The sequence below is a fragment of the Trichosurus vulpecula genome, chromosome 3, assembly GCF_011100635.1.
Source record: "Trichosurus vulpecula isolate mTriVul1 chromosome 3, mTriVul1.pri, whole genome shotgun sequence".
NCBI classification, from domain to species: domain Eukaryota; kingdom Metazoa; phylum Chordata; class Mammalia; order Diprotodontia; family Phalangeridae; genus Trichosurus; species Trichosurus vulpecula.
Window position 1 is genome coordinate 134103386 of NC_050575.1, and position 72089 is coordinate 134175474.

Here is a 72089-nt window from a genome sequence, read left to right on the forward strand (position 1 = left end):
TATGCTGAATTAAAGTAAACTTGTCAACCCCTTAACTTTGCTTTCCTCAGTAAAGCAGATCAAAAGAACCTGGGCTTTTGCAGCGTGCTGGTAGCATTCCTGTTGTTGGGCTTGTGTTGGTTTTTCACCTCCACAATGGCTGCTAGCTGGATTGTTGAAACAATGTTTCCCCTAGTTTCCTGCCTTCCTTTTAATCTTGGTTGCATTGATTTTGTTTGTGCAAAAAACCCTTTTAATTTGATGTAATCAAAATTACCTATTTTACATCCTGCAACGCTTTCTATCTCTTGTTTGGTCATAAATTCTTCCCTTATCCATAAATATGACAGGTAAAATATTCCATGTTCTCCTAATTTGCTTATGATATCACCCTTTATGTCTAAATCATATACTTATTTTAAACTCATCTTGGCATATAATATGAGGTGTTGGTCTATGCCTAGCTTCTGTCACACAATTTTCCAGTTTTCCCAGCAATTTTTGTCAAATAGTGGTTGCTTGTCCCCAAATATTGGATCTTTGGGTTTCTCAAAAATGAGATTACTATGGTCATTTACTACTATGTATTGTGTTCCTAATCTATTCCACTGATTCACCACTCTATTTCTTAGCCAGCACCAGATTGTTTTGATGCTTACTCTTTTGTAATACAGTTTGAGATCTGGTACTGCTAAGACACCTTTGTTCACATTTTTAAAAATGGGAATTTGTTTTGATGGACTATATGTGTTGGTTTTGAAGGAGATTTTGGATTATTATTCAATAGAAGGAAGAGATAATACTTTTAAAAAAAAAGAAACAAAGGAACCAGAATATTTAGTCTTCTATAGGCATCCAGTTTTCTTTTTAATCATAATTCTATTCAGTTAGGATCAGCATTATACAATTTGAGCTTTGGGGTGAGGGGGAGGTATTCTCCTGATTGTAGAAAATACTTAAGACCAAAGTATTCATTAAATAAGAATTCATTTCTGAAAATATATGTTCAAATATCATAAAAACTCTGAGATCATAAAATTGAATCAACATGTGTTATTTCAATTGACTTATTTTTCTCAGCCAAAACAAAAATATTAAAGACCTAGACCTTACATATTGTTCTTTTTTACATGTAAATTTTTTTATTTAATATTTTTCATTTTCAACATTGATTTCCACAAGATTTTGAGTTACAAATTTTCTCCCCATTTCTACCCTCCCACACCCTAAGATAGCATAAATTCTGATTGCCCCTTTCCCCAGTCTGCCTTCCATTCTATCACCCCACTCCCCCTCATGCCCTTTCCCTTTACTTTTTTGTAGGGCAAGATAGATTTCTATACCCCATTGCCTGTATATCTTATTGCCCAGTTGCATGTAAAAACAATTTTTAACATTTGTTTTTAGAACTTTGAGCTCTGCATGCTCTCCCTTCTCTCCTCTCCATGCCCCTCCCCTCCTTGAGAAGGCAAGCAATTCAATATAGGTTATACATGTATCATTATGCAAAACAATTTCATAATAGTCATGTTGTGAAAGACTATATTTCCCCATCCACCCTATCCTGTCCCCTTTTATTCACTTTTGTCCCTTGACCCTGTCCCTTTTCAAAAGTGTTTACTTTTGACTACCTCCTCACCCAATCTACACTCCCTTCTATCATCCCCTCCCCCCTTATCCCCTTCACCCCTACTTTCCTGTAAGGCAAGATATCCAATTGAGTATGTTTGTTACTCCCTCCTTAAGTCAAATCTGATGAGAGCAAGATTCACTCATTCCCCCCCACCTGCCCCCTCTTCCCTTCCATTATAACTACTTTTTCTTGCCACTTTTATTTCAGATAATTTACCCCATTCTATCTCTCCCTTTTTCTTTCTCCCAATATATTCCTTTCTCACCCCTTCATTTTATTTTTTTAGATATCATCCCTTCACATTCAATTCACCGTGTGCCTTCTGTCTATATGTGTATATTCCCTTCCACTACCCTAATACTGAAAAAAATCTCATGAGTTACAAATATCATCTTTCCATGTAGGAGTATAAACAAAACGGTTCAACTTTAGTAAGTCCCTTATGATTTCTCTTTCCTGTTTACCTTTTCATGCTTCTCTTGATTCTTGTATTTGAAAGTCAAATTTTCTATTCAGCTCTGGTCTTTTCATCGAGAATACTTGAAAGTCCTCTATTTTATTGAAAATCCATATTTTGCCCTGGAGTATTATATTGTTTTGCTGGGTAAGTGATTCTTGGTTTTAATCCTAGCTCCTTTGACCTCCAGAATATCATATTCCAAGCCCTTCGATCCTTTAATGTAGAAGCTGCTAGATAGATCTTGTGTTATCTTGATTGTGTTTCCACAATAGTCAAATTGTTTCTTTCTGGCTGCTTGCAGTATTTTCTCCTTGATCTGGGAGCTCTGGAATTTGGCGACCGTATTCCTAGGAGTTTTCTTTTTGGAATCTTTTTCAAGAAGTGATTGGTGAATTCTTTCAATTTCTATTTTACACTCTAGTCCTAGAATATCAGGACAGTTTTCCTTGATAATTTCTTGAAAGATGATGTCCAGGCTGTTTTTTTTTCATCATGGCTTTCAGGCAGTCCAATAATTTTTAAATTATCTCTCCTGGATCTATTCTCCAGGTCGGTGGTTTTCCAATGAGATATTTCACATTGCCTTCCATTTTTTCATTCTTTTGGTTCTGTTTCATAATTTATTGATTTCTCATAAAGTCTCTAGCTTCCACTTGCTCCATTCTAATTTTTAAGGTTGTATTTTCTTCAGTGGTCTTTCGGACCTCCTTTTCCATTTTGGCTAATGCTGCCTTTTAAGGCATTCTTCTCGCTTTTTTGAGCTCTTTTGCCATTTCAGTTAGTCAATTTTTAAGGGTTATTGCCTTCAGTATTTTTTTTGGGTCTCCTTTAGCAAGTCATGACTTGTTTTTCATGATTTTCTTGCATCACCACTCTCATTTCTCTTCCAAGTTTTTCCTCTACTTCTCTTACTTGCTTTTCCAAGTTCTTTTTGAGCTCTTTCATCACCTGAGACCAATTCATATTTTTACTGGAGGCTTTTGATGTAGGCTCTTTGACTTTTTTGACTTCTTTTAGCTGTGTGTTTTGATCTTCTTTGTCACCAAAGAAAGATTCAATATTCTGAGTCCTTTTACGGTGCTTGCTCATTTCCCCAACCAATTACTTGACTTTTGAGCTTTTTGTGAGGGTATGACTGCTTTCAGAGCGGAGAGTGCTCTGTCCCAAGCTTCAGGGGTTTTGGGCTGCTGTTTTCAGAGCTCCTTCTATTCTGAGGTGGTATGATGCTCCTCTCCTGACCTGTGCTTTGGTCTGTGAGTGCAGGCACTCCTTTCTGCCATGTAACCACTAGGAGGACTTCCTCTCCACAGCCACCACAAAGCTCTGCCACACCAGTACTCCTCTTCCCCCAAGAACTGCCTACCAGAACTGTGACCCAGATCCATGCAGGGCAAAGCAAGAGAACACTGCCTCAGTGCCAGCAAAGAGATCCCTGCACTTCTGCTCTGATCAGCTGCTTGATTCCCCCCACTGTCTGGGCCTCGGTCTCCAGAAGCATCCACCACTGCCAGTGCAGCCACCTCCACTGCCCCGGGGCTGTGGCTGGACCTTGTACTTCCCTCACTCAGATCCAGCAGTTTTCCCACTGACCTGCTATGTTGTCTTTGGTGTTTGTGGGTTGAGAAGTCTGGTAACTGCCACAGCTCAGGGATTCAGGGCCCTGAGGCCTGCTTGGCCTGATCTACTCTTGGCCTGAACTGTCCTGGTGGAACCCACTCTGGGTTGCGCTCCCCTCCTAGTATGGTATGATAGATCCTTCCCAGTGACCATCCAGGCCATCTTGGGCTGGAGACTTGTTTCCTTCTGTTATTTAGTGGGTTCTGTAGCTCTAGAATTTGTTTAGAGTCATTTTTTACAGGTGTTTGGAGGGATTTGGGGGCAAGCTTAAGCGAGTCCCTGTTTTCAAGCCACCATCTTGGTTCCACCCCCCACATTCTTTTTATAAACTAACAAATAGATTTATTGTTATCATGCAAAAAATCCCTAGTAGATTCTATACCTAATAACTTGGTCACTCATTCATGCATCTTCCTTTTTAAATGCAGATAATGCAGGAGATATACATGAAACAATGAATCCCCGGAATCAGGAGGATCTGAGTTCAAATATGGTCTTATATACTTGCTAGTGGTATGATCTTGGGCAAGTCACTTAAACCTGTTTGTCTCATTTCCTCATTTGGAAAATAAACTGGAGAAGGAAATGGCAAACTACTCCAGTATCTTTGCCAAGAAAATCCCAAAATGGGGTCATGGAGAGTTGGGCACAACTGAAATTATTTAACAACAACAATATGAGGGAGAAGAAAAAATATTCAGAGCTTGAGGCTGGAGATATATCTTTGAATTACCTACATTAAAATTTCCTTCTTGCTACCACTTGAGAATTATTCTGAAATGAAACATACTCTATCACTATACTAATGAGCAAGAAATACTCTAGAGCTTTATACATTATAAATACTCTAGAGACCATTTCCCATTATTGACCATTAAATTGGAACTATACTCAAAGAATCAGCCCTTATTTGAATGGCAGTTCCTAGGATCCACCAAGGAAATTTGCTGATGCAAAAGTATTGATTTCAGCCAGTTTTCTACTCTTCTCTTTCTATCCCAACTTCTCTTTCTCCTTTCCAAATTCTCTCACAAGGATCTGAACCAAGATTTCTGCTTTGTTACCAAGGTCCTGTCTGATATACACAGTGGCTACTCCTAAATCATCTGCTTCATTTTCTCTTATAAGAGTTTCTTAACTGACTATGAAATGCTTTTCTGATCTTTTCTGTCTTCCAGGTGAGAAAAAAGAGGGGAAAGGGGGAAGATGTTATTGAAAAAGGTGAGTTTAGTCTTGTAAAGCTATAGCTTTAGCAGCTTTCTGTTTTTTTTTTCTTTTATTTCAAGATGTCCTGTTCCACAAGCTTTATATACTAGTATTTTCCACTGGGCAGTGAATCTCCCTAGATGTCCATCTTCACCATGATAAGCTCCATGATAGATAATCACCATGATAGAAACTGAGACACAATGAATTCTGGGTGATGGCTTGTACCAAAATAAGGTTTGATGCAGGCACTATCTTATTGGTGCTTACATTCATTTATACTCTGCAAGGGTTTGGGTATGAGAAAATCCTTCACATCTTTTCTCTTGGTGGTGAAAATGACTATCTACCTGAAGATTCCTAGTTATAGGCCAAGCAAGAGACAAACTCTATATGGTGAGGGAATTGGTTCCCAAATTTCACTCAGAAAAAGTATGCCTACCTCTCAAAGGCGTAATGATCTGTAGAAGTACCACTGACAATATAATATGACAGTATAATGAATACCTAAGATGAAGTTTCAGACCAAGGGCTTGAAGAAGATGTGAAGAAGATGTGGTTCATCCAGCTCTGGAGGGTCATGGAATATTGTAAGTTTATGCATTTGGCATTGAGTGGCAGCATAATGTAATCTTGTTACCATAAAGTGTTCCTTACTCTGTATAAGTTTATATAGATCTTTCTAGGTTTCTCTGAATCTTTCTTCTTATAACTTATGGCACAACACATTCCACTATATTCATAAAACATGACTTGTTTAGTCATTCCCAAATAAATGTACATTCACTTAATTTCAAATTCTTTGATACTACCCAAAAAAGCTACTATAAGCATTTTTTGGGGCAAACGTGTGGCCTTTTTCCTTTTAATCTCTTTGAGGGGTATAAGGCTGAGTAGTGGTATATCTGGATCACAGAGTACTGACAGTTTAGTAACTCTGGGGGCATAGCTCCAAATTGCTATCCAGAATGGCTGTACCAATTCACTGCTCCACCAATAGAGCAGTAGTATATTAATTTTTTTTCTCCAACAAGTTTCCTTTTCCTTTAATAACATCTTTGCCAATCTGATGGGAATGAGATCAAGCCTTAAGTTACTTTAACTTGAATTTTTCTAATTATCAGAACTATTTATCCAATTTGAAACACATTTACATGCTTATTGGTAGTCCTTTGAAAACTGCCTGTTTATATCCTTTCACCATGATTCTATTGGAAAATGGCTTCTGTTCTTATAAATTTGAATCAGTTACATGTATATTACGGATATGAGATTTTATCAGAAATTCTCTGCAAAGATTTTTCCCATTTACTTATTTCTCTTCTAATTTTAATGAAATCGGTTTGGTCTGTGCAAGAACTTTTTAGTTTTCTGAAATCAAAATTATTCATTTAGCTTCTGACACTTTCTATCCCCTCTTTAATGAAGAAATATTCCCACTCCATAAATCTAAAAGGCAACTTTTGTCTCGCTCCTTTAATTTGCTTGTGATGTCACATTTTATGTCTGCGTAATATATCCTTTTGGAGTTTATCTTGCTTGGCATGTGGTACAACGTATTAGGTTATTCCTAATTTCTGCCAGACTGATTTCCATTTTTTCCAGAAATTTGTGTCAGATTTATCCTAATAACTAGATCTTTAAGTTTATTAAATAATTGGCTACCACAGTTTGCTTCTGTATGTTATGTACCTAATTATTTCCATTTCTCTATGTTTTGATCAGTGCCAAATAATTTTGTTGGTCTGCTCTTGGAAATTTTTACTTTGAGGTTTCTTTTAGGAAGCAATTGGTGGATTCTCTCTACTTTCAAATTCATCTCTGGTTCTAAGAGAACTGAGTAGTTTTAATGAATAATTTCTTGAAATACAGTATGCAGCTTTTTAGAGATATAATCATTTCTAGGTACTTCAAGAATTCTACAAACTGACCTGCTTTCTGGGTCAGTTTTTTAAAAGATATAAACCTTATGTATCTTTTCTATTTATTTAATCTTTTTATTTTAGTTTAATATTTCTTATTTTCTCATGGAATCATTATTTTCTGTTTGCCTCATTTTAATTTTCAGACAGTTAAATTCTTAGTTAAGATTTACCACCATCTGCAATAAGGAATTAATTCTCATTTTTTTTCTCCATAGTTTTTCTATTTTGTGTCCCTTGTATCATTTCTTCCAGGTATTCTTCTAGTTCTTGGACAGGTCAGTCGTTTCTCTAAGGTAGTACTGGGACTTGTGATATTATTTTTTTCTTCTTTTTTTTTTTGTTTTTTTTTGGAGGGGCAGGGCAATTGGGGTTAAGTGACTTGCCCAAGGTCACACAGCTAGTACGTGTGTCAAGCGTCTGAGACCAGATTTGAACTCAGGTCCTCCTGACTCCAGGGCTAGTGCTCTACTCACTGCACCACCTAGCTACCCCTACTACTTTTTTCTTCTTGATTCACCCTTTGGGCTATTCTCAGTGCAAGGTATTCATTGTATTTGATTTTTTTTCCTATTTACATCTCCAGCCTCACTTTCTGAATTGCAGGCTTGTGCTTAAATCAAGCTTCACTTATGCACTCCTAGATGATATGAGTGGTCCTGCTTGCTGCTAGGTTAGGTGGCTAAGTTTAGGCCTTGCTTTCTATAGGAATTGTCTGGCCTTGTCACTTACCATGGTTCAAATCCTGATTATGTGGATACTTGATTGAGAATGAGCTCTCTAGATGCTGTCTAGATGCTTTTGCCATGGATGGGGCCATTGGGTTCCTACATGGGATATCAGTTTAGACCTGTCTCCTACTGGAGATGAGTGCCCTGGCTCTTCCTGTGATAGGTCTGGGTATTGCTATGAACCTGTCTCTTGCCAATGAAGGGCCTTGTGGTTCATCCTGTCTCACACTTTCTTCTTGACCTGTCTCCTGCTGTGGGATTAGGATGCTTCATACTTTACGTTCATCTTATTTTAGCTTGTCTTTGCACTCTGCAGATTTCTAGCAGTCTTTTTGTATGGTTCCCAACTGGATAAGGTTTATTACTGATTCTCTTTGGTTTTCATAATCACCTATTTCTTCTGGTTGGTTTTTAGAGCTATAATTGGGGTATTTGTGCAGGATCTTGGCTTTTATAGGTCCTAACACACTGCCATCATCCCATAATCCTCAGGTGATATGGTTTCGATCTTGCTTCTGCTGCTTTTTGCCCCTATGACCTTAGATCATTTTACATCTCTAGACCTCTGTTTCCTTATCTGTAAATGGAGGGTACCAGACTCTATGATTTCTAACATCACTTTTAGATCTAAATATATGGTACTATATTGGGTATTTAACTAAGATTAACTATTCCAATGAATGCTTATATTTTTCTTGTGGACCTCTTGTGGACCTTGTGGCAATCTTGAAAGTATAAGTTATGGGGAACATCTAGGTAAGAGGGTAAGTCTCATACCTAGGCTATTAGTATACTAATTGGTACCTTTGTTTTAGTTAAGAAGAGAATTAGTAAATATTTGCAATAACAGACGTTTCTTATTTCTTCTCCATGTATTTTGTAGCAATAGTTTTCCCCCATGTTTTCTTATGCATATTCACATCTTGTCCTGTAATTAGCTTCTGTTACATTTTCTCTTTGTGTATCTGTCTCTCCCCCTTTCTCTTTTTTTCCTTACAATCCCCCCAACATGCACATCTGAATATATATTACAGTGATTAATATCTATATATGTAAGGGTATACAGAGTCAGAAATCTATGGACTCACAGAAATTAATATAAATACCTATTCTTATTTTATATAGATAAATCTACATATAGATTATATTTGTAGAAATATAGATGTGTAGATACATATAGATGAGAGAAAGTGTTGTCAAATAGCCAAATAACTGGCCTTGAAGTCAGAAAGAGCTGACTTCAAATTTCACATCTAATACATATTGGCTATGTGACATCTGACAAGTCACTCAAAATCTTAGTGCCACAAAAATAATCTAAGACTATAAGTTGCAGTGGAATTTCTGATCTGCTTAATAAGTGGAATTGACTCACTGGAAATCCCCTATTTCAATAAAATCATATATCTTCAGATCTATGTTATGTGTATAGACAGATTTATATATGTATATAATGTATATATAGACACAAATATATGTATTTGTGTATATCCAGTTCTGTGATTCTGTGATTTCATTAGTATAGGGAATTCTCACTGAAGAAACTCTATCCATCATGGCATATCAAAAACTTTTCTGAATTTCTTTATTTTATAGCATTTTGGGCACTAAGAGTTTGAGTGATTTGACAAGTATTATGCAGACAATACAGATACAGCATACATATATGTATATCTGCATCTATGTATGCAGTTTGTATATGAGGTTATAGAAACTAGCTATTGCAATAAAAAGGCATGAGAAACAAGAAATACATTATCTGTTATTACCAACAAATATTTAGTCATTCTTTATCAACCAGGCAAGGGTACCAATGAGTCTATCTGTGGCCTAGATATGTGATTTGCCCCCCTTATCTAGATTGTTCCAAAATTTAATGTATATAGTGAAGATTACCACATAAAGGAACCACAAGAAAAGTATAAGCATTCATTAAAACAGTTAATCTTAGTTAAATACCCAATACAGGATCATAAGATCATGTATTTAAATGTACTAAGTCATGTTAGAAAATCCTGAGGACCAGCCCTCTTCATTTGCAGATGAGAAAACTGAAATTCTATAATGTTATATGATAACCCAAGATCATACAGATAATAAGTAAAAGAGGCAGATTTTAACTCCCACACCCTGACTCCATGTGTAGTATTCAACATGGCCTAAGGCGCTTTTTTCAGAACCACATAAACTCACCGTTGAGCCAATGATAGTTTCCCAAAAGGGAGTTCCCCTTCTTTTATCAGAAGAATGGCTCAATTCAGATTATCCCCTCCCAGTTTGCCAATAGAAAAAAAATAATAACGAGGGCTATTGAAAAGATACTTGGAGGGATATTAAATACTAACTTAAACTGGACAAATTTAATAGTTTTCCATTCACCCTGGAGTAGAGATAAGGAGTGTATGGTACTCAGTTATACTGCCTTCCCTATTGTACTAATAGCTGGTCTACTACAAAATGAAAAATGCCCAAACTTAGGATCAGAAAGGATGACTTGAAAATAACTGGGAGAAAAGCTATCTCTACAAGACCACATGACAATTGAGGAACTCTATGAAAGATCAGGGGTGACATAAGTATTGGAAGCATTCTAATGTCAAAAGAGATAGTGGGATTACCTAGCAAAGATGACAAAGAGTGAAAGGACAACACTAACAATTTAACAAAGACTGGAACATTACATAGTGGGAGTATATTCAATGAAACTTTCCCAGGCGACTAAGCAATGTCCTTCAGAGTCGTTGGCATGACTGGTGGACTTCCCGACAGGCTTCACATCAGTAATTTCATAAAGCTTCTCCCCTCCCTGTACAATGTAGGATTCTATTATTTATAAAGAAATTCCACGCAGGAGGTGTCATAAACATCAAAATAGAAAGGTATTCCACAATTTGACATCTTTTTCATTTCTCAAAAAGTAGAATTACCAACACCCTAATGTGATTGGTCCTTGGGTGCTTTTAGAAATAAGTCTCTGTTTCTGTCTCTCTCTGTGTCTGTCTGTTTCTCTGTGTCTGTATCTATTTCTCTGTCTCTGTCTGTCTGTCTCTTCCTCCCTCTCTCTCTCCCATCCCAGAGGTCACTGCCTCATTAGGATTTGCAGTTTCCTTTGAGAACATCTCACTATTACAGTGTCCATCTCCATGGTTTCCCCAGGGTCCCTGGAAAAACTGAAACTGTATGCATTTTAACTCCTCCAATTAAATAACCTCTAACCAGAAAATTATCCAATGACATAGGGCATATACTATTAGCCAGTTCTGTGCCTCCCTACATACCTTTTCCTTCAATCCTGCTCTTGTCTTTCAATAAGTACTAGCACACTAACAATGCTTTGATTCCAGAATTTCCCTATATGTACCTCAGTATTCTTCCAGGGAAAATTCAACAAGATGAATAAAGATGACAATTTAGAAAAAAAACCTAAATCTGAAGTCTTAAAATTCAGTGAGGGTGAGGAGGGGAATTACCCATACAATTACATTATGGGACGGATCTAAGTTAATAGAAGCAAATGTGAAAAAGACTTTAAGGTTTAAACTAACTATGAACTCAATATAAATTGTGTTATGTGGCTGGCAAAAGACAATATAATCTCAGGCTGCATTAAAGTAAATGTAACTTTATTCACCCTGGAGAAGGAAATGATGAACCATTCCAGTAGCTTTGCCAAGAAAATCCCATATGAAGTCACAAAGAGTCAGACATGACTGAGGTGACTGAAGAACAAATTTTGTTCAAAATCAAAGCAGCCAACAGCTTCACTGAACTCTTTGGTGTTTAGACTTCAGAGTAATGTGTTCTGAGCTTAACCATAGATTTGAATGGAATGTAAAAGCAAAGCATATCTAGAAGAAAAACTTGGGAGAATTCAGCTCAATAGAATGGATCACTTCCTAAAGAGCTACCCAACAATGGAATGTTTTCATCATGAGACAATGCACAACTTATGAATAGAATTGTTCAGTGAATAGCTACCAGGGAATCTTTTGATGGTAGAAGGTTAGACCAGATAACTTCTATGGTCCCTTCTAACACTAAGATTCTGTGATTCTATAGGCTGCATCCCCACATTGAATATCTGTTGGCTCCTTTCTAAAAAAGTACAAAGGCAGAACATGAACCAGACCAAGCAAATCTGGGTGACAGAATTTCTCCTCCTGGGACTTTCTGATGACGCTCAGACACAGCTATTGCTCTTCGTATTATTCATGGGGGTTTATTTGGTTACTGTGCTTGGAAACCTGCTCCTTATCTCTCTGGTTCTAATTGACACACAGCTCCATACACCCATGTACTTTTTTCTGTGCAACTTGTCTCTTGCTGATCTATTTTTTTCCACCAACATTGTCCCACAAGCCCTAGTCCACATGCTATCTAAGAGGAAGGTCATTTCCTTTATGGGCTGTACAGCTCAGCTTCTTCTTTTTCTCATATTTGGATGTACACAATGTGCACTATTATCTGTGATGTCCTATGACCGGTACTTGGCAATCTGTGACCCCATGCACTACCCTCTCATCATGACGCGGAAGGTGTGTAGCCATTTGGCTTTGGCATGCTGGGCAAGTGGCATTCTTGTGTCTTTAGTGGACACTACATTCACATTACAACTCCCCTATCAAGGAGATAATAAGATTGCTCATTTCTTTTGTGAGGCCCCTGCCCTTCTGGTTTTGGCATCTGCAGACATTCATAAAGCAGAGACAGCTATTTTCCTCATGGGAGTGGTGATTCTTCTTGCACCTGTGTCCCTGATTCTGATCTCTTATGGCTCTATAATAGTGACTGTGGTTAGGATGAAGACAACCTCAGGGAGACTCAAGGCATTTTCTACCTGTGGCACCCACCTTCTTGTAGTCATCCTTTTTTATGGGTCAGCAATTATCACCTACATGACACCCAAGTCTTCCAAGGAGCAGGGAAAGCTGGTGTCTGTGTTCTATGCTGTGATAAACCCTATGCTTAACCCTGTTATCTATAGCCTGAGGAACAAGGATGTGAAAAGAGCACTCAGGAATGCAGCCAATGGAGTAAAACCCTTCAGTTCATGATTCTCTTGCTAAAATTGTATTTAACTTTATGTCTCTCCTCCAAAGCTTGCTGTATTCTCCCCAGGAGGAAAAGGCCTTTCCCTTATGGCAGATAATAGGGAAGGCATGCTTCTATTGCTCTTTAATTATATACAGAATGTTTATATATTGCATATTTGTAATATATTCCAGATTTGGGGAAAAGCGTTTTATGATGTAGTTATTTCTTTGGAGATTTGGGTGGCAATATGAATGACTTAGGAAAGAAACTTATCAATGTGGAATTATCATAGCCATCAGAAAAAAAACTATACTATTCTTGTTTTTGACCATCTTATTAATTGGGGTATGGTTCTTATCCTAATAAGTGACTATGCATATTTGTTGAGATAAATAAAAAAAAAAAGTTTATCTCATCTTCCTCAACCCTGAACTTGTGATTTTATTGGTATAGAGAACACCATTAAGGATACTCTTTCCACCAATGAAGTACAGCAACTATTTTAAAGTATATGATCCCAGGAACTTAATGTTTTGTGGTACTGGGAGGGGTAGCAGTAGCGAAAGTAACTTACCCAGAACCACAAATCCACATAGAAGTTAAACAGAAGTTCCTGACCTTTAGCCCAGTTAGGTATCCCATATGGCATACTGACTCATTGTTCTTGTCTTAGACTATCATTAATAGAAATTTAGTACTTCTATTTGTAAGGTTTTAAGTATTATAAGTAAGGTTGCAGCAGGGGTATGCTAGTAAATGTTTAACAGTCAGCTCTCCAGAAAAAAAATGTATGCCCCCAAATGTTCTTAAGTTTAATCTGAATTATTAACACTTTAGTTATCCTTTTCTTAAGTCTAGATAATCAACAACAACAACAAAAAAAAACAAGCCCCAGTTTTGAGGTATAAATGCTCACTCTGAAATTTTAACAATTGGCTCTTGCAATCCAGTCAAAACTAGTTCTCACACAAACCTAAGTAATAATGCTTTATCATGATAAGACCACATTCGGAACACTACATTTTGTATTAAATGTGGCATTTTAAGAAGAATATTACTAAACTGTAGGCATTCAAAGGTATAGTGATTAGGGGGACAAGAGGACTTGAAAATATGCTACAAAAACTTTCCACTGCCCCTCCAGTGTTGACTATTATCACTTTTTGTCATTTTATTTCTCCAATTAGATGGATGTGAGATGAAACATTAGAGTGATTTTGATTTTTATCTTTCATATTATTAATGATTTTTAACAGTCTTTCATACAGATATTAATGGTTCACAATTCTTTTGAGAACTGTTTGTTCACATTTATTTATTAATCCCCTTTTCTTTCCTTCTAACTGGTTCTTTAATTTTTTTCCTTTTTCCCTCTTAGTTAATCATGTGGATTCCTCTTTCCTCTCCTTCCCTTCAACAGTCTTGTTCATTAGTTTCTGTTATATTTTGTGTTTTGTACTCTTTTTCAGAGAGGATTTCTCCCACTCTCTTCATTATCTATCCTCTTATTTTTATTCTAAACTCTTATTCTCTAGTTCCCCTGTCATTATCTAGTCTTACTCTATTCTCTGTATTCCTCATGAAATCAAAACTTCCAAGGTATCCACTCTGTGATCTTCTTTCTAGGCAGTTTCTGCCACTTCCCTGTAGAGTTTACCCATCTCTCCCCAATTCTATTTTTTTTTAAATTGTGTTTTACTCCCATAACAATGATAATTCTTGAATGTGACAGAGATGGCACTGACCCATGGTAGGACCTCCTACATACATTCCTGATTATGCAGCCTACTACTATGCGTCTTTTTTTTTTCTTCTAGAAGCAATCTATCAATTCTTCCAAGTTGTATATTATTATTATTATATTATTTTCTGTGTTTAGAATTTTTAGAAAGTTTTAATGTATTATTTCTACGGTCTTCAATTTTTTTTAACTTTTGTTCTTCTGGGAGGCCTATAACCCTTAGGTTTTTTGTATCTTTGAGATCAGCATATTTTTATTATACAGAAAGCAAACTTTCTTTTAATGTAATTGCTTTTGCTTCTCTTTTTCAAGATTTTCCTGTGCTTCTGTGTATTTATGTTCCCAGTCTCTTATTCTCTCTCATATTTCTTGGCTGAAAGATTCAAGTTTTCCATTTTGTTTGCTACAAAGGAAATAAATTCTGCTTTAATAATTCTCATATCTCTTTTAAACTTCTCATAAATTATGTGTTGTGGATCTATGCTCTCCTCAATTTCCACAGTGTACTTTGTTTCTGTTGTATTATTTTCCTTTGTTGTGCATTACTTATTCACAGATGTGTGAACATGTTTACTACATCTGAGGATCATATTTCCTTCTATTGTTAATGTTTCTCCTAAGATTTATCTGCTTATGTTCAAGATCTTTGAGTTTTCTTCCTGATATCTTCAGCAATTTCAGGCTTTTCCCCCTATTTTCTATCACTTGCTCTCTGACTCCCTCCCCTCTGAGGATCACTTCCACGAGTGCTGAATTTCAAAGTGTCTCAGTCTCCTCCCACTCTAAGCAACGCATAGTCCACTAGCCTAGATATTTACCCTAAGGAACTTGGGGCAGAATATAACTGGCCCAGGTGGATGCTGGAATTTTTCCCTCAAACTTAGTGAAGCACACCCCCACCCCCCATACACACAGTAGTCTATCTCTTTTTCTCTGTTCCTCTGTTCTCTGGTCCAGCAGTTTAGAGAACTGTCACAGTGGTAGCTGGAGATGATTTCTGTCATTCAGAGTTTAGGTCTCAGAGACTCTGGGAAGAGGGTGAGATTGAACAATATTTTAGGTGCAGACATATTTCTTGCCGCACTTCATCTGTTCTGCTTTCCAGCAGCACAGAACACTGCTGGGGCATAGGTCACTGAGGGATCAGCAAATTTCTCTAAGGAATTGGAGAGGAAAGAGGGACTGGGGTGTGAGATTGGATTTTCTTGCTATTACAAGGGTTGAGTCAGCTAACGTAACCTGACTGCTGGTAGTGTGGTGGGAGTTGGTGTAGAGGGTACTATGTGAGCCCAGGGTAGATATCAGTTCATTCTTTTAAACTTTATTGTGGGATCCCATGCCAAGTTAGTGACAAAGCAAAAATCTGAACCCAAACCTTTATTATTCCACATCTAGAGCATTAACAAATAAATATAAAATACTGAAACTCTCAATAAATAAAATGACAGCTTCCCTTCTTATTCTAGTTGTATTTTTTGTATGTATTAAAGCTTCCCAATTTATGTGATAAAAACCATTCAATATCTTCATTAAAGTAAAAGGATACAAAATAAATCCATAAAAATCAACAGCATTTCTATTTAGCAATAACAAAATGTAAAAAGAAATAATAGAAAGAGAAGTTCCTTTCAAAATCTTTAAAAAAAATCTGGCAGTCAATCTACCAAGGCATACAAGCTTTATATAAATAAAATCACAAAATGCCGATATAATAAAACTGACAAAACTGCATAAAATCATTTAAGAACTTAATGTTATACCAAACTACTAGTGGAGTACACAAAGTATAACAAAATTGATTTGGAAAAACAAAAATTTTAGAGTCTCAAGAAAAATTATGGGTAAAGGAAGGAATGAAAAGGGCTACTATTTGTAGTCCTTGATTTATATTATAGAACAAAAATCATCAAAAAATGGCATTGGTTAAAAAATTACAAAAACACATGAGTGGAATAGTTTTTATCAAGAAGAATTAGAAATATTTCAATCAAATAAGCTAATGTTCAATAACCTAAGCAAATAAATTTCTTGGAGAAAGATTCCTTATTTAACAAGAACTTCTGCGAAAACTAGAAAGCAATTTGGTAGAAATTAGTTTTAGACTAACAGCTTACACCATATTCTATAGTAAGAGCAAAATGGACATATGGCCTTAGCATTAAACATAACACAAAAAAATAAAAAGAGAATTATATCAATCACTTTTCCCATATGAATGTACACACATGAGTGTACTGGTGAATGCTTAACAAATAGCTCTCAGGTTAAAGTTATGCATATGTATATGAATGAGACATTTTATGTTTAATCATATAGATTAAAATTTTCTCCATAATTTTTTCTTTCTCTTTCTTTTTTTTGTGAGGTAATCAGGGTTAGGTGACTTACCCAAGGTCACATACCTGGTAAGTGTCAAGTGTCTGAGGCTATATTGCACTCAGTTCCTCCTGAATCCAGGGACAGGGCTTTATCCACTGAGCCACATAGCTGCCCTCTCCTTAATTTTCTTAAGGCCAGATAATTAACAAAGCAATAAATTCAGTTTTGATTACAAATTAGCATTTGCAAATTTCCTAGGTTTAAGGCTTCACACTGAAAATTTTATAATTGGGTCTTGCAAGCTGGTACAAGCCAACTCTAGCAAGTCATTGCATACGTGTGTGTGTGTGTGTGTGTGTGTGTGTGTGTGTGTGTCTGTGTGTCTGTGTGTCTGTGTTGATAGAGATGATAGAAATAGAAACAGATAAATTTAAGAAAATAAGGGATATAAGTGATTACAATAGATAAAATTGATCATTTAAATTACATGAAATTGAAAGGCTTTTGAATAAAATAAATTCCGTTATTGTAATAATGGAAGCTGACAACTACTAAGACATCTTTCCATCATATATCCCTGGAAAGGCTTTGGTATCCAAGATATATAGGGAACTCACATAAACATATAGGATCAAGACACACTATCAACTATGATCAAAGGATATGAACAAACAGTTCTTTAAAAAAATTCAGACTTTTAACAACCATGTAAAAAATTCCACTAATGTGTTCATAGAAATTTGAATATAACCTACTCTGGATTTACCTCACTCACAGAAAATTGGTAAATGTAACAAAAGAAGGAACTATTGGAGAGACTATGAAAAGGTAGGTGCATGAATATACTATGGCTAGAGGTGAATTTGTCCAACCATACTGGAAAAAAATTAGAATTATGAATGAATAAATAAGCATTTATTTAGAATCTTCTATGTGATGAGCACTATGCCAGGCACTACAAAGGCCAAAGTGAAGAAAAAATAATTGCCCTTAAAAGTTTATATTCTAATAAGAAAAGATAGTTCATATAGGGGAATGGTAAGCAGAGAAGGAATATTTTTTTTCTGGGCTGTTACAGGAATGATGAGGGTAGAATTCCATTTTCATGCTCTTTCAAGAATAATGGCAATTATGATTTGATTACTGTTCCTAGGCTTGGCTGATGGCAGTATGTCCAAAAATATAGAGGATAGATACAAAGCACGATGTGCTAAGGAGCATGAATAAAATGTCCATATTCTTTGATCCAGAGATCCTGCCAGTACATATATATGCCAAGTAGAGAAGGAGAAAGGAGTCAACATTTACATAGCATACACAGCAGCTGCTATGAGCCAGGCATTGTACTAAATGCTTTTGAGAAATATTACCTTATTTGATGAGAGAAAGAAAAGTCTCATTGTGCATCAAAATGTTCATAACATTACTTATTGTTGTAGCAGAAACTGGAAACAAGATAGATGCTCATCAATTAGAAGATTAAATAAACTAGGAACATTAATATAATGGAATACTATTACATAAATGTGGTAAGCAACAATAAATGCTAATATTTAAAAGAAGAATGAGAAGAATCTTATGAACTGATGCAAAGTCAAGTAAACAGAACCAAGGCAAATATACACAATGACTTTAACAATGTAAATGTAAAGGAAAATAGGAAAACAAAAAGAAACTGAAGGATTTATAACCCTAATGACCAAGATTTAAGAGTCAGGCTATAAAGAATAGGTTAAAATATACTTATTTCTCTTATTTGAAGAGGTAGCAAACTATGGGTGAAGAGTATTTAAGATGCTGTCAGACACAAGTATTGTGTTGATTTCTTTGCTAAAGTATGTTTTTTTGATCAATTTTTTTTATTCTTGGTTATAAGCAATTGCTTTTTGGGTAAGAGAATGTGAAGAGTTATTTTAAGAAATCAAGATGTTATAAAATATATCAATAAAAATAAATATTAAAACAAAAAAGCTGAAGCCAAGAAACTGGCTGTGTCTCTGGTATTCTCTAGGATGGTTTATTCTTGACATATACTTGTTTATTTATATTAATTTTCCTTCCTGTATTTCTTCTGAATTGTTATTTATGCTAACAGCTGTTTTGGGTTTTTTAACACCTCACAAGCCTTCTTACCATCTTCCTAACCTTCCTTTGGAAAACTAAGAAACTGGGAACGTTCCTTCAAAAAGATGATAACAAATGATTATTATGGAATACCATTGTGCTATAAGAAGTCATGAGCAGGATGCTTTCAGAAAAAAAAAACAACTAAAAAGACTTACATGAACTAACACAAAGTGAAGTGAGCAAAGCTAGGGCATCACTATACCCAGAAACAGCAATATGCTATAATGATCAACTGTGAATGACTTAGCTATTCTTAGCAATACAACAATCCAAGACAATTCTGAAGGACTTATGATAAAAATGCTATCCACCTCCAGAGAAAGCACTGATGGAGTCTGAATGCCAATCAAATCATGCTTCTTTTTTTTTAACTTTATTTGTCTTGGTTTTTTTTGTCTGTGTTTTCTTTTGCAATATGGGTACTATGTAAATATATTTTGCACTACTGAATATGTAGAATCTATATCTCATTACTTGTTGCCTCATGGAGTGGGGAGAAGAGGGAGGAAGAGAATTTGGAAATCAATATTTTTTAAAATGAAAGTTAAAAAATATTTTTATGTATAATTTGAAAAAATAAATATTTTTTTAAAAAATAAAATATCCAAAATTGGGCACAAATCATTCTGGTTTGGTGTGCCCATCTAATAGTGGGTTTATTACCTTTCTCACTCTGGGCACTATATTTTTACTAATAAACTTTCACCAGATTTTTATCAAAGGATAGAGCCCATGATTCTTTTCACCTCAACATCTACCATAGAAGCAGGAGCCAAATCTCAAGCTCAACTTGAGTCAGGACCCCTTGTGCCACAGTTTAGGCTAAAGTCCAAAGGTGAAAAGTGCTGACCAGTGCCCTCACAGTCATGAGCATAATGGACTGAAAGCTCTTGAAAATGTGTATGAGGAGAAACTCCTGGAATGCAATCCCTTTGGAGATTCACATGAGGAAAATTCACAGGGGGTGGCAGCAATAAAACATATGGCAATTTTTATCCTGGAGAGGAGATGAACTAGGGGTATTATGTATGTCTTCAGATGTTTGAATAGTGGTCTTGTGGAAGATTGTTTTAGTTGTTCAGCTTAGTACCAGGATCAGGAATGTACCTAGATAGACATACATCTAGAACAACTTCAGCTGGAAGGAGGAAGCTCCAGAAGCTGAAAAGACAGTGTGATCATTGGTGAAATTGCTATAAGAATGTGGATTGCCCATCCCTAAGGACTGGCCTAAGTTTCTGCAGGAAGGGAGAAGAGACAAAAGTCTATTCAGGAGGATGAAGAGAACACAGTTATCCCTTCCACATTGCAGGGGTTAGAGGTGTGATGTCCCATTATCTGGAAAATCCTAGTAAAATTCTTGGCCCTCCCTCTGTACCAGAGAAGTCTAAATTATTTTTCTTTTTTCTTTTATGGGGTGTTTACAATACCTTACTATAAAATCTGGGTTACGTATTTTGTCATAGGCTATATGTAGGTCAATGTTAAGTAAAAATATTAGCCTTTGTGTGTCATCTGATGGCTTTTGCATTCTTTTCACAAACTTAACTTTTTCCTTATTTTAACTTTAAAAAAAGAAATTGTGCACATTCATGGTGTAAAAAGAAAATGCTGATATTATATAATACTATACATATATTTTTTGAATTCCTGAGATTCTAAAATTTTTCTTTGTCATTTGCCTTCATGTGTCATCTATGGCTTCTGCAAAAGTCCCAGAAAAAATCACATTTAATTTCTTATGCTACCAATGATATATTGAAACCATGATGGACAAAGTTGCAATGTGGAAGTGATAACTGTACTAAAATAGTGGAGTTGGCAGCTTAAGGGTTGTTATGCTGTGGTGTGGGCCAGCAAAGATCTATAAAGAAAGGTATAAGGTTAGCCATTATTTCATGAATAAAGCTATATTGATTTATTGAGATGAAACCATGTGCTAGCTGTGATTCTGACAGAAGGCAGAACTAGAAAAAATGGATAGAGGTTATAAGATGGTAAATTTCAACTGTATTAGAAAAAAAGGGGAGCAGAGCCAAGATGGCAGAGAGAAGCCAGGAAATTGCTTGAGCTGTCCCTAATTTCCCTCAGAAACAATGTTAAATCAAGCCTTTAAAAGAATTCTAGAGCAACAGAATCTACAAAAAGATGGAGTGAAACAATTTTCCAGCCCAAGATAACTTAGAAGGACTTCAAGAAAAGGTCTGTCTCACTTGGTTAAAAGGGGAGTACAGCCCAGCCCAGATGGTCTCTGGGCAAGCCAATGGATGGCTCTTTGCCACAGCACAGATAAGCAACCAAGGCTCCACAGTTCTGGTTCAGCAAGCCAGTGGCACAGCAAGCCAACTGTGAGGCTTCCCACCCCAGTGCAGCAGGCAAACTATCAGCCCCAGAATATAGGACACAATAGGTGTGACTAGGCTGGGCACAATGGGCAAGCTGCCAGCACCTGAGGCCCCAGGACACAAAGCCAGTAACTAGGTCCCTGGCCTCCAGGGCAAGAAACTTGGGACAGTGCCCCCTGTACTCCAGGGATAGAGCTCAACTTTTAAAAATGAGCAAAAAACAAAAAAAGATCACTGACCATAGAAAGCTACTATGTTGGCAGGGAAGATCAAAACACAAACTCAGAAGAGAAGAACAAGGTCAAAATGACTGTATGTGAAGCCTCAAAGGGAAATATGAATTGGTCTTAAGCCCAAAAAGGATTGGAAGTCCCAAAAGCTCTTGGAACAGCTCAAAAAAGATTTTAAAAATCAAGTTAAGAGAGATAGAAGAAAAATTGGGAAAATAAATGAGAATTATGCAAGAGATTAATGAAAAAATAAAGAGTCAACATCTTGGAAAAGGAAGCACAAAAATTGACTGAAGAAAACAACCATCTAAAAAACAGAATTAGCCAAATGGGGAAAAAAAATCCACTGAACAAAACAACTCCAAATTGAAAAGGAGGTTCAAAGGCTAACTGAAGAAAATAATGCATTAAAAATTAGAATTAAGCAAGTGGAAGCTAATGACTCTATTAGACAACAATAATCAGTCAAACAAAATTAAAGGAATAAAAAATGGAAGAAAATGTAAAATACCTCATTTGAAAAACAATTGACCTGGAAAATAGATCCAGGAGAGATAATTTAAGAATTATTGTACTACTGAAAGCCATGATCAAAAAAAGAACCTGGACATCATCTTTCAAGAAATTTTCAAGGAAAACTGTCCTGATACCCTAGAACCAGAGGTTAAATAGTCATTGAAAGAATCCATCAATCACTTCCTGAAAGAGATCCCAAAATGAAAATTCCAAGGAATATTGTAGCCAAATTCCAGAATTATCAGGTCAAGGAGGAAATAGTGTAAGCAACCAGAGAGAAACAGTTCAAGTATCGAAGAACCACAGTCAGGATAACACAGGACTTAGCAGCTTCTACATTAAAGGATTAGAGAGCTTGAAATAATTATATTCCAGAAGGCAAAGTAGATTGGATTACAACCAAGAATCAACTACTTAGCAAAAATGAGCATAATCTTTTAGGGGAGGAGATGAACATTCAATGAAATGGAAGACAGATTTATGGGGAAGGGAAGAATTTATGACCAAACAAGAGACAGAGAACATTATGAAATGCAAAATGGATGATTTTGACTACATTAAATTGAAAAGATTTTGCACAAATAAAGCCAATGCAACCAAGATTAGAAAGGAAGCAGAAAACTGGGAAACAATTTTCCATCCGGAATCTCCGTCTGATAAAGACCTAATTTCTAAAATATATAGAAAACTGAGTCAAATTTATAAGAAAACAAGTCATTCCCCAGTTGATAAATAGTCAAAGGAAATCTGTAAATAGGCAGTTTACAGATGAAGAAATTAAAGCTATAGTCATATAAAAATGCTCTAAATCACTATTGATTAGAGAAATTAAAATTAAAACAGCTCTGGGTTATCACCTCACACCTATCAGAATAGCTAATATGACAGAAAAGGAAAACGATAAATGTTGGAGAAGATGTGGGAAAATTGGGAAACTAATGTACTGTTGTACTTGTGAACTGATCCAGCCATTTTGGGGAGCAATTTTGGACTGTGGCCCAAGGGCGATCAAATTGTGCATATCCTTTGATCCAGCAATATCATTAAATCCTTAAAAAAGCAGAAGGACTCACATGTATAAAAATATTTATAGAAGCTCTTTTTATGCTGGCAAAGAATTGGAAATTGAGGGGATGCCCATCAATTGGGGAATGAATGAACAAGTTGTGGTATATGAAGGTAATGGAATACTATTGTGCTATAAGAAATGATGAGCAGATTTCAGAAAAACCTAGAGAGACTTACATGAACTGACGCTAAGTGAGGTAAACAGAACAAGGAGAACACTGTACACAGCAATAGCAATATTGTGTGATGATCAACTATGATTGACTTAACTCTTCTCAGAAATACAAATGATCTAACACAATTCCAAAAGACTCATGTTGGAAAATGTTATCCACATCCATACAAAGAACTATGGAATCTAAATGGAGATAAAAGCAAACTATTTTCAGTTTCTTTGTTTGTTGTGGCATTCCTCTTTTGTTCTGCCTCTTATTTCACAATATGACTAATGTGGAAATGTTTATATGATTGCACATGGATAACCTATATCAGATTGCTTGCTATCTTGGGGAGGGGTGGACGGGAAAAAGGGAGAGGGAAAGTTTGAAACTCAAAATCTTATAAAAATGTTGAATACAATCTTTACATGTAATTGGAATAAATAAAATTCTATTTACCAAAAAAAGGAAAAGAAAAGAAAGAAAAAAAACACTTTTCACATTATAGTCCTTCAATAATAGAATGAGCTGAAGTGAGATGTATAGTGTGTTTCTTATCTCTGGATGTATTTAAGCAAAGCCTGATGACCATTTGTCATGCATTTTAAATACAGAGTTCATGATTTGGGTTGAATTAGATGATTTCTCAGGCACAATTTTGAGACTCTGATTTGAATTTGTGATTTATAATATCCACGTGTCACCAAAACACCAAGATAATTAAATTCCATCAGTCAATATGATGCGTTGACTTGTCAGTAAAACTAACATTGGAAAATATGATCTAGAATCCATTTGTTCTTATAAATTTATAAATAGATTTCTTCCTTTATCATAGCAAAAATGAGTAGACCCCATATCACTTAGGCACCCTGTCATGCATACTTTGACATAACAAATATGTGAAAAGCAGCAGAAAGGAGTTTAATCCTTTGTGATTGGAGATTCAAGTTAGCTTTAAGTTAGCTGCACTACAACTTCCTTCTTACTATTCCACCTGAAAACAACTCAGAAAAGAAATACATAGTGCAGGATCTATCCTAATGGGTACGGAAATCCTCTGGAGCATATTATATGCCTCAGAGAGAATATCACACCATAGCCCATTAAATTGGGACTATCCTCAAAGAATCAAACCTTATTTGAAAGACAAGTCCTCTAAACTACCAAGGAGACTTAGAGCTGAGAAAGGCTAATTTAGCCACTTATCATTTCTCCACCAATTCTTCCTTCTCTCTTTCCAGACCTTTTACAATGATTGAAATATATTCCCTGCCTTCTGGACAAGATCTCTCTGGTTTCTATCTTTTCCAGTGGCTACTTCTTATTCATCTTTTCTATGTTTCTATTTGAATTCCCTTCACTGGATATGAGATTCATTATTGTTCTTTTTTTGCCTTCCAGGTGAGAAAGTTAGGTTAAGGATAGAACAAGGGTTCTTGAAAAGGAGAGTTTGATCTTGAATGTTTCCTTTTATTTCAAGATCTCCTACCTGAGATCCCAATATTCTCTCTTTGGCAGTAGATACACTTAGATGTTTTCCAAAAGGGACTTCTCACTCTATAACCAAAACATACTACTCAGAAACTGACAGGGAATCAGTATTACCTAGGTGATGATTGAAATGAAAGGTAGAATTCCTTTGACATAGGTGTTATTTGGATTATAAAATGAGAGTATTAGACTAAATATAATCTGAAGTCCCTTCTGACTGTGCTAGCTGTGATTCTGACAGAAGGCAGAATTAGAAAAAATGGATAGAGGTTATAAGATGATAAATTTCAACTGTATTAGAAAAAAAGGGGAGCAGAGCCAAGATGGAAGAGAGAAGCCAGGAAATTGCTTGAGCTGTCCCCAATTTCCCTCAGAAACAATGTTAAATCAAGCCTCTATGATGTTTTGATCAGATGATAATATATCTCATACTGACCTGCAGAAGTCATAAATGTGCTGTCTCATACCAATCTATATGAAGGGAAAATGAGGAGAAATGCAGTAGTCCTTGACTAATTAGTCACTCTCTGTTGGCAAACTCTGAGATAAATGAAGGATTAAGAACCAGTTATATCAGGGAAATGCTGATTCTCCCTCACAACAAAATTTCTCATTGCCTTAGCCCTCAACACCTTTAGAAAGCCCTTAACGTCAGTTTTTACTTAGAACATTTAAGCATATCTCTATTAAGAAACCTAATGTGGTAAATTCTGAGAATCTCCTTTGAGGCCTTCTTCTGACTGATTTTGTTTTTAAAAAGTAGAACAAGAGAGGTCAAGTTGTAAAGAAATGAAGGCTCTATTTAGTTCCCATGCTGAAGCTACTTTTCTGACTAGGAATTTATGTGAACTCTACCAATAAAAAGGTATGTACAGATATTATCAAAAGGGTTGCTTGTGAGCACTTAGAAAGACAAGCCTTAATCAGTAAGAGCTAACAGAGCTTTACCAAGAACAAGTCCTGACAGGCTAATATCATTTTTACTTTTGACAATCAGTTAATAAACTTATATTAACTTCCACTTAATGCTGAGTACTCTGTTATGTGCTAGGGATGCAAAGAAAACCCAAAGAAAATCCTTGTTCTCAAGAGCTTATAATCTAATGGGGTGGAAAACACGCAAATAATTACGTACAAAAAGCTACCTGTATGATAAATTGGAAATAATCGACAAAGAGGAGGGTCTAGAATTAAGGGGGAATCAGCAAAAGCTTTCTTTAGAAGGTTAAATGTTAGGTGGTATTTGAAGGAAGCCAGGGAAACCATGAGGCGGAAATGAGGAGAGGGAGCATTTCAGGCATGGAGGAATAACCAGTAAAAATGTCTGGAATTGGGAGATGGAGAGGTTTGTTTGAAAGACATCAGAACTGTTGTCATAGGATCTCTGAATGCATAGTGGTTGGGGGATATAAGGTGTAAGAAGATCAGATATGTGGGTATGGCAGCAGGCTATGAAGAACTTAGTGCTAGACTTACAGATCTGTGGAATATTATAGATATTCCAAACTTTAGAAAAGATTCTGACAAAATTTTTCATTGTGAACAAGATGAGATGTGGTCTCAGTGATGGTACAGTTAAATGGAGTCAAAACTGGTTGAATGACTGGAACCAAAGAAGGTTGATTAAAAGATCAATGTCAAAAGGCACAATGGATGGTGTTAGTCTTTCCTGGAGTGTTTCTAGGGAGCTCTCCCTTTGCCTGTAACTGTTGTTCAGCATTTTGACTAATTGTTCGGATCAAGGGATAGATGGCACAGCTATCGAAATCTTAGACAGCACATAGTATAAAGGATAACTAAGAGCTTCAATGGCATAATTGGGATCCATGTAGATGCTGGCAAACTAAAACAAATGGACTAATCCAAAAAGCTGAAATTTAATAAGGACAAATATATATTCCTACATCTTAGTTCAAACTATCAGGGGTAGACAACTGTTCATACAGAAAAGGCCAATGACTTTTAGTGGATTGAAATCTGTAATTTGCTAAAAATATGGTATGACAGCCAATAATTTTGATAGAATCTTAGCAGCAGTCCAGAGCAAAAGACCTTACATTTGCACTGCATCATTCCTTAGCCAGATCATGTCAGAATGACTACATTGTGCATTAGTGACCACACTTGTGGGACAAGAGAGAATGATAAGCTGGAGCATGTCCAGACAATGGTAACTAGGAGACTTGGAACCATAACACATTAAAACAGCTTAAAGGATCTGGGAAAATTCAGACTCCAAAAATTAAGACTTGAGAATGGTTGTGACTTGACAGCTTCTGTCAGGTATATGAAGGACTGATGTAGGGAAAAGAGATTAGCTTCTTTTTTTACCCCAGAGGGAAGAACTAGGAGTAAAGGACAAAAATTGGAGAGAAGCAGATTTTTACTTGATATCAGATAAAAGCTTTTCTTTTTTTTTTTAACCAAAGTTGTCCAAAAGTGGAATAAACAGACTCAAACAGAACTGAGTTCCCTCATCAGTGGATTTCTTTAGGAAGTCATACTGGATTATGTAGATTTCCATCCAGCTATGGAATGAATTGTATAGGCTTTGGGGTTTCTAGAAATAATTCTTCTTTGAGTTTGCTTTGCATTGTCTTCCTCACATCATGGTAGAAAGACAGGACAAGATGGGAGTTTATATTCTGGATAATCCTTGCCCCCTTTCAGGGCCCTGCATCTGATCAAACTTTGCTTAGTTTGGTAGAAGAAATGGGAAAGCAGAAGAGTAAAAACTGAAGCATAGAGGGAGCCAATCTACTGAATATCCAGAACCCAAAAGTCAGAAATCCTAACTCCAATTAACTTTGCCAACAAATATACTCTCATCCTCTTGACCTCCCAAGAAATTAAATATTTTATAATGTGCTAAGGAGTCAGGACATGATAAAGTCATTAGGTTATACCATTTTTGGGTGCTACCAGGCTGAGTTATAATGAATTTTAGAATATTTGTAAAGAAAGGTTATTTATTTCATTCAAATGCTGTTAATGGCAAGTTTTAAAGCAGATGTCTAAAAGCATTGCCTTTAATAAATAGATAAAATTTAGTTATGATTAGAAACAACCACTTGAACAATTAATGAACTAAATTCCTTAAATAGCTTCATTAAGATAGTTAAACATGTCCAAACCTGCTTTCTCCACAAATAATCCAAGGGAAAATTTGGAATTAATCAGTTAGAATTAATCACTAGTTTCAATGACTGTCACCTAATTGGGTGCTATTTTCTTTATAGATATTTCCTGATTCATAAGGACACTATTATAGAAATTCATTTGTGAGTCAGGGGTTTGAAGTTCAGACTTAATTGTCCCATAGAAATAATATTACAGTCAGTACTTAGGATTCCATATCTACCCTCAAAGGTCTATTTCAATATGATTATTTGTAGCAAAGACTAGTAAGAAAATTCTGCTGCAGTAGTCATAATAAAGTATACTATACTACATACATAATAAAAACACTACACTAAAATTAGGGGGCAGGTAGGTGGCACAGTGGGGTAGAAGTGCTAATCCTGAAGTCAGGAATACTCATTTTCTTGAGCTCAAATCTGGCCTCAGATATTTATTAGCTATATGACTGTGGGAAATTCACTTAACACTCTTTGCCTCAGTTTCCTCATCTGTAAAATGAGCTGGAGATGGAAATGGTAAACCACTCTAGTATCACTACCAAGAAAACCCCACATGAGGTCATAAAGAGTAGGACATGACTGAAATGATTGAACAATAACAACAATACTAAAATTAAATAAGAATTTTTTTCCTTTGAATGTCTGTGCTTGAGGAAATGCCAATCTAACTAAAGGAAGATGGGAAGGTAAGCAAATAGTGTTTGTGGTTCTCAGATTTTTTTTGAAACTTTCAAGGAGTTTAAATGATAATGCTACTGAATTGTATTTTTTTTTGCTTTATTTCACTTTAAAACATTATGATTTTCTTTTTCCATGACATAGATGAAACATCTCTCCTATTTACAAGTTTAATGAGCATAATTCTTGGCTCACAACTGGAATGGAAAGAGAGAAGAAAAAAACAGATTCCTTAAACAGATGGGAAAGACTCAGGTAAAGAAAAGAGAGTATAGAAGTAAGTGAATATATACGAGAGAAACACATTGAGGAGACCCAGGAATGGGCATGCAGAACACTGTGCTAGGTGTTGGAGATATACAGAGTTTAGATGAGACTCAGTTACTACTCTGTTGGAGCATATGGTCGGTAATAAGTTAGGACTACAACACAGGTAACCATGATAAATAATTTTATATGATAGGTATAACTGAAATTTGCAAAACAAAGTAGTATGTGAGAAAAGGAGAAAATTTTAAGTGGTGCACTGGACAGAATGCTGGGCTTGGAGCAAGGAAAGCCTGGGTTCAAATCTGCCCTCCGACATTAATGAGCTGTGTGTCTCTGAACAAATCATGTAACCTCTGCTTGCTTGAGTTTGCTCAACGAATAAGTGGAGATAATAATAGCAACTACCCCCCAGGGTTAGTTGTTGTGGAGATCAAATAAGATAATATTTTAAAAGCTCTTAGTAAAGTGCCTGTCACATACCATATAAATTTCAGCTATTATTATTATAATTACTAAACTCATTATGGTTAAGGGTATCAGGAAAGACTTTGTGGCTAAAGTAATATTTAGTTGATATTTAAAGGATGTGCATGGATTGATAGTCAAAGAGAATGAAGGAAAGGAAATGTTGATCTTTACTAACTAGTTTTCATTGGAATTCTCTGGCTCAAAACTTTTGGGCAATTTGCCTATTTGGCTATACATACAGCAGACAAACTCAGAGAGACAAATATAAAATATCCCCTGTTGGTCCTTCTGAGAGGGAAGATGCTCCATTAGAGCACACAGATACAAATGAAGTAAAAGGAACCTAAAAACCCAGATTACCAAGATCAGCTTGATTTACTGCCCTAAAGATTCTTGCTCCTTTTTTCTTCTCCTTTGCACTGTCCCATTGTCTAGTAGAAGAAATATCCCTGGCACTAAAGATCAGACCAAAGCAATGTCACTGTCCTCTCTGTTTCTTAAGAATACTGAACAATGAAAGATAACAGAAACTGAAGCACTGGTACACTTTCTAGTCCTGTACCTTTTCTATGTCCCATATTTTCAAAAGGCAAAAGCCTTCCTTATTGTACTAACAACCGATCCATGACAAAGTGCAAAGAGCAGAATCTTAGGATCAGAAAGCACTCATTGGGAATAGCATCACTTAAGCTCTAACAGCTCCCAAACAGCCCTCTAAGTTGCAAACAAGGTGCTGATTTACCAGGCACTCCCTACACTGGTGAAATCACAAGCACAATCCAAACAAAGGTAGTATGATGTGAACCCCTGTAGAAAACCACATGTCAACTGAGAATGTCTGTAAAAGGTCAGTGGTAACAAATGAGTTGGAGGCAGTAAATGTTAAAAGAGCCTGGACAATAAGCATAGCAGGAAAAACAAACAAATGAATCCTGTAGTGAAATTGTCATAAATATTAACATTCTTTTTTCAGGGAATAGAGAAATATTTAGAGGAAGTAAATTTGACAGAACTGTCTTTCTCAGCCCACTGTTCTATGTAATATTCCAAATAACCCAGAATATGACTACTGTTATCTCCACCGGCCACTCCACTACTCACTGAGCAAACAAACAGGGCCTCTTTTCCTTACTAAAGAAACTCATAAAGTGCCACTAATGTAGATAGCTTGACACCATTTCCATTTATAATGACACAACAAGAGACATCAAGTGATTTCTCTATAGTCACATGCTGCTTCCTCACGATGTTTCTATCTGGGGGATGTTTCTATCTAAAGGGACTTATACCCTTTGAGTATTATGAGAACTGAAACAAGGTTTCTAGTTCTGATGTGAATTTATGATCCATCCCAGATATCATTACTCTACCATTGTTTACTGTTTTCTGTGACAGTATCTCAAAATTCTTCACATTGTTCTGACAGTGCTATCTTGATTCAAGATATTTCTCTATAGGCTTTTCAATTCTCTTGAGGAGAAAATCCAAGACGAAATAAGATGAAAGTCAGCATGCCTAACTTGTAAATCTCAGCTTCTGATAGAAAAAAGCAACTGCATAATTAAAGATTGAGATAGACTTAATTACCATTTGTTTGTGTGAAAAACACTTGAAGATTTTAATTAATATCTCAGTCAGTTTGAGACAGGTGTTGTGTGACTACCAAAAAGTTAATTCAATTTTAGGTTGCATAAAGGAAATTTCATTCATGATCACAGAAGTTAATAGTTCTGTGGTGGTCGGACAACTCATGGATTTATGTGGTCAGTTCTTGACCCCAAATTTTAAATGAAATGTTTTTAAAATGGAGCACATGTTGGGGAGGGTGAACAGATTGGTGAATTGTCTAGAAATATGTCACATAAATAAGGGCGAGAGGTTTAGTCTATAAAATAGAAGCTTAGAGAAGACATGGGAGTTGTTTTAAAATATGTGGAAGACTTTTATGCAGCAGAAGGGTTAGGCTCATTCTATGCTGATCTGGAAGATAGAACTAAAAAAATCTTAGAATACTACAGAGATTTCATCTCAACAGAAGGGAGTATTTTCTAACAGTTTGGAATTTACAAAAATGGAATTTGTTTTCCTTATAATTCAAAGTGTTCATTGAGCACCTAACAGTGGAACAATTGATGAGTGAAGGGGAAATTCAACCAGATCATCTATAAGGCCCCTTCCAATGCAGAGATTATATCATTCAACAGGTTATATACTTGCATAAAATTTCTATTGGCTTATTTCTTTTTCAAATACATTTTTAATATCATTTGTTTTTGTTGCTTGAGTTTCTCCTTGTTTCTCTCCTCCTTCTTCCTTCCCAAGGGATAAACCATAGAATGAAGAATATTTTATAAAGAAAAAAGAAACAGAAGAGAAAAAATAGGTAACAACCAATTAACAAATCAAAAAAGTCTGAAAAACATATGCATTGTTTCACATCCATTGACCTCCTACTTTTATAAAGGAGTGGGATAAGAAGATTGCCTTTTCTTGTAATCCTGCAACATTAATTTTCAATTATTTTGAGGTATTTGTTCTCTTCATTTACATTTTTGTAGTCATTATGCATATATTTTTGACTATGTTTACTTTAGTCTACATAAGTTCACGTGTTCCTATCCTTCTCCATAATCATCATACATGACATGTCTTACTGTATGATGATATTACATAATATTCATATTTCACTTTGTTTAGCTACTACCCAAAGAGAATCTATTTTGTTTCCAGCTCTTCGCAAAAAATTGCTGCTATGAATATCATGATATATATGGAGGCTTTTATTATTATCAATTATATGTTTAAGTTATATCCTTATGAATAGAAACTCTGGGACCAAGGGTATAGGCATTTTAGTCACTTTATTTGCATAATTCCAAATTGCTTTTCAAAATGGTTGTACCGATTCAGAGTTCCACCAACCATATGTTAGTGTGCATGTCTTTCCACCATCCCTCAAACACTAAGTATTCCTATCTTTTGTCATCATTTCCAATTTTCTGGGTGAGAGGTGAAACCTCAAGTAGTTTGATTTATATTTCTATTATTAGTGACTTGGAGAATCCTTTTACACGGTTATTAATAGTTTGTAATTATTATGAGAACTATTTACTCATGTCCTTTTACCATTGAGCAATTGGGGAATAATGACAGATAGACAGACAGACAGACAGATAGATAGATATTGTCATTTCCCAATACATCAGTGGTAAGAGAACATTAATAAACAGTTCTCATGATTTTAACTTACATGTATGTATATATATATATATATATATATAAAAATATAATACACACACACACACACACACATTCCCACTGCATCTATCCATCCCACCACTGAGACAGTAAGGCCACTCATTTCTTTTGTAAGGCCCCAGCAATATTGCCATCCCATCTGTAGACACAGTTTTCAGACAGCCATTTTCCTTATGGATATGGCATAGATATCTATATCCACCTATCAACATTTATATCAATACATATATGTGTGTAAATATATACATATATACATACATACATACATATGTACATATACTCTTGTGAGTGTATATATGTGTGTGCATATATATATATATATGTATATATATATATATATATATATATATATACATATTTATAAGAGAGAGAGGGGGGTAGAGAGAGAGAGAGAGAGAGAGAGAGAGAGAGAGAGACTGACTCTGCTTTTTGGGGAGTTTTTACCATATTGGAGAATGATGTGTGTGTGTGTGTGTGTGTGTGTGTGTGTGTGTGTGTGTGCATACCAAACCTTTACTGGAGAAATTTGAATTAAAGCGATTTTCCCCATTCAACTGTTCCCTTCTTAAACTAGGTGCATTTGTTTAGGCAGATTTTCTATTTCATGGAATCGAAATTACCTATTATATTTTGTAACTGCCTCTATCTCTTGTTTATATTCTAGTCTATCCTCTACTCTTAGCTTTTAAAGCTTCTAAATATTTAGTGGCATGATCTTTACTACAAAGGTCATGTGTCTATTTAAAAATTATTGTGGAATATGACATAACATGGTAGCCTGAACCTCATTTATGGCATATTGATTTTCCAGCAGGTATTTTTTTACATAAAATAAGGAGTGCTTTACAAAAAAAAAAACAAATTGTGTTTTTTGGCATATTGAATTAGATTGTTTCCGATTCTTCCTTGTCTAGTCTTTCATTGATCTACTTCTCTTTCTTTAAACCAATATCAAAAGGCTATTATGACTGATGTTTTATGACATAATTTGAGATACAGAATAAGTATTCACCCTTCATTCCTATCTTTTTCATTATTTCCTTTGATATTCTAGATTATTTATTTCTTCAAACAAAATTATTGGCTCCTTCCTAAAGAGATAAAAAGACCGAGCATGAGTCAGACAAACCAGACCAGAGTGACAGAATTCATCCTCCTGGGACTTTCAGAGGACCCCCAGACTCAGTTACTGCTCTTTGTATTGGTGTTGGGAGTCTACTTGGTTACTGTTCTTGGAAACTTGCTCCTTATCTTTCTGGTTCTGACTGACTCCAGTCTCCATACGCCCATGTACTTTTTTCTGTGCAATTTGTCCACAGCTGACCTCTTCTTCTCTACCAACATTGTTCCCCAAGCCCTAGTCCACATGCTGTCTAAGAGGAAGGTTATTACCTTCATAGGATGTGCAGCTCAGCTTCTTCTCTTTCTCATTTTTGGGTGTACACAATGTGCCCTGTTAGCTGTCATGTCCTATGACCGATACTTGGCAATCTGTGACCCCATGCATTACTCTCTCATCATGACAGGGAGATTGTGTTGCATCTTGGCCTTGGGATGCTGGACCAGTGGTTTTCTAGTTTCCATTGTAGATACTACATTCACACTACACCTACCCTATCAAGGAGACAATAAAATTGCTCACTTCTTTTGTGAGGCCCCAGCAATCTTGGCTGTATCATCTGGAGATACTCATAGCACACAAATGGCCATTTTCCTCATGGGAGTAGTGATTCTTCTTGCACCTGTGTCCCTGATCCTGGTCTCCTATGGCTCTATCATAGTGACTGTCATCAGGATGAAGACAACCTCCGGGAGACTCAAGGCATTTTCCACCTGTGGCTCCCATCTTCTTGTGGTTATACTTTTTTATGGATCAGGAATAATGACTTACATGACACCCAAGTCTTCTAAGGAGCAGGGGAAACTGGTGTCTGTGTTTTATGCTGTGGTAAACCCCATGCTTAACCCCCTTATCTATAGCCTAAGGAACAAAGATGTGAAGAAAGCACTGGGAAATGTAGCCAACAGAGGGAAATTTTGCAGATGCTGAGCCTCACAATGTAGTTGAATTCATGAATGTCTTTTAGTTCCAAAATTTGTTATATCATGATTACCACTACCACCATCTTTCTACAGGAAGGAAATGTATTTTCGCTCATGATTGGTGGTAAAGAATGCATGTTAATATTGCTCTATATATGCACATAGACTATTTGTATATTGTATACTTGCAATATGACTCAGATATGAGATGATCACTCTAGCCAATTAGGTGAACCTACACTAATATGAAGTATTCATGGATGGGTCTTATTAATGTAGAGTTATCATGTCTTCTGGACATTCTGCACTATATTTTAGGGGGACAGTAAATACATTATGTGAAGATTCTTAGGAAATGTAAGGAGACACTTGCAAAGCTAATGGGCCCCTCAGAAAGAAAGAAAGAGAAATCTAACCTGATCTAAGACAGTCATTAATGTGTAGTGTTCCATGTGTTCAGATATAGTACCATTATGTTCTTTCTACATTGACCATATCACAAGAATTATAATATGTGGCACTTAGTACGTCCTCAATCAATGGTTGTTGACTTAATTAATTGTGTATATATGTATATATTTATACATACACACATACATAATATATACATACAAACACATATACATACATATATACATATATGTGTGTGTGTATATATATATATACATATATATATATATAAATTATTGAATTAATATTGCTAAGCTGGTGTCCAAAGGAAGGTAACAAAAGTGATAAAGAGTAAAATGTGTATGGTAATAGGTCTAAAACTATGTATTTTTAAAGGAAACCTCAGAGGTGATTTATTTCAACTTGTAGCTGTATATTCTTGAGCAGTAGTTAAGCCAATAACCTGGCTCAATATCTTAAGACAGTATATTCCAATTCTAATTGTGAAGAAGGGTTTTTTCATATATCTAGCCATCTGCCTATCTACATACTTCGCCCATGTTTCCTAGCTCTGCCTGCAAGGACCAAGCAGAATCAGCCCAATTCCTATTCCATTTGACAGACTTGTAAACATTGGAAGACAGCCATCATGTCCCTTCCACCTAGAAGCTGTATGCTACTACAGACTAAATATCCCCAGTTCTTCAAGCTTCTGTTTCGCACAATTGAGTCAGATTGATTTTGCAGATCTTTTTTTTTGCATGTTTCAGTAGGCATTTTAAATACAAATGCAGGACATTACATTTATCCAAATTAAATTTCATCTTAAAAGATTTAGCCTGTTCTAGGTTGTGGCTATTCTCTTAAATCCTGACTTCAGTATTTAGTATGTTGTTTGTCCCTCCCAGTTACCCATCATCAGAAAAGTTTATAAACATCCATCCATCCAAGTCATTGATTAAAAAAAGAATGACATAAGAACAGATGATTATGATACCACACTAAAACTCATCTACAGATGGACATTAATTTATTATTTATCATTTTTTATTCCATTCACTCAACGAGATCTAGATATATCTAACCATTCTGAGGATCTAACTCCCATCACTCCACCTTGTCCATAAGAATAGCATGAGGATTTTGTCAAATGCTGTATACTGTATCTCTATTTCTCTCCTGATATATCAACTTAATAACTTTGACCAAAAAGTGAAATGAAATTATATTGACATAGCATTAATTTTCTCAGACTTATTTTATTGTTAACTTTTCTTTTTATATCATATTCATTATTTATATCTCTTATTCCCCTACTCAGAGAAGCATATCAAGTTATCAAAGAACAGAAGAATAAAGTGAAAAAAAGCAGTTTAACAAAAGCACCCAACTTTTCAAATGTATTTGACAGTATATTCAATATTCCATACCCATTTCCACTGATATCTGCTAATAAAAGACAGTGGTAAAATTTCTCAGCTTTTTTCCATGTCCATGCTTGGTCATTATATAATGTTAAATTTTATTTTTTGGTTAATTATACTTAGTTTTTGGTCATTGCAAATTTTGTTTTGTTTGTTCTTTTTACTTAAAGATGTGTTCATTCATATGACTTGTGATTTTGCACATTATATTTATAATTTGACAGCATCACAATATTAAATTGCTTTCCTGAATCAAAATTTATCTAGCCCTTCCCCTAATCAATGGGCATCTTCTTTGTTGCCAGTTTTTTCCTTCCACAAAAGTGTGCTTATGAATATGTGGGTTTATATGAGAGCTTTATATCTTCCTTTAACATTTTTTGCATACATATCTAGCAGTTAGATCCCTTGGTCAAAAGACAGGGGTTTTTAAGAATTTTTTAAGCATAATTCTAAATTGTTTCAAGAGTTTTTGGACCAATTCACAATTCCACCAATAGTGTATTCATGTGTCATGATTACCACAACCTTTCTCCATTGATTGTTTCTACCTCTTCTCAACTTTTCCAATTGAATGAATATGAGATCAATAAATAAACTTTTACTAAGCACCCACTACATGCCAGGAACTATGCTAAGCATTGAGGATATGAGAAGAGACAAAAGACCTTCTCTGCTCTAAAGGAGCTTACAACCTAGTAGAGGAGACAACATGCAAAAAAATATATACAAAGTGAGCTATGTGGAATATAAAAAGGAAATAATTAAAAGAAGGAAGGCACTGGAATAGAGAGGTTGGGGAAGGCTTCCTGTAGAAGGTAGGATTTTAGTTGGTTATTAAAGGAAGTCAGGGAGGTTGGTAGTCAGAACAGAAAAGAAATAGCATTCCAGAGAAAATGCCTAAAGCTGAGAAATGGCGTGCCTTGTTCATGAAACAGCCAAGAGGCCAATGTCATGAGATCTAAGAGTGGTGGCTTGTTGTTTGCTCTCGATGAGGACCATGACATCAGGGGGATGTTGACATGATTTGCAATTGACTTTGATTTAAGTGAGGGAGGGCTGTGCAAAGAGCCATCTGGGTCCAGTCGTCAGATATTGATCTGGATGACTGGAGATGGGCCAGGATGCAGTGGGAGACCGTGGACCTTTTAAGCTAAGGTCTTTCCAGGTTCTCACTGTGAGTGAAGCAATGCTCATTCAGTGAATATTCCTCTTTAAGAAGTGAGTCAAGGGATGGCCCCTTTAATAGAAAAAATCAAACTGGGAGGGGAAGATCCTCAAGGTTGCTGGCTAAAACAGAAACAGTTACTGTTTACACGCACTCTGAGCTTGCTCCTGAGGAAAGAAATCAAGCCTGTAAACCCCAAATTAACTAGGTAGCTTTTGGCCATCAAAAATTTCCCTTCCTTTGGGCAGAACACCCTCAGGTAAGAGGTGAGGAGAGGATGAACTGAGTTGCCCAACTGGAACCGGCCAGTTGGGTCCCCATTCAGGCAGTTCAGACTACTCACAAGAGTCCTTTGCTCTTGAAGAGGACCATGACATCAGGGAGCTGATGACATGACTTTCAATTGATTTTGATTTGAGTGAGTGAGGGCCTCACTTTTTTCTCCAGAGCCATCTTAGGTCTAAGACTACATGTTGGGGAATAAGATTTAAGAAGACTAGAAATGTTTGAGAAGATTCAGTTATGAAGGTCTTTGAGGATCAAATGGAGCCCTTTGTATTTGCTTCGGGGGGCAATAGGAAGTCCCTGAAGTTCATTGAGTAGAGTGGTTACATAATCTGACCTGCATTTTTGAAAATCATTTTATTGAATGGTTTGGAGTCAAGAAAGACTTGAAGCAGGGAGACCGACCAGCAGTCTATTGCAATAGCCCAGGCATGAGGTAATGAGGGCCTGCACTAGGATGGTGGCAGTATAGGGGAAAAGGGGGGATATTTTAAAGAGATGTTGCAAAGGTAAAATTGAAGGGTCTTGGCAACAGATTGGATATGCGGAGGGTGTAAAAGATAGTGAAGAATCCAAGGCAATTCCTAGGTTTTGAAACAGGGGCCTGAGAGGATACTTAAGATTTCTGCTGGACAGCCACTTCATCTTGAATGAAAGGGAGTCAGAGATGCAAGACTGGAGGTCAGAAGAGATATTGGGGCAGTAAAGGTAGATTTGAGAATCATCAGTCTAGAGATGGTGATTAAATCCACGGAAGTTGATGAGATCACCAAGTGAAATAGTATAGAGGAAGAGGAACAGAGAACTCAGGACATAACCCTGAGGGACACTTATATGTAGAGGACATGATCTCAGGAGGATCCAGCAAAAGAAAAAGAGAAATTGTCAGGTAGGTAGGAGGAAAACCAGAGGAGAATGATGTCCCACAAACCTAGAGAAAAGAGAGTATCAAAGACAAGAGAACAATGAAGTGTCAAATGCTGAAGAAAATTCAAGGAAAATGAAGATTGAGAATTAGCTACTGAATTTGATAATTAATAGATCATTAGTGACTTTGGAGAGAGAGATTTTGGTGGAATAATAAGGTCCAAAACCAAATTGTAAGAAGAGAGTGAGAAGAGATAAAGTGTAGACATCTATTGTAGACAGCATTTTCAAGGAATTTAGATACTAAGAGGAGAAGAGACATAGGATAATAGTTAGCAGGCATGGAACAATTAAGTGAGAAGTTTTTTGAGGACAGGAGAAACATGAGCATGCTTGTAGGCAGCAAGAAATAAGCCAATAGAGAGAGAGAAATTAAAAATAACTGAAAGAGTGGGGCTAACAGAGAATAATCTATTAGAAGAGACAGGATAGAATGGAATAACTTGAACAAGCAGAGGAGGTAGCCTTGGTGAAGAGTAAGGCTACTTCATTGCAAGAAACAGGAGAAAAGGAGAACAATATGGCAGAAGGCTCCTTAGTGAAAGAAGACAAGGAAGAGGGGAGAAGAGGGAGCTCACAGCAAATGTTCTCAATTTTTTTTGTAAAATATGAGGCTAGGGAAGGAGCCTTGAGAGGTTTGAGGAGAGATGAAAACATCTGGAACAGCTGCTGTGGAGAGCAGGATAGTGAGTTTATAAAGAAGATATAGTAGGATTGCCTAGCAGCAGTAAGGGTCCTGTTGAGCCAGTACACAAATCTGCACAGGATCCAGTCATAATTATTGCGTGATTTTTTCTACTTTCATTCAGCTGAACATGTGTAGGCACAAAGGGGATGAAAGATAGGAGTGATCCAAGACTGAGGCTTAGCTGCACGTAATTGGTGATGTGATAAAGGAGCTGGAGATTCAAGAGGGGAGATGAATGTAAAATTGAATGGATTGACCAAGGAGTCTAGAAGGGAAGAAGAGGAGAGAGTAGTTAGTGCCAGGGAGATGACCTGGGAGGAAACTGAGGGGTCAAGGGAATGGGAGGTCATGGTGCAGTTGAAAAGTAAGATTATATAATGGAAGGAAGAGGGAGAGGTGAAAAGACAATAGATTATGATCAGATAAAAGGATTTCAAAATTCTTAAAAATGAAAGTTTGTGGGTGATGGCAATATCAAGGATATGGCCTTTTTTGTTTTTGGTTGAGATGGGGTAGAGGAGTAGTTCATGGGAGATGGATAGCTTGAGGAATTAAATGGTTAGACTATGTCAGGGAGAATCAGTAGGTATGTTGAAGTTCCCTAACATAAGGATAGGAGTTCGGCAGGAGAGAAAAATTGTAAGCCAGGTATCAAACCTTAGTATTATTTTGACTTTTACTTCCTTATTTATTCAAAACAATTTAATTATTACAACGTCTGGCAAATAGTAAGCACCAACTCTGATATTAACAGTTTATAATTCCTATTTTTTTTAAAAAAAACTATTTGTTAATATCTTTTGACCACTTGCCCCTTGGGGAAAAGCTCTTGGCCTTATAAATTCATGTTAATTCCTTATGTATCTTAACTATCAGTACCTTATCTGGGAAAATATTTTCCTCCAATGGACCACTTCCTTTCTTATTCTTGATGCAGAATTTGGGGATGGAGATGTAGATTTGAAGCATCTGCACTGAAATTTCCTCTTTATTCCCACCTGAGAAACACTCTGAAAAGTTACATACAGTCCAGATCTATCATAATGAGGAGAAATCCTCCAGAGCATATTAGATGCACTAGAGACTATCTCTGATCATAATTCATTAAATTTGAACTATACTCAAAATATCAGCCCTTATTTCAAAGGCAAATATGTGAAATACCAAAGAGATGTGGTTGGGAGGGTGAGTTGAGACAATTTTCTACTTTACTTCTTTTACCTCAACTTTTCTTCCTATGGTCTTCTTTACTGTTCTACAATAATTTGAAACAAGCTCTTTGCTTTCTTGACAAGAAACCAGTTCTTTCTAATCCCCTTTTAAACTCAGAGACTATTTCTCCCATTCTGTTCTATATTCTTTTTCATTTGTATTCTCTTCACAGGCTATGTGATCATGTCCTGGTCTTTTCTGGCTTCCAGGTGAGACAAAGAGCTTCAGGATAGAGAAGGGGTAATGAGGAAAGCGTTACTGAAAGAGGGGGAGATTGATCTAGGATGTAGCTAATAGAGGAGCAGCAGCATTAGTTTTGTGTTTTTGTTTTAATATCTCTAGTCCATCAGGTTAAATGGAAATAATATAACCTATACTATCAATAAAAATTTGTTGTGGGGCTAAAAAGAAAAAAAAAGTACCAAAATGAATGAATAGAAAAAATCATCCGTTAATAACCAATTACATATTGAGAATTGTAAATACAAATAGAATAAAATGAGATTGTAAAGAAAATGGCCTACCTGGTGGAATAGCACAAAGAAGTAGAGTCAAGCTCTCTTCTTTAAAAACTCCACAAAGATCTAGAAAATACATCTGACCAAGTCCTGACAGAGAAGTCTAAGAAATGGCTGAGGAATAGTTGATATGGTATGGTATATAATTGTGATGGGGATAAGCTAGAAGCATTCCCAATAAGATCAGTGGTGAAACAAAGATATCAGTTGCTCATGGTTAGGCCGAGCTAATATAATAAAAATGACAATTTTACCTAAATTAATCTATCCATTCAGTGCCATACCAATCGGACTACCAAAAATTACTGTACAGAGCTGGATAAAAACAAAATTCATCTGGAAGAACAAGAGGTCTGAAATATCTAGGGTATTAATGAAAAGAAATGCTAGGGAAGGTGGCCTAGCCATACCAGATAACTGTACTATAAAGCAGCAGTCATCAAAACTACCTGGTACCGGCTAAGAAACAGAATGGTGGATCAGTGGAATAGGACAGGTACATAAGATGGAGAAGTCAACGACTATAGCAATCTACTCTTTGATACACCCAAAGAATCCAGCTTCTGGGCTAAGAATTCACTATTTCACAAAAACTGCTGGGAAAATTGGAAAATGGTAGGGCAGAAACTGGGCATAGATCAATATCTTACACCATACACCAAAATAAAGTAAAAATGGGTTCATGATTTGGGAATAAAGGCTGATACTATAAGCAATTTGGGAGAGCAAGGGATAGTTTACCTATCAGATTCATGGAAAAGAAAAGAATTCATGACGCAACAAGACATAGAGAGCATTACAAAATGCAAAATGGATAATTTTGATTATGTTAAATTGAAATGTTTTTGTATAGAAAAAGCCAATGCAACAAAGATTAGGAGGGAAGCAGAAAATTGGGAGAAAATCTTTACAACCAGTATCTCTGATAAAGCCTCATCTCTAAAATATGCAGGGAATCGAGCCAAATTTATAGGAATAGAAGTCATTCCCCAGTTGAGAAATGGTCAAAGGACATGAACAGGCAGTTTTCAGAGGAAGAGATTAAAGATATCTGTAAGGAGATGAAAAAATGCTCTAAATCACTATTGATTAGAGAAATGCAAATCAAAACAACTCTTAGGTACCACATCTGTCCTGCCAGATTGGCTAACATGACAAAACAGGAAAATGATAAATGCTGGAGAGGATGTGGGAAAATTGGAACATTGTTACATTGCTGGTGGAGTTGTGAACTGATCCAGTCATTGTGGAGAGCAATTTGGAACTATGCCCACAGGGCTATAAAAATGTTCATACCCTTTGACCCAGCAATACCACTTCTAGGGCTGTATCCCAAAGAGATCACACAAGTGGGAAAAGGACCTATATGTACAAAAATATTCATAGCGGCTCTTTTTGTAGTAGCAAAGAACTGGAAATCAAGGGGATGCCCATAAACTGGGGAATGGCTGAACAAGTTGTGGTATATGAAGGTAATAGAATACTATTGTGTTATAAGAAATGGGGATGATACAAACTTCATAACAACCTGGAAAAACCTACACGATATAATTCTGAGTGAGTAGAGTCGAGCCAGGAGAACATTATACACAACCACAGATATATGGATTCTGTGACGACTAACCCTGATGGACTTTGCTCTTCTCAGCAACACAAGGTGTAAAGACAACTCCAAAGGACTTACAATGGAGAATGCTATCTACATCCAGAGAAAGAACTATGGAGTGTGAATGCAGATTGAGACACACTTTATGCTTGTCTTTTTTTTTCCCTTTTTTTTCTCTTTTGTTTTTGTTTTTGGGTTTGTTTTTGGTTCTCTTTCCTCTTTCTCATGATTCATTCCATTGATCATAATCCTTCTTCACAACTTGACTAGCGTGTTATACATAGAAGATATATCAGATTCCATGCTTTCTTGGGGAAGAGGGGGAGGGGGGGAAGAAAACCTGGAACTCAAAATTATGTAGAACCAAGTGTTGTAAACTAAAAATAAAAACTCTCAAAAAAAACCATAATCAAATCAAATTTGTCATTGCTCCCAGAAAGGTGTGTCAATCCACTCGTCACTCTGTTCACCATCCTTATAAATTTCCAAATGTCCTTCCCTTGACATCACTTCCCTCTCTGTTTTTTCTGTCTGATTAGAATGTCTGATCTTTGAAAACAGGTCATGTCTTCATTTTTTCTTTGCAACCCCAGCAATCGGCAGAGTGCTTGGTACCTGTCTGTTGTCATTCAGTTGTTTCAGTCATGTCTGTATCTTCATGACCCCATTTGGGGTTTTCTTGGCAAAGATACTAAAGTGGTTTGCTATTTCGTTCTACAGCTTATTTTACATGATGAAGAAACTAAAGCAAATAGGGTTAAGGGACTTTCCATGGGTCACAAAGCTAGTAAATATCTGAGGCCATATTTGAACTCAGGAAGATGAGCCTTCCAGACTTCAGGCCCAGTACTCTATCCACTATACCACCTAGCAGCCCCTGGTACATAGTATTTGGTACATAGTAAGGTCTTAACAAATTCTTTTTTCATTAATTTCAATTAATTCACTCAAAGAACTGGAAATAAAATATATTTCCATCATTGGGGAAATGACTAAACAAATTTTGGCCTATGGATCTAATAGAACATGACTTCTTGATATGAAGCAATAACTATAAATAGTTCAATGAAGCAGGAGAACGATTGTATGAACTACTACAGAATGAAATATGCAGAACTAGCAAGGCCGTATATCCAGTGACAAAAATAATGTAGATGGAAAGAACAAGAGTAGTAACAAGAATGACTAAGCTTGGTTCCAAATAATATGGGTGGAAAAACACCTGCATTCTTTTCTTGCAGCAGTGATGAACAATGATTGCAGAATATTATGTATACTCTCAGATGCGACAGATGGATTGGTGGTTTTGCAAAGCTACTTTCTGGGGCCTTTTTTATTGCAAAGGATTTCTTACTAATTAATGAGACATAACAGGACATACTAATAAATGACATTATCATATTTAAGAATTAAAAAGAAAGCAAAGAACCTGGCTACAATTTTGGTTTTCTCTGGATCTGCAGTAGTTAGGTGGGCAGTTTGACTTTCCCCAGTAAATGGGAAGATGATTTCTGAAATAAAGGCATATAGGAAGCTATGAGCAATGGTTGGCCTAAAGTTAAAAGGCTTGAATGCTAGGAGCTTCTACTTGCCTGTAATTAAGGCCTCAACCACAGTTAAGGCCTCTCAGGACACTGATTTCATATTTAGGGGGTTTCTGTTCAGCTCTTTTTTTCCCTTTGGACCTTATTAAGACCTTAAATGGTTTCCCAACACCAGACGACTCTGAAATCTAGTTCCTGATCTAATGGTGGAACTAAGGATGTGAAGAGGCTTACTCTTTTAGCTCAGTCTTGGAGATTTCATTAAGAGAAATGTAGTATCCAAGGTGAGGAATTTGAAGGATTCCTAAATAGACCAAATTCTACATACCATCATTTAGAGGGTACATTGACAATTTAAGTAACGAAAGGAGGGGTAGAGAGATGATGAGGAGCCTCCTAAGGTATTAAAAGTCTAAGAACAATTAATGGAATGGGTCTAAGTAAAACTTACTCCTTTAGGAGAAAATCAGGAAGGAAAATGCAAAGGAAGGTGCAATAGCAAGGGCAAGACAGAAATACTAAGACATGAAATACAGACTCTCAATAATGCAGAGGAGCCACTTCAAGGAAAGGCAGAAAATTCACCATGAAATGGCCTGGCTAGCAAAGATATATCTTTATAAATCAGAAATAAGTTATCTTGTCATATAAAGATAATTGAGTCATCTGAGAATGTTTATTCTGGAGAAAACTAGAGGCCTTGATAGCTGTCTTCACGTTTGAATGGTTGCTGTATTGAAAAGAGATCGGAATTGCTCCACCTGGTATCAAAGAATAGAGTTGTAACTAGAAATACGTATTTCTGTAGAAAATTTATCTGGAAATGGGATGCAACAGCAGCATAGAGGACAGTGTGGCCAGTGTTGTCATTGGCTCAGGAATGTGATGCCCAATTCCCCAGAGAGTGCTTTTTCATAGATCAAGTAAAATTTATTTTCAAGCATGTTGAACATAGAAGAGATGGCAAGAGATGGAAATAAAATTCCAAAGAAGCATCGGAATTCAACAATGATTGCCATCCTGGGGCGGCTGTGCTATGAGGAGGGCCAGTGAAAGATTCTAAGAATAGGTGTGAGGACAGCCATCACCTCACTGATGAAGCATGTCCTTTCTATATACTGGTACCCTGCTATGAAGACACATTCAACCCATGCTAGTCACAACTCTTAGCAGAAGATCAGACTAGGAAAAAGGATAGAAGTTACAGAGAGGTGAATTTCAACCCTATAAGAAAAAAAAGACTCTTTGAATGATTAATAGTTGTTGACAAAAACGAATGAGCTACTTCAGGAGGTGATGAGATCATTTGAGGTGATCAAGCAGGGCGAACTTGACCTGCTGTCAAGAATGCTATAGAAACGCTTGGTCATTTAGGCTGGCCTAGATAACCTCTAAGGTAGCGACTTTAAAATCCTCTCATTCTAGTCCCTAATTTCAAATATCAAAGTATCACCTAATACCAAGATCATAGAATTGCATTGATGAATATAATTTATAGGCATTGCAAATCATTTTTTCTTAGGAAAACAAACCATGAAATCTAGGATCAGAAATGTGTATATTCTCATAAACAGATGAGAAGATATCTGATACCATGGCAAAAGTCAAGTAATCCACATATCTAGTTAAGTTGTCCTTCTGTGGCCCCACCTATGAGGTCACAAAGAATATGAAGAAGGAGAAAAAGTGAAAATTAAGATTTCAGAGTTGAGAATGTAACTTTGAGTTGCCTACACTATAATGACACCCTTGATAACACCTAAATACCATCCTGAATCCTAATGAGGAGGAATCTTCCAGGGAATAGTAGAGGCTCCAGAGACAAGCTCACACCATATCCCATTAAACTAGGACTAGTCTCAAATAACCAGCCCTTATTAGAAAAGAAAGTACTTTGAACTACCAAAGATATTTTCTGATGGAAAGAGCCAATTTAAGCCAATTCTCCACTCTTCTCCCTTTCCCTTTCCCTATCTTCCTTCTCTCTTCCCATCCTTTGTAGAAGACTTGAAATGTGCTCTCTAATTCCTGGACAAGATCATTGTGGTTTCTATCCTATCGAGAGCTACATCTGTTCTATATTCTACATTTGAAGTCTCTTTACTAGCTATGAGATGTTTTCCTGTTCTTTCCTGCCATACAGGTGAGAATGCTAGATTTAGCATAGAGAAAATGCTATGTGGACAGGCTTACAGAAGAAGGGAAATGTTTCAAGGGGATCTGAACTAATCATCTCTCTGATTTTGTACTTTTTGCTTTAGGAACACCTGTCCACCAAATCTGACATGTCAGTGTTCTCCCCTTGGCAATGGAAACTGGCTGGTGAATTTCCATATGAGGGCTATGTCTCCCTTCACCAGCACAAAATCCTTAAGAACTGACTTAGAATGAATCCTGAGTGACAACTTAAATGAAATGAAATTTTGCTTGATACAGGCATTATGTGTATTATCCATAGTTAGGAGGGGTTGAGCAATGGCTAGAGTGCTGGGCTGGGAATTGAAAAGATGAGTTCAAATCCTGCCTCAGACACTTACTAGCTGTCTGACATTAGACAAGTCACTTGGTTTATATCAACCTCAACTTCTTTTTGTGTAAAAAAGCATAATAATAGCATTTACTTCACAGGATTGTTGTGATTATAAAATGAGAAAACCTATATAAAGTTATTTTTAACCTTAAATCCCTATATAAACATTAAAATTACTATTATTGTAATAAAAACTGCTCTGGGTAAAAAAGCCATCTCATTATACGTTCATAGCTACATGCTAAGGGAGAGAAAATTAGTCCCACATCCTCCCTTAGGAAAAAAATACCCTACCTCACACAGGTATGGGGATGATCTATGGAAAAAACACTGAAAAACTAACCCAACATTAAATGAAGAAGTGATACATTTATTTAAACTTTGGTTAACCTAGTTGTAGAGGATCACAGGGCGTTTTCTGTGTCCAACCATAGGGTGTTTTGTAGTCCATCATATAGTAGAAAGAGAACTAGCCATGGAGCCAATGAACCTGGAAGCAAATCCAATATCTGTAATCCTGGACAAATATTTTAACTTCTCTGGGACTCAGTTTCCTCATTTGGAAAATAAAAGGTTTGATAAAAATTGCCTCTGAGAACCAGTTAAACTCTCCATTTTAGAAACCTAACATGAATTATTTTATCTCGTATTGATCTATAGAAGGAAATTCTCAGGGAAATTCAGATTCTCTTCTACTATCTGGCTCTCAGTCCCTTAAACTTCAATATCCTCTAGACATCATAGTTTTTGCTCAGAATTTTCAACTATATCTCTATCTAAAAACTCAAACCCATTACAGTTAATACTGAGATACCTACTCCCCAGGTTTCTCTTCACTATTTTTGTCCATAAAAATATGGAGGAGAAAATGAGGTCTATCTGAGGGAATTGGCCACATAGTTTGGTTCTCTTACAAAAGTCACATCCTTGTCTTAAGAAATCAATTATTTGGATTAAGGCATTCATACAGTAATTATAAAAATATTGAATAGCTAAATATTGAATGGAAAATTGAGATCAGAAATTATCTTGACAGAATAAAATAAAGGCAAAAGTAAAAATATGAAATGTAATAAACACAAATATAAATTCCTGTACTCCAGCTCAAACCAATTGGGGCAAAAGTAGGCATGGGGAGACAAAAGTTCATATTTTTAAAATATATGGCTTCAAGTGTTCTGAAATCCTGTTTTTTACTAAGTAATAGAACATGGCAGACAATGAAGTGAAAGAAATTGTAAAAGCAAAGGTTCCACAGCAAGAAAGATCAGACTTGCACTCTTCTGTTTTGTATACTTCTGGAAATCACATCTTAGAAAGAACAACGATAAACTGACATATAGCCAGAAAATGGTGATGGGATTTGATTATATGAAGACAACATAATGTGTTCAGGAAATATTTAGAGTGGGAAAAATTTTTTTAAAGAACTCATTAGGATTTTGGTGAAAGGAGGGGTGGAGAATTCCTAGTAAGAAATGGATTGCATTAGATGAGCTCTGGGGTGGCTTCCATCTATGTGATTGCATGGTTTAATGAATTTGCTCTTCTTTGTGCCCTCACTTTACAGCAGAGTACTATGATGAGATGGAGGTTTACCTTCTTCAGGACTTACTTTTCTGGACCCTTTGCCACTCTGAACACAATCAGTCTCTCAGGTTGGTAGAGTTAAAGGGAAGGAAAGGAATAGAGAAATTGGAAATGCAAAGGGAGCAAATCTAAAGTAGGGTCAGAATCGGAACCCAAACATTCCAACTCCCAATCATTTTACCTATGACAATCACATCTTATTTATTTACCAAGTAGACAAGATTTTTTTAATGTCGCAAGAAATCAGAAAAATCAATTTTCATTAATTTGCACAAATCTGGGTACTGTAAAGCTGAGTTAATCTGAAATTCAGAATACTTATAAAAAAAGACAATTCACTTCTTTCAAATACAATAATATAGATATCCTAGAAGATTCTCTTTAACAGGAAGATAAGATTAGTTTTGAAGGAAATGTAGACTAATTTGGTTGTAATAACCTAGATTTCCAATAGGTGGCATTTTTTTTATGAATTATTACCAAATCATAATTAAATGTTGATACAGAAATTCACTTGTAAGTCAGGGGTTTGGTGTTTGGAAGTCAGTATCAATAGAAATCATTGGTAGTCAGGTTCCTATACCTACACTCAAAAGTCAACTATAAAATGGAATTTTGTGTGAAAAAGAAAAAAACATACGCCTTTTCATTAAACTTATTTAATACTTATTTTGTAAAGAAGAATTATGACTAATGGAATGAATCATGAGAAAGAAGAAACAAAACCAAAAAAATAGAGCAAATAGTTTGCCTCAATCTATATTCAGACTCCATAGTTCTTTCTCTAGATGTAGATAGCATTCTCTATCATGAGTCCTTTGGAATTGTCTTTGAACCTTGAATTGCTGAGAGGAGTCAACTCTATCAAAGTTAGTCATCACAGAATCAATATATCTGTGGTTGTGTACAATGTTCTCCTGGTTCTGCTCCGCTCACTCAGCATTATGTCATGTAGGTCTTTCCAGGTTATTATGAAGTCCGTATCACCCCCATTTCTTATAGCACAATAGTATTCCATTACATTCATATACCACAATTTGTTTAGCTATTCCCCAATTGATGGGCATCCCCTTGATTTCCAATTCTTTCTTGCCACAAAAAGAGCTGCTATAAATATTTTTGTACATATGAGTCCCTTTCCCACTTGTGTGATCTCTTTGGGATACAGCCCTAGAAGTGGTATTGCCAGGTCAAAGGGTATGCACATTTTTGTAGCCCTTTGGGTATAGTTCCAAATTGCTCTCCAGAATGGCTGGATCAGTTCACAACTCCACCAACAATGTAACAGTGTTCCAATTTTCCCACATCCTCTCCAGCATTTACTATTTTCTTGCTTTGTCATGTTAGCCAATCCGACAGGAGAGATGTGGTACCTAAGAGTTGTTTTGATTTGCATTTCTCTAATCAGTAGTGATTTAGAGCATTTTTTCATATGCCTATAGCTACCTTTAATTTCTTCCTCTGGAAACTGCCCGTTCATATGCTTTGGCCATTTCTCAATTGGGGAATGACTTGTATTCCTATAAATTTGGCTCAGTTCCCTGTATATTTTAGAGATGAGGCCTTTATCAGAGACACTGGAAGTAAAGATTTTCTCCCAATTTTCTGCTTCCCTCCTAATCTTTGTTCCATTTGCTTTTTCCTGCCTTAATGCTTCAAAAATCCTTCCTGATCCTTTTTTCTCCTTCCTGGAGCTTTGCCATTGCCTGAGAGCAGATTTATGCATGATAAGAAGACTCAGAAACTGGCAAAGTTATATCCTCAATACTACACCATGATATATGTTAACATTGGCTTATTGTATAAGGGAACGCTTTCTAATGATTTTGAGTGTCAAACAATGAAATGGGTTTCTTTTGTTAGGGTTCGTGACTCATCAGTGAAAATGTTCTTTGGAAATATTATCATGGCAGATATTGATGTTTTGGTGGAAGGCTGGACCAGATAATATCCCACTTCTCTTTCAATTCAAAGATTCTATGATGCTAAGGTTATATTCCTACATCAAGTATCTCTTGGCTCCTTTCAGAAGATCAAACATCAGGAAGATCAAACATGAGCCAATACAACCACACCTGGGTGACAGAATTTCTCCTTCTGGGTCTTTCTGATGACCCTCAGACTCATCTGCTATTCATTGTATTGTTCTTGGGGTTCTACTTAGGCACTGTGCTTGGGAGCTTACTCCTCATCTACCTAGTTCTAAGTGACTCACAGCTCCATACACCCATGTACTTTTTCCTTTGTAACTTGTCTCTGGCTGATCTTGGCATCTCTACCTCCATTGTTCCCCAAGCCCTAGTCCACATGTTAACCAAGAAGAATGTCATTTCCTTTAAGGGATGTGCAGCTCAGATATTTTTTTCCATTGTTTCTGGAGCTACACAGTGTTTAGTGTTAGCTGTGATGTGCTATGATCGGTACTTAGCAGTCTGTGACCCCATGCATTACTCTCTCATCATGACAGGGAGGGTATGTGGTCAACTGGCATTGGGGTGCTGGGTCTGTGGCATTGTATCATCCTCAGTTGACACTATATTCACAGTATGCCTCCCCTACCAAGGAGACAATAAGATTGATCACTTCTTTTGTGATGCCCCAATTCTCTTGACCCTGGCATCTGGAGACACTCATAAAGCAGAAATAGCCATTTTCTTCATGGGTGTAGTTATTCTTCTTGTACCTGTGTCCCTTGTCCTGGTGTCCTATGGCTTTATCATAGTGACTGTCATTAGGATGAAGACTACCTCAGGAAGACTCAAAATATTCTCTACCTGTGGCTCCCATCTCCTTGTGGTTATCCTTTTTTATGGGACACTAATAATTTCCTACATGACATCCAAGTCCTCAAGGGAGCAAATCAAGCGTGTTGCTATATTCTATGGTGTCATAAACCCTATGCTCAATCCTATCATCTACAGCCTGAGGAATAAGGATGTAATGAGGGCATTCAGGAATGCAATCAATAGGAGGGAATCTTGATTCTTGTGATATAACTATGTTTGACCACATCTCTTACCTCCAACCCTTATTATTTAGACCCCTGCCAGAAAATGACACTTCCCTGTGACTGGTATTAACGAATGCATGAAAAAATATTGTCCTTTTATTTCATTCAAATACACCCATATATACATTTATATATATTGTTGGAGTCACACAGCTATTAAGCCAGATTTGAACTCATGAAGATGAGTCTTCCAGATCACAAGAATAGTCCACTGTACCACCTACTTGTCCTCTGTAAAATATATGTATATATGTGTGTGTATATATACATGTGTACATATTTATTCTACATCCTTACAATGATTCAATTACTAAGAGAAGTTTGAGGTGATGTATCAATTTCTCTATAGATTGGGGCATAGTTTTGATAATATGGAAAACTCAGGGAAGAGTATTATCAATGTGGAATTTGTAAAGGCCCTAGAAATTATACATTGGACTTTGGAGAACAAAACAACCTGTGGCATAAGGATGCTTAGCAACAAAGAAAGGTAATCAGGCCACTGGAAATTGAATTGAGAGATTCTTATAAGTTAACATGATACAGCACACACCTATCATTTTGTCATTGTAGGGAACTATAATTAATGAAATCCTCTCTACCAATGAAGAGTGGCAAATACTCTAAGATATATTGTTTTACATAAAAGTTGCCCAGGGACAAGTGACTTGACCCAAATCACAAAGCCAAATTTCTTGACAATGACGTTGGTTCATATTTACTAAGGGATCCTGCCTCTTTAACCTAACCTTAAACTGGTATTATTAGAAACGGTGTTGAAGTTACTTAAAGTTTTAGTGACATTGTGTTCTATCATCATTAGACTACATCTGGAGAACTGTCCTTTGTACTTAAGGCAGCCTTTTAAGAGAGAGAAATTCTGAAGTGGAGTGTATCCAGATTATGCTGAGGAGGATAATGAGAGGACTTAAAACAAGCTGTATGAAGATTGGTTCGAAGAATATCTGAATCTGGATTTATACCAGGAATTCTACGTTAGCTCAATATTAGGAAATCTATAAACAAAATAGATTTTGATAAAAGCATTATCATATGGTTATAGTAATAAATTCAGGAAAAGCTTTTGAAAAGATATAACACACTTTTTGTGAAAAACCTTACAAAGTAGAGGAATAAATGGAACTTTCTTTAATATGGTCAATAGTTTCTATCTAACCTTAAGAACCGGCATTACATAACGGAGAAATGATAAAAGGCCTTTCCAACAGCATCAGGTATAAAGCAAGAATGGCCTTTCTCACCACCGTTATTGGATATCATTATAGAAATGCTACCTATAGATAAAATGATTGAAGGAGAAAGTAACAAATGTTGGAGGGGATGTGGGAAAATTGGGACACTAATTCATTTTTGGTAAAATTGTGAACTGGTCCAACTGTTTGAAAGAGCAATCTGGAATTTTGCCCACAGAGTTATTAAACTGCCTAGCCCTATACCCTGTTACCCAATGATACAACTACTAGGCCTATTTCCAAAGATGATTAAGGAAAGAGGAAAAGAGCCTATACGTTCTAAAATATTTATAGCAGTTCTCCTTGTGGTGGTAAAGAACCAGAAATTGTGGGGTTGGCCATCATTTGGAGGATGGCTGAACAAGTTGTAGCATATAAGTGTGATGGAATAATACTGTGCTATAAGAAATGATGAGCTTGATGATCTTAGAAAAACATGAGGAGTGAAATGAGCAAAACCAGGAGAACACTGTATGTGGTGACAGCAATATTGTTTTAAGGACAATTTTGAGTGAACAAGTCATTTTGACTATTATAAATACTAAGATTAACTGTAAAGGATATATGAAGTAAGATGTTATCTATAGCAAGGGAAAGAACTGATAAACAGAAGTATCCATAGAACGATTTTACATATACATGTGTGTACATATAAATGCACATGTTTGTGTCTAACAGTAGCTATCTCTAGGGCTGAGAGGAGAGGAAAAAAGAAAAAAAAGGAAAAAATTTACATGAAAACTTTATTATTTGTTTAAAAAGAATAGGAAATTGTGCATAACAGATTTGCACTCTTTTTCATCATACTGTGTTATGGGAATGCTTGTTTTATTCCATAAATTAAAAATTAAAACATAAACATTTTAAAAAAATTCTGGATATATCACTATGACAAGAAAAAGAAACTCAGAATAAGAAAAATCAAAGGGGAAATAAAATTATCACTTTTTCAGGTGATTTGATGGTTTACTTAGAAAAACCTAAAGATTCAATTAAAAATTGAAATAATCACTTCAGCAAAGTAGCCAGGAATAAAATAAACCTACATAACTAATTAGTTTTTCAGTATATTGCCAAGAAAAATCTAGCAGGAAGAGAGAGAAATTCCAATAAAAAATAACTACAGACTATATAAAATATACTGTATTCCATCTAGGAAGATAGACAAATAAATATAAAACACTTCATAAAAAAATAAAGATAATTTTAAATAATTTGAGTTATATTATATTAATTTACCAGTACTGGGTTGTGCCAATGTAAGAAAACTGACAATTCAATCCAAATTAATGTCTTATTTAATGTCATTCCAATCAAACTAAAAAAGGGATTACCTTATATAGCCTTGGACTCTTGGGCTAGGTCACTGTATAGATTTCAGTACCTCAATGAACTTAGATTGGAAAAAAAATTAGATTTTTATTATCAATAACCTTTTGGTTCTTTTGTAACTCTATGCATTTGATTTTATGCAGTTAGAAAGATTATTCTGAGGAATTTAAAGGATTCATCAGATTACCAAGATGGCCCATGACACAAAAAGTTTAAGAATCCCTTTAACAGAGATAGAAGAAAATATCAAAATACTTTTGCAAAAACAGAAGATCAGTAATCTAAAAAGTTATCATGAGGAAGGAAAAGTCCAAAGAAAAGATATCTAGTGGTATCACATCTACTACACTATAGTACAAAGCAATTATTAATATAAACTATTTCAGAATGATTTAAAAATAGAGAAGTTAATCACTGAAACAGATTAGGTACACAACTTAATACAAGTCTCTTTAAGCACAGAATGCTACCTGTAGGGTAGGCAGACCACCGTGCTCCCATATATCCATTCCAACAAAGCATTAAAGTTGACACACAACCAAATAATGACATAGAAATCCAAAAGGAAACTATAATAAATTATTTCTTTCACCCCAGAATTGTACCAAATCAGACTGAAATTCAAAGACTATAGGAAAGGGGACCTCCTACAAATGAGCTCCAGCATAAGGTAGCTTCATAGCATAATCCAGGGACCCATGTGATCTACCAAACTAAGTGACCAGAAGCAACATTAGTATAATGCTCTCCTGATAAAGATCCAGAGTGATCAGAAATGCCCTGTCTGTGATGCATGAAATCCTGGGAAAATCCAGTGCAGAGGGCAAAGATCAATACAACATGGCTGTTGTTCTGTCCATAACATCCCAGGTTCAGGCCCCTGAGGTCCCTAACACTCTGTCCTGAAATCCCAGAAAAAGCCCTGAAGAGCCAGCACTGCACATCTCAAAGATCTGGGAGGCAGCTAATCCTGAAATATAGAGATCAAAGTAGAAACTCAGGGGTCCACACAGGAGAAAAAAATAGGCCTGACTATCCTGAACCAAAAGCACAACAGATTGCAGCACCTAGTGCTGGCACATAACCCCAATTTAAGAACTAATACCGGAGAAATTACATATATCAGACAAATATTAAAAAATATTGCAAATCTAGAGATTTCCCAAAGAGAATAATTCTGTAATACTTAGTAGCAGTGACTCAAAGGGAAATTTGGATTTTCTACAATGACCACATGAATAACTAGAAGTAAAACAAGATAAAAATTTAATAAAAACTCTGGAAGATAGAATTGAACAGAGAATTAGTAGAAGGCCAAGTTGTAAAACCTAACTCAACCAAGTTGTAAAACCAAATAAAATTCCTCGAAACTAGAACAGACCAAACAGAAATCAATTACTCCATGAGACAACAAGAAATAATGAAACCAAATATAAAAATTGAATGAATATGAGAAAAAAAGATGACTGATATCAAAAGAATACTAACCCTGGAAAACAGGTCATGGAGAGGTGATTTAAGAAACACCAGACTACCCAAAAACAAAAACAAATTGTTTAAAACCTGAACCCTTTATTTCAAGAACTCATAAATGTAATTACCCACATTTATTAGGAAAAAGGACTGAGTGGAAGTAGGAAATATCTATCAAGCCCTTCTTGAAAGGAAGTACAAAAGGAAAAGTCTGAGGAATGTCATAGGCAAAATTAAAATCTCTCACACCGAAGAAAAAATACTTCAAATATCCAGAAACTAATAGTTCAAGTACCAAGGAACTATAGCAAGGATCACAGAAGACCTGGAAGCTTCTACTAAAAAGTAAAGAGACCTTGGATTACAATATTCCATAAGGCTTAAAAAACAGAGTTAGAACCAAAAATACCTTACCTTAAATGCTGAATATAATTCTAAAAGGGAAAAATAGGCTTTTAAAGGATTTTCAGTTTTTCTGATGGCAAAGTCAGAGCTGCCTACCAACTTTGAAATAAAAGCACAAGTCCAGAGAAACCTAAATTATTTTTCCTGCAATTAGAAGGGGCTATACGATCATGTAGTGATAACATTCTAATCAGGGGTTAAGAAATAAATGACCCGGGGCAGCTAGGTGACGCAGTGAGTAGAGCACTGTCCCTGGAGTCAGGAGAACCTGAGTGCAAATCTGACCTCAGACACTGGACACATTTACTAGCTGTGTGACCTTGGGCAAGTCACTTGACCCCAATTGCCTTGCCTTTCCCCCTCCCCCCAAAAAATAAAAAATAGAATGGCAACTTTCTTTAAAAAAAAAGAAATAAGTGACCCTTCAGAATATTAATGTTTTCAAAACACACTGCACGAATGAAAGAAAGGATTTATTAAGTGCTTCCTCTGTGCAAAGCAATCTACTAAGCCATAGGGATACAAATAAAAAAAGTCAGATAGACCCTGGTCTCAATGAACTCATATTCTATTGGAGGACAAAACACGTATTGGAAGGTTTCAACTACAAAGCACATGGAAAGGTCCTGAGGTAAAGAAAAAAGAATGGAAAGAACAGTATGTTCATTGACTACAATGATGCAAATTAAAACAACACTGAACGTCAAGAGAACACAAGTCAAATACAATAGAATATTTAGTTCAATTTGTGCCCCGAAAGGAATCCTCCCTATAACATCCCTGGTATTTTGGCGTCTGGACAATCTGGAAAGACCTCCAAGGGCAGGAAACTCACATTTTTATAAAGTGCTTTACATTCTGCAAAGCACTTTACACATATCACCTCAGCTGAATCACACAACATCCCTGCAAAATAGGTAATACAATTATATTTAACCATATTTAGCAAAAGGGGAGAGAACTAAGCTTTAAGCAGTTAGGAAATCATCATCTTGTTCTGTCATTTCAGTTGTATCTGACTCTCTATGATCCCATTTGCAGTTTTCTTGGCAAAGATACTGGAGTGGTTTGCCAAGTCATTCTCCAGCTCATTTTACAAATGAGGAACCAAGGCAAACAAGCTTAAGTCACTTGCTAAGAGTCACACAGCTAGTAAATGTTTGAGGCCAGATTTGAACTCAGGAATATGAGTCTTTCTGATTTCAGGCCTAGAATTGTATACAATGTGCCACCTAGCTGCTCCCAGGGAATCATCACATATCTGAACCCTGGGTGAAACAAGGCTGGCAAATGAAGGCATATTACTGAGGTTGGAGCTGGGTACACATTTTTTCTGGAGTGGCCACAGTGAAGGGGAGCATCATGAAACTGGTATAGGTCTTGTGATCAAAACTAGTCAACAAGTTTGTATACTCACCAAAAAGTAGTAAAAACAGGTCTATGACAATGTGATTGCCACTTGCAGGAAAGCACCACACCACTATCATCAGTATGTGTGCTCCTACCATGACGAACCCTGATAAAGTCAAAGAAAAAAATTTTTGAAGAATTGGACTCTAATCATCAATGTGCTGAAAGAGGACAAGCTTATAATTCTGGGTGACTAATGAAAGAGTAGGTACAGACTACAGACATGGCAGAGAGTAGAGGAATGGGGTTGGAAACAGGAATGACAATGGTCGCTTACTACTGAAGACTTGTGCATCCCATGACCTTCTCATTACCAACACTCTCCTCTGTTTACCTAAATGCAATAAAAATGTATAGATGCATCCCTATGGCAAACATTGGCATTTAACAGACTATATCATTGTAAAGAGAAGAGACAGTGATGAGAGTGATGTGTGGCACAGAGTGCTGAACTGATTTTATACTTATCCTCTCCAAGTTAAATATTTGCATTCAACAAATGTCTCAAGGCAAGATTACTACCAGAAGACTTAATGTCAACAGATTAGAGCACTTCTTTGCATGGGAACAGTTTGTTGCTAACTTGGAGGGGAAGCCGAGGCAACACATGGTTGGCAACAGTGGATCAGAAAAGGAGTGGTCGGCTTTCAGAGATTTGGGATACAGCATTGTATTAATTCATCTGGGTCAGAACACTCAAAAACATCAAAATGATGGGGAAACTCAGTAGCTGCTAAGTGAAAAATGAGAACTCCATGGGGTTTAGCAGTGGGATAGTTCATCTGTCTCTAAGAAGGCAGTATTTAACTCCATCAAAAGTAAAGTATAAGCGAAGCTTAGAGAGCTGCACGATTCTTGGCTCAGTATGAAGAATTCACTTTTACACTGACAGTAACAATCAAAAGTGCTTTTATGATGCCCTAAAGGCAATCTATGGCCAAAGACCTGGTGCATCTCAACTACTTGGTGCTGATGGAGCCATATTGATTAGCAATAAGGACATGATCCTGGAGAGATGGGCTGAACACTTCCACAGTGTTCTCAAAAGACCATCGTCAACCAATACTGAAGCCATTGACTGTATACTACAGGTCGAAGGCAATCCCTCTCTAGCAGAATTTCCAACTAAAGAAGAGATTTTGAATGCTATTAGACTCCTCTTGTGTGGCAAAGCATCAACATGTTCCCCCGCTTTGCCTCATTGGAGCTTCAGATGAAGCCCAGAGCAGCACAAGGGCTCCCCTCAGTGTAGCTTCAGGTGAACAACCAGATACCAGCACCAGGCCCTGCTTGCTCCCCACATGCTTCAGCACAGAATCAGGCAAATAGCAGATGCCAACATCAGCCACCACCCTCCACCCACTGGCCTCAACAGAACATCAGGTGAGCTGCCAGACACAAAGAAAACTATCCTGAAATCCTAGAACCAGAGGGTAAAATAGATATTGAAAGAATCCACCAATCACCCCCTGAAAGATCCCCAAATATAAACTCCCAGGAATGTTATAGACAAATTCATCACTCCCAGGTCAAGGAGAAAATATTACAAACAGCCAGAAAGAAATAATTCAAATACCAGGGGACTACAATCAGGATGACACAGGATTTGTCAGCTTCAACATTAAAGGATCAGAATTGCCCAGGGTCACACAGCCACTGGGTGTCAGAGTTGTAACTTGAACATAATTCTTGACTCCAAGCAAAGTTCCCTATTTACCAAGTTACCCTACCTTTAAAAAAAAGAACTACTTTGAAAAAATATTCTAATATGCAAGAATATCAATCAATGTTGCCTGATGAAAGATAGACTCCTGAAAAATTATTTTGCAAGAGCAAGAAATTCTAGATTGGTTTAAAAAAGAAATAAAACTCTCAAAAATAACAATTAGGTATAGATTTAGTATGGAATTCAAAACTGTCAGTTCAGAATTTAAAAGTTCCCCAAAAAGCAGAATATGAAAAAATAGTCAATCTATGTGTATATGTATGCATGTGTATGTAGGTATATATATATGTGTGTGTGCTTTTATGTATGTATATACATATATATATATACATATATATATGTAAAAGAGAGAGAACAGACACAGGGTGAGTTGAAGATGAAGGGAAGATATGTAAAAGAAATAAAATGAAATTAAGGGATGAGAGAGCAACATATTGAGAGAGGGAGATAGGGAGAGATAGAATGGGGTGGATTATCTCGCCTAAAGGTGGCAAGAGGAAGCAGTTCTGTGGGAGGAGGGGAGAGGGCAGGTGAGGGGGGAATGAGTGAACCTTGCTCTCATCAGATTCGGCCTGAGGAGGGAATACCATACATACTCAGTTGGGTATCTTACCCCACAGGAAAGAAGAGGGAGGAAGATAAAAAAAAATAAAAGGGGGGGGGATGATGGAGGGGAGGGCAGATGGGGGTGGAGGTAATCAAAACAAACACTTTGGAAAGGGGACAGAGTCAAGGGAGAAAATTCAATAAAGCGGGATGGGTTGAGAAGGAGCAAAATGTAGTTAGCCTTTCACAACATGAGTATTGTGGAAGGGTTATACATAATGATACATGCGTGGCCTAGGTTGAAGTGCTCGACTTCTTAGGGAGGGTGGGTGGGAAGGGAAGAGGGGAGAGAATTTGAAACTCAAAGTTTTAAAAACAGATGTTCAAAAACAAAAAAAAAGTTTTTGCATGCAACTAAAAAATAAGATACACAGGCAATGGGGTGTAGAAATTTATCTTGCCCTACAAGAAAGGAAGGGAAAAGGGGATGAGAGGGGAGGGGGGTGATAGAGGGGAGGGCTGACTGGGGAACAGGGCAACCAGAATATATGCCATCTTGGAGTGGGTGGGAGGGTAGAAATGGGGAGAAAATTTGTAATTCAAACTGTTGTGAAAATCAATGCTGAAAACCAAATATGTTAAATAAATAAATTTAAAAAAAAGTCTAAGAACAATTATTGTAATGAGTCAAAGCAAAACTTACTCCTTTAGGAGAAAATCAGGAAGGAAAATGCACAGGAAGGTGTGATAGAGGGGGTGAGACAGAGACATAATAAGATATGACATCTAGGCTCTCCATAATGCAGAAGTGCTAACCCAACAAAAGGCAGATAATCCACCATGAAATGGCCTGACTAGTGAGGACACATCTTTATAGATCAGGAATAAATTATCATTTCACATGAAGATAATTGAGTCATCTGAGAATGTTTATCCTGGAGAAAATTAGCAGTCTTGATAGCTGCCTTCACATATTTGAATGGTCGCCATATTGCAAAGATTAGAATTGCTATACTTGGTGCCAGAAAGTAGAGCAAAGACAAGAAATATTTGTCCCTGGGGAAAATTTAGCTAGTAGGGGGAGGCTGCAATAGCACAAAGGACAGTGTGCCAATGGTGGAGTTGGCACAGTAATGTGATGGCTCATCCCCCAGAGAGTGTGGCTTAAGCTCCTGCAAGAGGTGGAAGCAAAAGTCCATAGAAGCATGGGAACACAACAATCAGACTGGTACCCTGAGGTGGCTGTGCTGTAAGGAGGGCCTAAAAAAGATAGCAAGGACAGGTGTGAGGACAATCATCACCTCACTAATGAAATGCTCTCTATCTATATCGGTGCCCTGATATGAATACACAATCCATCCATAGTAGATGCAGCTCTGGTAGAAAAAGCAGACTAGGAAAGTGGATAGAAGTTACAAGAAAGTAAATATTAACCCTAAAGAAAAAAACCTTTTAATAATTAATAGTTGCTTAAAAATAGAGTGAGGGACGTCAGGAGGGAGTAAGATTACATTGGATGATCAAATAAGGCCTAGATGACCTGTTGTCAAGTATGTTATAAGAATATTTGATCATTTGGGCTGGCCTAGATGGCCTCTGAGGCATCAGCTCTTGAGATCTTCTCATTCTAGTTCGTGATTTCAAATACGCATGTATCACCAAGATCATGAAAGTACACTGATGAATATAATTGGACATTTTAAATGACTTCTTCCTTTAGGAAAAGAAACTATGAAATCTAGGATTAGATATTTACATATTCTCATAAACAGATGAGATGTCTAGTATCATGGCAAAAATCAAGTAGGCCACATACTTAGTTATTTAGTCATCCTCCTATGTGCCTCCCTATGAAGTCACAAAGAATATGGGGAATTAGAGAAAAAAAGTCAGAGTTTAGAGCTGACGATGTAGCTCTGAGTCACCTGCATTATAATGTCCCCCTTGATAACACCCAAAAGCCATCCTGAATAGAAACATAGAGCACCAGGTCTACCCTAATGAGGAGGAATCCTCCAGAGTATGTTAGATGCTCCAGAGACCAGCTGAAACTATAGCCCATTAAACTGAGACTATCCTCAAAGAAACATCCCTTAATAGAAAGGACTCAGAACCACCAAAGTTACACCCTGATGGACAAAATTTATTTGAACCAGGTTTTTCCTCTTCTCTCCTTCTCCTTCCCCATCTTCCTTCTCTCTTCCTTTCCCTCTTACAAGAACTTGAAATGTGCTCCCTGATAACTGGAAAAGATTACTGTTTTCTATCCTACCCAGAAGCTACTTCTAAGCTGTCTGCTCTATAGTCTGCATTTAAAGTCTCTTCACTGGCTATTAAACATTTTCCTGTCTGCTTCTGCTGTCCAGGTAAGAATATTGGGTTTAGAACAGACAAGTGGCAAAGTAGACAGGATTACTGAAGGAGAGTTTGATATTGTATATTTAAGGATATTTGAATTATACATCTTTCTGACTTTGTACTTTTATGTTTTGAGAACACCTGTCCACCAAATTTGACATACCAATGTTGTCCCCTTGGCAATGGAAACATGCAGATGAGTTTCCTTATAGAAGCTGTGTCTCTATCCCCAGCTCAAATCCCTCAGAAACTGGCCTGGAATGAATTCATTGTGACAATCTGCATTGAATGAAAAATTCGTTTAATGAAGGCAGTATGCTGATATGATTTACATTATCCATAATTAGGAAGGGGTTGAGCAGTGGCTAGAGTGTTGCATTTAGAGTTAAAAAGATTTGAGTTGAAATCCTGCCTCAGACATTACTAGCTATGACAATTCATTACTACACAATTCACTTAATTTCTATCAATCTTAATTTCCTTATTTGAAAAAAGGATAATTATAGCATGTACCTGGAAGGATTGTGAATATTAAATCAGAAAAACTACATAAAGTGATTTGTTAACCTTAAAGCCCCGCATAAACATTAAATATTATTGTAACAAGAAAGACTGGTCTGGAGTGGAAGAACCATCTCCTTATACATTCATAGGTAATGGCCAAGAGAGAGGAGCTAGTCCCCCATGCTCACTCAGTAAAAAAGTACCCTATGCCGCACAGGCATGGTGATGATCTAAGGAAGAAATAGTAAATAAACAACCCTCAAAATTTAATTTCAGACACAAAAGGAAGAAGCGATGCATTTATCTAAACTTTGATTAACCCAGCAGTAGAGGATCATAGGATGTTTTCAGTATCATACCATAGGGTGTTTCAGTTTCCAAAGTAGCCCATGACATAGTTGAAAGAGAACAGGCTCTGGAGTCAGTGAACCTGGATTCAGATCCCAGCCCTGATTCTTACTGCTTCTGTCACCCTGGACAAATCATTTAACATCTCTGGACCTCACTTTCCTCATTTGGAAAAAACAGAAGTTTGGCAAAGATTGCCTTTGAGGACCAGTTCAACTCTCCATCTTAAAATCCTATCACGAACTGGATTATCTCTTACTTATGAACAGAAGTCAAGATCCTGAGACAACCCAGGGTCCAAAGTAGCATCTCTTACCTAGCTTATCACTATTTATTAGCAAGATTTCATGTGCTGGAATGAACTATCTTAGGGAAATTTTTATTCTACTCCATTATCTACCTCTCCTTCCCTTAGTCTCAGAATTTTGAACTGTGTCTCCATTAAAAAAATCCACACTAATTGTGGAGAATTCTAAGACACCCACACATGGCTTCTTTTCACTATTTTTGTTCCTAAAATGTAGGAAAAAATAAGATCAAGCTGGAGGGAACTGGCTGCTCTGTTGGGTTCTCATACAAAAGTAATTTCCTTTTCTTAAGGAATTAGTGATTTGGATAAGGCATGAATTTTGTGGTTATGAAAATATTCTAGCATTATGAAAATATTAGATAGCTAAATGTTGGATTAAAAGTTGAGACCCAAAAAGATCTTGACAAGCTCAAACAAAGGTATAATTAAAAACATGAAACGCAATAAGCACAAATGTGAATTTGGACAGTTCAAACCATTTGAGTAAATGTGGAAAAACAACCATTCATATTTTTAAAATTCATGGTTTTAAGTGTATTGGAATCTTGATTTTGCTAAATAATGGGACATGGAAGCCAAGAAAGTCAATGAAATCTTAGAATAAATGTTCCAGAGCAAAAGTGATCCAACTTGCACTCTTCTATACATGTGGGAGCAAAATGCCAGAAGGAATGATGACAAACTGAAGGATAGCCAAAGGATGGTGAGGGGACTTGGTGGATGTATTATTAAGTTATTAACATAACTTAATGTTTCTGGAAATGTTTAGTGTGGCAAATATAAGGTTTTATTTTTTAAAAACTCAGGAATTTTATGGGAGGAGACAGTTTCTGTTTTTGCTCCCATCTATGTTATTGCAAGATTTTATTAATATACTCTTCTTTGCAACTTCATTTCCAAGGAGAATAACAAGACAAGTCGAAGGTTCACTTTCTCATGGATTTACATTCCTGGGCCCTTAGGACTCTGGACTCTTTGGAACTCTGAACATAATCAAGCTCTCAGGTTGGTAAAGGTAAAAAAGTAGGGAAGGGAATAGAGAAATGGAAACATTAAAGGAGAAATCTAAAGTAGGGTCAGAACCAGAACCCAATCAATCCAACTCACAATCATTTTACCTACAACAATCACACTTTACTTATTAGCTAAGAACATATGATTTTTTTCAATGTTGCAAGAAATTGAGAGAATAAAAATTTGTTAAATAGCACTAATCAGGGGTACTATAAAGCTTAGTGGGAATTTTAGCATATTTATAAAGAAAACCAATTTATTTTTTTGAGATACTAACAAATACAGAAATTGTAGGAAATTTTTCTACAAAAAATAAGATTTATTTTAATAAGTATGAATCAAATGGAAAGGAATGTAGACTAATTCAGTTGTAATGACCAAAAGGTTCCAACAGCTGACATTTTATTTATAGTTTATTACCAAATCATAATCAAATGTTATCATAGAAATTCACTTGTAAGTCAGGGATTTGGAATTTGGACTTCAGTACTCATTAGAAACCATATTATCATTGCTACTTAGATTCCTATACCTATATGTAAAAGCATATTATAAAATGGTACATTTTCTATCAGAAATAGAAGAAAACACAGTTGCAATCATCATAATGAAACTACACAGCACCAAAAATTTGAATAAGAGAGTCAGTTCTTCCCAGGGTGCTAGTGCTTGAGAAATTTATATTGAACTAGAGGAGGAGGGGAATTAGGCAGAGCTGTTTGGGCAGGTATTTTAGAAATCACATGACTTTTATATGATGAGAGAAATAATTTCCCTGTTTATTTAAACTTACTTCAAAATGTGATTTCTTTCCTTTTTTCTTGATCTCCAAGAATCATCTGCATGATTCACAAGATTATGAGCCAAAAGTTCTGGAGAAAGGGAGGTAGAAGGAAATAGAGTCATGAAAAGTGAGAGAAAGACACAGAAACAGAGACAGAGATTGACCTTTTTGGGAGATTAGGGAGGAAGTGCTAAGGAAGAGATAATGGATCAATTGGCTTCCCACAGATCAACAGGTAGTGTTATTGGCCCATGAAAATCTGATTGCTATCTTCAGTGAGCAGGTGGCAAAGCATCCCTATGGGTGAAGGAGGAGAGGGGGCAGAGAACAACCAGAAAATTGAGATTGGAAGTATTTGTGAGTTCGGAGTTATGTACTCTGGGGAATGTGTGTATGGCTCCTTAGGGGAATATAAGGAATTTTCACATTCATTATCTCATTAGATGCTTGGGAAGACCTGGAAGTCATATGTGTACTGGATGCCAGCTTCAACAATTAATTTTCATTGAATTGTATGCAACAGTGTGGATGGAATGTCCTAAAAGAAATATCACATTTTCCATAAAATATTAATTAATAAGGAGGTACCCATTAAATTCAAGGCAAAAATGCTTTTTTTCATAATGAAATTATTTACATGATTGTAGAATAGAAGCTTAGGGACTCTTCAATCCAGTGACACTGACTTCTGTTTTGTTCCTTGAAAAAGGCACTCAATCTCCCTACGCACAGGCATTTTTACTGGCTTTATCTGATGCATGGAATGCTTTTCCTCCTCATATTCCTCTCCTGGTTTCCCTGGCTTCCTTCAAGTCTCAAATAAATCCCATCTTCTATAGGAAGCTGTTCCCAATATCTCTTAATTCTAAGTTCAGACTTGTTTTTCCTAAGCTGTTCTTGTCTGCCACATTAGATTACGACCTTTTTAAAGTTAGAAATTGTCTTTTGCCTCTCTTGGTATCCCTAGCACTTAGTACAGGGCCCATACTTAGGACGCACTTAAAAATGTTTATTGACTGACTGACTAAAGATGGTCCCAGATCACAGTCTAAGGGGAGAAAAAGTATGCAAATAACTATGTTCAAACAAGCTAGATACAGAAAAAACTGAATCAACAGATCAACAGATGCTAGGCACTAGAATTAAGGGGGATTAGGAAAGCCTTCCTGCATAAGATGGGATCTAATTGTATACTTGAAAAAGTGAGGGAAGCCAGAGGTTGCAGATGGACAAGGGAGACCATTCTAGGCAAAAGGACAGCCAGTGAAAACTTTCAGAGTTAAGAGATAGAATACCTTGTCTGAGGCATGACAAGAAGGTCAGTATCACAGCTTTACAGAATTTGTTGGAGGAGAGTGTTTAGGCAGAGAGCATAAAGTATAAGAAGATGGATTAGTATTAAATAAGGAAAAAGAGGAAAAGTGGGATGGTCATTCACTATTAGTCTCCCATTAGTGTTCCTTGCAACAAGATTTTTTGAGCAATTACCAATAAAGCACATAAACACCGATGATAGGAAAGGAAGCTAGAAGCAGAGATTTCCATGATCACTCTGCTTTGATGTTCCAGTGGATTTTTCCTTCATCTTTTTCTTTTTTCCCTAGAACTCATCATTGTCTGACAGCAGAATTAGGCTGCCATTAAGACTCAGAAACTAGCAATGTTGACATTATGATACTCATCGTACATTGGCTTATTATATAAGGAAATATTTTCTAATGCTTAGAGCTATCAAACAATGAAATAGCTTTCTTCTGTTAGGGTGCCCTACTCAACAATGAAAATGATCTTTGGAAATGCTATTATAGCACATGTTGATTGTCTGGTGGAAGGTTGGACCAGATGACATCTCACTTCACTCTCTACTTTAAGATTGTGTGATGCTATGGTTACATCCCTACATCAAGTATCTGTTGGCTCCTTTCAAAAGAAGCAGGAATATCAAGCATGAACCGGGACAACCACACCCGGGTTACAGAATTTCTCCTTCTGGGTCTTTCTGATGACCCTCAGACTCAGCTGCTGCTTGCTATATTGTTTTTGGGCATGTTCTTGGGTACTGTGCTTGGGAGCTTCCTTTTCATCTACCTGGTTCTAAGTGACTCACAGCTCCATACCCCCATGTACTTTTTCCTTTGCAACTTATCACTGGCTGACTTTGGTATGTCTACCTCCATTGTTCCCCAAGCCCTAATCCATATGTTAACTAAGAAGAATGTCATTACCTTTATGAGCTGTTCTGCTCAGCTTTTCTTCTCTCTCAGTTTTGGAGCTACACAGTGTTTAGTGTTAGCTGTGATGTCCTATGATCGGTACTTAGCGGTCTGTGACCCCATGCATTACTCTCTCATCATGACAGGGAGGGTATGTGGCCAATTGGCAGTGGGGTGCTGGGTCTGTAGCATTGTTGGATCCTCAGTTGATGTTATAGTCACGTTATGCCTCCCCTACCAAGGAGACAATAGGATTGATCACTTCTTTTGTGAGGCACCGGTTCTCTTGACCTTGGCATCTGGAGACACTCATAAAGCAGAGTTGGCCATTTTCTTCATGGGTGTCATGATTCTCCTTACACCTGTTCCACTGATTCTGGTCTCCTATACATTCATCATAGTGACAGTGGTCAGGATAAAGACAATATCAGGGAGAGTCAAGGCATTCTCCACCTGTGGCTCCCATCTCCTTGTTGTTATCCTTTTTTATGGAACAGGAATAATCTCATATATGACACTCAAGTCCTCTAAGATGCAGATGAAGCAGGTTGCTGTGTTTTATAGTGTCATAAACCCTATGCTCAATCCTATTATCTACAGCCTGAGGAATAAGGATGTGATGAGGGCATTCAGGAATGCTGTCAAAAGGAGGTAATCCTCATACTTGCAGTAAAAATACATTTGGCCACATCTCTTAACCTCCAAGATGTAACTTTTAGACCTCTGGCAGAAAATGGCCATTTCCCAATGACTGATGGGGAGGACTGGATGAAAATATTGTCTTTTTACTTCCTATATATCCATATATATTTACATACATTTATAAGTTTATAAACATATATGTATTATATGTGTGTAGATAGATAGATAGACAGATAGACAGACAGATAGATAAACAAGATAGATCATCCTTTCAATGATTCAATTACTTAGAGAAGTTTGAGATGATGCATGAATCTCTCCTGAGATTTGGGTAGAGTTTTACTAATGGAAAACTTAGGGAAGAGCATTGTCAAAGGGGAATTTTTGAAGACCCTTGAAATTTTTCACTAGACTTTGGAGAACAAAGCAATGTGGGGCATAAGGACTCATGGCAATAAAGAAAGTCAATCAGACCACTGGAAATATAATTGAGAGATGCATTAAAAGTTAACCTAATGTTTTAGATATAAATATGGAGGTGTCATTTTGTTGTTGTAGGGAGCTGAAATTAACAATACTCCCTCTACCAGTAAAAACGGGCAAATATCATAAGATGTATTGTTTTATACAAAAGTTGTTCAGGGACATGGATGGGTTAAGTGACTTCCCCTGGGTCACAAAGCCAATAGCTGTAACTTAAATACCACATTTCTTGACGCTGAGGCTGGTTCATATTTACTAAGTGATCCTGTCTCTCTAACCTGATCTTAAACTATTATTATTAGAAAAAGATTTAAAGTTGTTTCAAGTTTTGGTGACATTTTGTCCTGTCGTTACTGATCTGTATCTTGAGAGCTAAGCTTTGTATTGAACTTAGCACTTGCCTCCCAGGAATGTCATGAGGATCAATTGAGATAATAATTATAAAAAGTACTTATTATGGAGCATGACACATATTAAGTACTATAGAAATGTTAGCTATAATTATTATTACTAATAATACTATTAATTAAAATAACTATTAATACTAATATTAATTACATGTTTTTGATGAATTCATGCTAAACATTGCTTTCATTTTGAAATGCTTATAGTTTGGAGACTCTACCCTAATTTCTTTTTTGAAAATTAGAGTATTTGCTGATCTCCAACTCAGAAGCACTTTTCCATTGTTTCATGATTTTTCAAAGACTTTAATATAGCTCAAATGATCTGGTGCATGTAGAAATCTTGACAGTATTTAAAGTGATATATACAAACACATACACACATGTATATATACACATATGCATATACATATATACTTGATATTTTGTTGTTACAAAGAAATGGGCAATCATGTGACTAAAACATGTATGAATTAGTGATTTCTACAAACTTTACAAGCCTAAAACCTAAAAAAAAGAAATGTCAGACAGTGTAATTACAGCAAGAACAGTAAGAAGATAGAAATTGTATGGAAGTTAAAAGTTTAATGAATTACCAAAAGAGAACTTTAATACATAGCATTCTCATTTGGTATCCCTATCCCTAATGGGAATGAATGAACTGCCACAATGAAAATAAACAAGCCCAAAGGCTTATGATTAAGAGTCATTTAGCTAGTAACTGTCTGAGGTAGGTCAGGTCTTCCTGACTCCAGCTCCAATACTTATCCACCCTGCCACACAAATCTACCATTAAGGCCCCAATTCTGACTTCCTCTAATTCTAATTCATACTGTAAAATATCCAAATATAACCAAACCACCAAGACTATAAAATTCCAGCAATCAATATGATTCAGACTTTTTTCTCTTTTTTTACATTAATACATATTTATGGAATAAAACAAGCATTTCCATAACATAGTGCAATAAAAAAGATGATTGTACCTAAAACTATAAATCTGCTAAGCATAACTTGCTATTGCTTTCAAATATGCAACAAAATTATAATGTAAATTACTTTTTTCCCACCCTCCCCCTCTGCTGCTCTAGAGATGGCTATATACACAATACTGAATGCATATATACATACATATATATATATATATATATACATATGTACATATACACATATATGAAATTATTCTATACATATTTCTATTTATCATTTCCTTCTCTAGATACACATAGTATCTTTCTTCATATAACCTTTATTATTAATTTTGGTGTTTATATTAGTCAAAATAACTTATTCAGTTAGTCATTCTCAAAACAATATTGAGACCTTTATCTGATAACCTTTCTATATTTCCCCAATTTTCTGCTTTCTTTCTGCTTAGTTACATTTGTTTTATTTTTCAAAACCTTTTAAATTTAATGTAATTGAAATTATCCATTTTATACCTAACTTAGCTATCTCTTGTTTATTCATAAATTGTTCACCTATCCATAAGTCCAAAAAGTAAAATGACCCATATTCTTCTAATTTTCTCATAATATCTCTTTTTATACCTAAGTCATGTGTCCATGTCAACCTTATCTTAGCAAATGGTGTAAGATATTGGTCTATGCCTAGGGCCACAAAGCTAGTGTCTGAAGCTGGATTTAAATTCAGGTCTTCCTGATTCCAGAGCCAGCACTCCATCCACTGAACCACCTCACTACCTTGGTCTTCTGACATGAAATCCATACGATCTCTTTTCTTCTTCTTTACTGTACTACAGTTTTCTTCACAAAAAAAATCCAAATTCATCAACAAACATGACTTTTAAAATCAATTTTCATAGTAGTCCTGCCAGCTAGAGAAGTGATAGTCACTACTTCCACAAATTCATGCTCCCACACTCCACCCCCTTTAGGAGGGAAGATTCCTAAGTTCTTGCCATTTTCCTCGAATACTCTATTCTTTCTCCATACTTATGTAGAAAGATAAATCAGACAATAAACAGGTAGAGAGAACTAGGGGCCTCCCTCCAAACCAGGAGGCTTTGTGTCTGGTACTACTTTACTTGATGCTTGACAATAAGGGGGAATTTAAAAAACTGTGAAAGCTTATCTCCATTATCCTTCCTATGACTAGCTGAATGTAATTGCATAGCCATTCCAAGAAACTACTACCAGGAATCATACTTAAAAGGTTCTATACCATGCCCAACTGCTTCTTCTGTATTATTCCTTTTGATTCTATTTAATGGAATGGGGAGGAGGCGGGAAGGGAGGGTAGGTTCGGTTTTGTGTGGAATCACCATGGAAGCAGGAGCCATCCCCAATCAGTGAATGAGTAGACATCTAAGCGCCCACCCCTGAAACTTCATCTCAAAAGCTATGCATGGTCCAGGTATCAAATCTCTCATCAGACCACGGAACCACATTTATCTTTGGTGAACAGTGCCATAGGTCAAGTGATAAAAGCAATTAGAAGATATATCTCTGAATTTGATGAGCCTGACTTGGCCATCTCAGCTCAGTTTCTTTATTTGGGGTGGGGTGTGGGTATCTTTTTATTCATAATTATAATCAAACACAACATTCAAGAATTAGAATGTGTCATAAAAGCCAATGTTTGGGGAATGTTGATTTAGAAATTCCTATGTATAAATACAAAATTAATCTGCCATCCAGTCACCTACAGGCTTGCAAATCACAGCATTGGTTTCTAGAAAATAAAGTATTTTCTAAATATTAGCTGCAGAAGCATCCTGGTTCTTACAATCCTAGTTGTAAGCCCCATACTCTGGTACCTCAAGCACCCCAGTAACTACTGAATCCCAGGCCCCATTATGAAGGAAGAAGTTCTTGGGCAGAGTAAGAGGAGGCTCTGGAGCTACCCACTCATGTGTAAAATGAATCATTAGTCCGGGCAAGCAGAGGTGGCATGTCCGGGAACCCTGCTTAGAGCATCATGGAATCCATTAACGACCAACAGCCACGTCTGAGTCGATCCCCACTGCTCGGGGAGGCAGGCGGCTCAGAGTGGGCCATCCCAAGCTGCTCTGGCAGGGAGGCCAGCAAGGAGGTGAGTGCAGCAGGAGATGCAGCGCCAGAGGGGCTGCTGCCCCACAGCAACCTGAGGCAGGAGGAAAGGAGGTTTTTGGACCCCGAGGTGGGGTTGAGAGGGGCACGGAAAGGCTGAAGCATGGGGACAGTCACAGGGGTCAGGAGGTACATGCCTGGCAAGGACGCTGGAGCCCAGGCCCAGGTTTAGCCAGGTGCCCAGGCTGGGCTCAGGCACCCCTGGCCAGCACCTGCCCACTCCTGCAGGAAGAAGCTTTGACCAGCCTGTCCTTCAATGATCTCAGACCACAAGAATGAGCCCAGGCCAAGAAGTGCCCAAGCTGGGGGTAAAGTGAAGCCCCCCGCAGTGACATGGACTCTTGAGGAGTGTCTGTGCAAATTCCCCTGCTGGCCGCTGGGGGAGCCACGGTTGACCTCCTGAGTTCAAACCCAACCTCAAACTCTGCCTAGCTGGGTGACCACGGGCAGGCCATTTTACCATGTCTGCCTCGGTTTCTTCAAT

General features: G+C 36.6%; 4 protein-coding genes across 4 annotated transcripts; all 4 read left to right on the plus strand.

The window, feature by feature from the left end:
• The first annotated feature begins 11666 nt into the window (after positions 1-11666).
• Positions 11667-12602, plus strand: LOC118842236 (olfactory receptor 2D2-like). Its single transcript, XM_036749832.1, has one exon. The coding sequence runs from the start codon at positions 11667-11669 to the stop codon at positions 12600-12602; it is 936 nt and encodes a 311-aa protein (XP_036605727.1).
• A 20906-nt stretch (positions 12603-33508) lies between these two features.
• Positions 33509-34444, plus strand: LOC118842237 (olfactory receptor 2D2-like). The gene has a single exon (XM_036749834.1). The coding sequence runs from the start codon at positions 33509-33511 to the stop codon at positions 34442-34444; it is 936 nt and encodes a 311-aa protein (XP_036605729.1).
• An 8775-nt stretch (positions 34445-43219) lies between these two features.
• LOC118844346 (olfactory receptor 2D2-like) lies at positions 43220-51301 on the plus strand. The gene is made up of 2 exons (XM_036752215.1): positions 43220-43259; positions 50364-51301. Exons 1-2 carry the CDS (start codon positions 43220-43222, stop codon positions 51299-51301), a joined length of 978 nt encoding a protein of 325 aa, XP_036608110.1.
• Positions 51302-66724: 15423 nt separating this feature from the next.
• Positions 66725-67660, plus strand: LOC118844384 (olfactory receptor 2D2-like). Its single transcript, XM_036752257.1, has one exon. It carries the CDS (start codon positions 66740-66742, stop codon positions 67658-67660), a length of 921 nt encoding a protein of 306 aa, XP_036608152.1. The 5' UTR covers positions 66725-66739.
• The last annotated feature ends 4429 nt before the right edge of the window (positions 67661-72089 follow it).

Excerpts from the sequence above, each read along its gene's own strand:
- LOC118842236 (XM_036749832.1), top strand. The coding sequence starts at position 11,667 with ATGAACCAGACCAAGCAAATCTGGGTGACAGAATTTCTCCTCCTGGGA.
- LOC118844346 (XM_036752215.1), top strand. The coding sequence starts at position 43,220 with ATGTCTTCATTTTTTCTTTGCAACCCCAGCAATCGGCAGA. Across the intron at positions 43,260-50,363 it reads CAACCCCAGCAATCGGCAGA|GAAGATCAAACATGAGCCAA; the intron begins GTGCTTGGTACC and ends ATCAAACATCAG.
- LOC118844384 (XM_036752257.1), top strand. The coding sequence starts at position 66,740 with ATGAACCGGGACAACCACACCCGGGTTACAGAATTTCTCCTTCTGGGT.
- LOC118842237 (XM_036749834.1), top strand. The coding sequence starts at position 33,509 with ATGAGTCAGACAAACCAGACCAGAGTGACAGAATTCATCCTCCTGGGA.